Raw genomic sequence first — 72,089 nt, 5'->3', positions numbered from 1 at the left:
ATAGGAATGCCTCATTCATGCTAGGAATTTAAAATTGTGATTTCCTTCACATAGGACAACATTCAATAGCAAGTAAAAAACACCATGCCAAGTCAAGAGAGAAACTGCAGAAGGAAGGAAGGAATTTTATACTTTAGTACCTTCATTGGCACTTTTTCTTTCTGCTTTTTCCACAAGAGGCCTGCATTTTCATTTTGCACTGGACCCTGCAAATTATGTAGCCACCTTGGCCTTTTCTCAAACATTTTTTCTTCTCTACAAAACCTTCCCCCTTTTCCTTTTCCCTTCCGCCATGCCTGAATCTTTGCCTGTCAAAATCCACCCTGATTCTTCTGAACCCCACTTGAATGCCTCGTCTTTCGGCATTGTCCCTATCCTTCCAGCACTGACTGCTTCCATAGCATTGAGCAACTGTGAATTACTTAGCAGACTAATTTAGTATATATCCCCCTTATTCCTAATAGCTACCAACTAAGCTTTCCTGAGGGCAGAGATGGTCAGGTTCTTCTTTGCTCCCCTGCAGCTCTTTGCACATCTCATCCTTAATCAGCCCTCTGTGTGTCTGAGTGGAGAGGACAATGGCAGAGTCAGACCTGCTTTTACTGCCCACAGTTCATGTGCAGAGAGACAAAGTGGGCAAGAAATTTCTCGCAATTTATTGTAGTCCCCACAATTAGTCTGTGTCTCTCTACTCCTGGGTTATTTCAATAACATCTAGTTTGTGTTTTATTTTTCAGTACTAAGGATAACCTTCGTCAGGTGATGCCAACATGTGAAGGTTCTGTTTACACCAAAATTGAAGGTGATCTTTTGCTATGAGCCAAATTGTGTCCCAGACAATCCCAAATTCAACCTCAGGGGAGGTTGAAGCTCTAACCTCCCATCCTCTAATGTGTCTATATTTAGCATAAAGAAATAACTAAGTAAATACAAGGTCATAAGGATGGAGCCCTGACCCAATAGGATTAGTACCCTTACAAGAGGAGACACCAGGAAGCTCACTCTCTTTCCACCGTGTGAAAACACAGTAAGGCAGGCGTCTGCAAGCCAGGAAGACAGTTCACACAGGAACCAAACCAGCTGCCACCTTGATCTTGGATGTTCCAGCCTCCAGACTGTGAGAGATAAATTTATTTTGGTTCAGCTACATAGTCCGCGGAATTTTGTTGTGGCAGCCGGTAAGCACTGCTTATAGGAGAAGCTGGCTGACATGAACAAAGCTTTTCCTCAGGTAGAATCAGCTATGTCAGGAAATTTCCTCAGAGGATGTATGGGAGGAGAGGAAACTCCACATTTTGTTGTTGCACAGGTAACTGCAGGTGTAAGTCAGCAGCGGTCAAAGCTAGAACAGTGCTTCGCAAAGTGGAATTCATTGGCCATCTGCACAAACATCCTAAGTCAGGGTTTCTGAAAGTAAGACCCCCAAGTCTGCACTTTGCACAAACACACTAATGTGTGAAGAGCTCTGAGTCAGATCCACATGAAGAAATACAGGTGGTGAAGACTCTGGGTGGAAAAGCTGAGGTCATGACTTATTCATCATTGATTAAGAAATCTATTATGAGGGACAATTGACATGCAAACCAATGCAGGGTGCAGATCAGAAAATTATGAAGAAGTCAGCAACAAAGAAAGAGAGGAATGGAGCCAGAACAAGAAGAAATACCCTCCCAGGCACTTCTTGATAAGTTTTCACCAATAACCTAACAAAAGGGAGCAAAGACAGCACCAGAATCATACTGTGGTCAGGGTAGTACATGCTGCTCTATATGATGCGTAAGTGACTGAGTAATCAATTGTACATAATACAAGCCAGGGTATGATTTTATGCATTTTATCTTTTATTTTAACATATCAAGTTCAGACATAAAAGACCTACTTTTTATTTTGTTTTCTAGTGTGCCATGCATCTAGCTTTCCACTGTGATCTTGACCCTGGACCCAGACCCTGGGATGAACAGGCCTAATGCATCTCGACTCACAGGCTTATTCCTTCCAGTGTGTACTCAGGGATCTCCAGAATGTACCTCACTCCTACTCCAGGCCAGGCACCATGCTAGGCACTGTGCACACACAGGCAAATGAGCTGTAGTTCCTGACCTGGGGAGGGGGCAGGAGAAAGAATGGAAGGAACCAGGGGACACTGTCACACCCACAGAGAAGGATATCCCCTCTCGATGCGCAGTGTGAAATGTACAGCTACAGTAACCCTTGAGCATGGACCACAGCCAATTAAAACTCACATATGCTAAGAATCAACCAAATACGAGGCAAAGTCCTGGGGAAAGAGATCGTCCTGAGACCATCCCTCATCTTGGCAGCCTAGTCCAGAGCTTACAGAAAATCAACCAATTTAAAAACCTTTGGGTTCCAGCCAAGATGGAGGTGTAGGTAGACACACTGTGCCTCCTCGCACAACCAAAAGATGGATAACAACAAATTTAAAAACAAAAAACAACCAGATCTGCTAGAAAATCAAACTGTATGGAAGTCTGATAACTAAGATGTTAAAGAAGAAACGTTCATCCAGACTGGTAGGAGGGGCAGAGACAGGAATCTGCAGTGGAGAGGACGCCTGGCAAGGTGGTGGCAGCTGGCAGACCGGGTGGTCCCACATTTGCGTGCAGATAAACTGGGAGGAACAACTGAGGAGCAAGACAGACTGTGGAACCCAGGGTTCTAGTGTGGGGAAATAAAGTCTCAAAATCTCTGACTGAAAAACCTGTGGGGGTTGCAGCTGTGGGAGAAACTCCCAGCCTTGGAGAGACCCACAGGGTCTTAGAATGTACACAAACCCACGCACCCAGGAATTGGCACCAGAAGGGCCCAATTCATTTGTGGGAAGCAAGGGAGGTGACTGAAAGTGGGGCAAGGGCCAGGCAAGCAGTATTGTTCCCTCTCTGGCCCCTCCCCCACATACGCAAGGACACACCGCAAGTGGGGCAAGCACCACACTGCAAGGACGCAGGTTGCCTTACCCTGGCAAACACTTCAGGCTCCACCCCTTACTACAGAACAGGTATGGGGGGACAAAAAAAAATATGGTCCAAATGACAGATCAAAGCTCCAGAAAAAATACAACTAAACAATGAAGAGATAGCCAACCTATCAGATGCAGAGTTCAAAACACTGGTAGTCAGGAAGCTCACAGAAATGGTTGAATATGGTCATAAAAGGGAGTAAAAAATGAAGGCTATGCAAAGTGAAGTAAAGGAAAATGTACAGGGAACCAACAGCGATGGGAAAGAGGCCAGGATTCAAATCAATGATTTGGAACAAAAGGAAGAAATAAACATTCAACCAGAACAGAATGAAGACACAAGAACTCAAAAAAATGAGGAGAGGCTTAGGAATTTTTGGGACAACTTTAAACATTCCAACATCCAAATCATAGGGGTACCAGAAGGAGAAAACGAAGAGCAAGAAATTGAAAAGTTATTTGAAAACATAATGAAGGAGAACTTCCCCAATCTAGCAAAGGAAATAGACTTCCAGGAAGTCCAGGAAGCTCAGAGAGTCCCAAAGAAGTTGGACCCAAGGAAGCACACACCAAGGCATATCATAATTACATTACCCAAGATTAAATATAAGGAAAGAATCTTAAAAGCAATAAGAGAAAAGGAGACAGTTACCTACAAAGGAGTTTCCATAAGACTGTCAGCTGATTTCTCAAAAGAGACCTTACAGGCAAGAAGGGGCTGGAAAGAAGTATTCCAAGTCATGAAAGGCAAGGACCTACATCCAAAATTACTGTATCCAGCAAAGCTAAGATTTAAAATGGAGGGGCAGATAAAGTGCTTCCCAGATGAGGTCAAGTTAAAGGAGTTCATCATCACACAGCCCTTATTATATGAAATGTTAAAGGGACTTATCTAAGAAAAAGAAGAAGATCAAAACTATGAACAGTAAAATGACAACAAACTCACAACTACCAGCAACTGAACCTAAAAAACAAAAAAGAAACAAACTAAGCAAACAACTAGAACAGGAACAGAATCACAGAAATGAAGATCACATGGAGGGTCATCAGTGGGGAGGGAGAGAGGAGAATGGGGAAAAAGGTACAGGGAATAAGAAGCATAAATGGTAAGTATAAAATAGACAGGGGAGGTTAAGAATAATATAGGAAATATAGAAGCCAAAGAACTTATATGTACGACCCATGGGCATGAACTAAGGGGAGGGGAATGTCGGTGGGAGTGGGGTTACAGGGCAGAGGGGAATAAAGGTGTGGAGGTGATAACTATAATAGCATAATCAATAAAATATATTTTAAATAAATAAATAAAAACTTCTGGGACAGCAACTCCTAACAGCTGACCCACCACATACAATTTTTCAAATTTTAGTATCACTATAGATGGGGGGAGCGGGGGGGGGGAGGGTCAAGGAAATTTCACTCTTTGAAACTACAAAATCTTCATCTATTTTAAATTGAATTATACTCATATTTAATGATCTGATTAAATTTTTTGGTGAGTGTGGATTTTAATGGATCAGGAAAGTTCTAAACCACTGTTTTTTCCAGTAGATATTTGTCTGAAGGTGAGGTGGGAAAGGAGGTAAACCTGGTATTTTTTAGTTTTTGTTGAATTGGGTGACCTGCATTGTGCTTAAGAATATTTGTTTAGTTATTTAGTTATTTACTGATGCATTGTAAAATACCAGAGTCTTCTAACTTTATTCTTAACCCAACTTCTGTCCCTAAGACCCCCTCTTCCTTTGTCAAGTTTACTTGAGCAGAGAGTTCAGCATTTAAGGTATACCTGTAGTCAATTCTTTTTAAGTGGGCAGTAATCACATTATAATTCTCTAAGTTTGGGTTTCTTTTCTGAATTTTAGTAATCTTTTAACCTTACATCACACAGGAAATATCTTTTATTTCTACATTGCTTTATACATTTCAGAGATTTGGCAATATTCCCAAATCTAAGGGAGGCCAATTAGCATAAAGGTTAGAGCCTGAGTTGTGAAAACACCATGGATTCAAACTTTGGCTTTGCAATTATTAGCTATATGTACTTATTTAACCCCTTGGTGCCTCAGTTTTCTCATTGGCAAATAAGTCACAGGTTCTGCTTTTATTGCTGTGGCTGGTTACCCATATTCAATAATGAAAGAAAAAAATTGGGAGAGATTAAAAAAAGTAAGATTAGTATTTTCTTATCTGAATCCACAGACCCCAGGTCAAGAAGCCTTGCTTTGGATAATTTAAGTCAGAAGCAAGTGGAGCCTTTCTTCACCGTATGCTTGTCCATTATGATTCTTTCCATCCTCACTGTGGTCAGTGCTTCTCATTGATACCCTTCCTGATTTCCCTCAATGTCCTTTTCGCTGCGAGGACAGACAAAGGCCTTCTGACACCAGCCTGAAGGAAGCGGTAGCCACAATTCCTCCACAGCCAGTATCTACTCTGTTTCTCCTGCTTCGTCGGATATGGACAAATGGTGTTGGTCTGGTCCAACAGTAGATCTCCTTGAAGCCCTTGTTCGCTGCCGCTGGAGCTGGTATTTCACATGCTGCTCTGTGCTGGAGGGGAGAGTAGTAAGGAATAAGATGCTCATCTGTCTTTTTCCTATGTGGAATTCTCAGCAGCCACATGTCCTGGACCCCTCTTCCTCCACCCAGCAAGCCCAAGGGTGCTCAGTGCTGGCTGTCTAGGAACCAGCTCACTCCATTTAATTTTCCAGACCCCTCCCCATTTCAATGTACTGTGGCTTTGGTATTTGCCTAAACATCTTTCTCTTAAATCAACAACTTGAAAGGCAGAACAGGTGTAGCCTGTATCCCAGGTGGAGCATGACTGGGGTATCTGCTAAGACATTTACCTTGTGGTGGCTGACCTACTAACCCCTACCTGGTTTTCAGGGTCCCAACTGCTGGCTGCTAGTGAGTCCTGACCAGAGGCTGCAGTCTTGCCCAGGATTGCCCCTTACCCAACCCAAACCTACCCACTACCTGCTGTCCAATTTTTCAACCTCTGCTTTCAGCTTCCCAAGCTCTACTTACATGGTACAAGATAAGGTGTGAGTTGATGGTAGATGGCCAGTCCCAAGGGCACCAGTTTCCTGCCCACATTGTGTAGGTGGAGAAAACGCCCCCTATTGGCTGCTTTACTTAAAGAAGTCACACCAGTGGTGACACCTAAGGGTAAACCAGTGGGATTGGGGAGAAGAGAAAAAAGGTAAGAATATGCCTGGCCTATGTTACAGGTGCCGTGTAATTTATGGTCCCTACTAGTACAACGGTGAAAGTGAAAGGTGGCTCTGTTAATAATCTTTCCAGAACAACAGGCATAAACCACCCCAAGGGTAGGGTGTTTGATGACCCTACCCTTAGTAGAAGGTGCTGAACATGCAGATTTGTGCATGTTTATGGGAGATTTTCTGGGAAAGATGGTTCATAATCCTCATCATATTCAAAGAGGTCTGTGACACAAAGGTGAGCAGCCGGTAGCACACACACGTTTACAGGCAAGTGGCCTGGTGGGGTCGGAAGAGGGATTAAATCTTCATTCTAAAATGTGAGAGTATGTAACCTCAGGCAAGTGACTCGCCTCTTAGGGCCGCTGCTTTACTCATTCAAGAAAATGAGGATAATGCTTACATGACAAGTGCATGTGTAAGAAGGTCCTTGTCACCAACGAATGTTTAATGTATAAGTAATTAGTGTATAAATGTTTTCCCCCTTCATCCCTCCTGATACTTTTTCCCTCTCATTTTTGTGCATTGTTGAAAACAATGTTTCGTCAAGATGAAATTGAATTACAAAAAATATGTATTCATAATGACTATTTTTTAATGTCATAAGCAGCCTGCATACACTGTTTCCTTCTGCGTTTATTCCCCACTCAAGACAGTAATCATACCTGTATTTTTATAGCAACACAGCCCTATCGGGCTGATGTGCCAGGATGTACCTTGGTCTCTACCATATATCCCAGTTTAACATTTTAAGTAAAACTGCAGTAGATATTTTTATCTTTCCTTTCCCTCTTGAATAATTTCCTTAGAAGTGTATCCCAATAAGGAATTCACATTTCAAGGGATGTGAACATTACCATTCTTGATGTGTGGAATCAAATGCTTTTCTAGAGCTATTGGATTAATTTAATCTGCCCCATCTCTTTAAGAGTGTAGTTAATTTCACTCTAACCTGTTCCACGATGGAAATTATTTTATGTTTTTAATTTAAACGTGTCATGTATTGGTTCTTTGACTGGGTTTAACTCGCATTTCTTTCATTACCAGCAAGTCTGAATATAAACAACTTCTATCATGTCCATTGTTCACTTCCCTTTATGTACACGTTTGGTCCTTTTCCCATTTATCTGTGGACTCTAATGCTTTTATAAGTCTGGGTTTTCCACAGTATTAGTCACTGATCTTATTTTTTAAAATTTATTTCTCTTTTCTTCTTTTTATTCCTGATTATAAAACGAGTGTACAACGGTTGTAAAAACAAATATTTGTACTAAAAATAATTTAAAATGGGAGTGGTGGGGATAGACTACCTATCGCTATTTAAGTTTTAGCATCTATTGTCTCTTTTATTTTTTAAAGTGGATTGATGTGTTGAGAAAGGTTTAGCCAGGGAGACAAAGAGGATGAGGGCCTCGTGCAGAAAGATATGGGCAAAGGCACAAGGGGAGGGTGGAGGGGGAGAGAGATTCGGCGGCTGGAGGGCAGAGGAGTGCATGCTAGCCCAGGGGTGGACACTCACTCGGCGGGAAAACAGGAACCTGAGATGGAGGGTCTTGTCATCAGGACAAATATATACTTTATCTTAAGAGCAAAGGAACATATGTAGGATTTCTTTTAAAATATTTTTTAAATGTTCTGAAGGAATACTTGCTTGTTGACAGTATGAAAAAAAAACATAGAGAAGTTAAAAGAAGAAGGGGGGAAATCACCTAGGCTTCTACTACCTAAAGAAAATCCTGTTACTATTCTACCCCATTGGAGGGTTCTAATCAAGGCCACACACACAGCACCTGCTTCACTTCCAGAAGCAATGGGGAAAATAGACTGAAAAGGACTGGAATATAAAACAATTATTGCAAGCACTTATTTTTTGAGCTAAAAGTTTGAACAACTGCTTATTATCAACAGAATTCATGTTCCGCCTTCCTGGGTCTCGAAGACATGAGCCCTTTTAACTCCTACAAAACGGTTCCACCTCAATTTCCCCAATTAATCACAACCTGCAAGCAAAGCCTCAGAGAGAACCTGGGCCTCTGGCTCTGCATCCGCAAATATCATTCCCATCCCTCCCAAAGCAGCTGAACCAACATCTTCTGCGGAGACCAAATGGTGGACACATCACTGGCAAACCCAGTGTCCACGCCTGGACTTCAGCCGTCTTCTCCTGACAGGTTTCTCAGAGTGCCACGCAGGGGCCCGCGTTCATGTGGTGGCCTGGAGGCTGCAGGGTGACAAGCCCACCGCCCACCTAGGAGAACATCTGGAGGAATGGGACAAAGGACATTCGTGACCCTCCTTTATGGTCCGGACCACCGAGGGGGTGGGGAGAGCATCTGGGCTGACTTGGGGCTAGTGTGGTTCCTGAGTGAGGAGAGATTTAGTCTTTCAGTGACCTCAGCAAACATCTTACCTTCATGTAGGAAAAATGATTTTCATCCTTCCTACCTTACAGTGTTTAATGAAGAGGCAGTAAACTTAGTTCACAGGAAAGACACAAAATGCTGTGGATATGGAGAAAATGGGCTTTTTTTTGCCCCAGCACTGACATAGCTGGAAAAATGTAATTTATACCCTATATGACTAGTTGCAAATATAAGGGCACCTGACCTGGGTATATGATAGATAGATAGATAGATAGATAGATAGATAGATAGATAGATAGATAGATTTGATTGATTTATATATGTATTTATTTGCATTCATTTTATATGTAAAATCCTTACTTGGAGTAGCCAAAATCACTCTTTTAGCTCCAAGCACGCCTGTTCTTTTACCTCATTAAATGAATATAATCTATCCCCAGCCACCTTACATTCTCTGTTGTTGATCTCCTAACTCTCTAGGTGGTATTTCCTTGGGAAACAAAAAAAAGCGATGGAAGAAACCACTTGAATTAGGACTAGAGATAAACAACAACAGAGAGACTGCAGGGCCTTTATCCAAACACGCAGCCCTTCGGGCTCTGAGGCAGGCCATTTGGTGGCTGGCATATGCCACATCCATTCCCAACCCCAAGAGTGACATCGCTGGTGAGGGCTTGGGAAGGGGGAGGTGTGCTACCTGCATCAACTTCAAAACAATATATTTGATCAAAGTTTCTTGTAGTTATCTGATATTTTCAGTTTGTTTTTTTTTTTTTTACCCTGCCAGACAACCAATTTTCTCCAGATGGAGAAATGCTTTTAGACTTGATCTGTGATGCACGTCGTTCTTCATATACTCACAACATAGATCAAATATTTCCTTCGATGAGGGTAAGGATGAGTGTGGAGAGAGCATGCTACATTTCCTGATGAATTGAATTCAACTAATGTTATGTGCTTAGGCCTGTGCTAGGTACTAAAGATATACAAATAAATTATACCTCTGGTGCGAAGATTCTGGAGATGATTGTTTGCATTGTTGAGAGGGATTTTTTTTTTGTTTTTGAGTATACAGGAGCCTACTGAACATGCCACTATTTGCTACCCAGTCACTTCTACTGGCAAATTCTGCCCAGGCTCAGGGTATCTCAGTGATGAAGTTTCTCTTGTGTGCCAAGATATCTACCCCTTAGAATTCAACTTGTAAGTCCTACTTGCTTCCGGATTCTGTGCTCAAAATCTCTGTCCAGAAATATTTGGTTTTAAAATTTTCAGCTTGTTCTAAGAAATTCTTCAGCAGGAATTAGTATGCGGCAGGTCTAGAGGAAGCCCTGTGAAGGGACTTGTCAGGGATGGCACAGCTTACTGAGGGACAGAGGGGTCGGGGTTTGGATCCAGGTCTTCTAACTCCTAAGTCCAGTCTTCATAGTCTTGGCAAACAGTAGCCAACTAGTGCAGGATGCCAACTCTCACTGAATGACTTCAGAGATCAAGAGATTCGAAACGAATTCAGTAACTGGTTTTAGACCCTGGTGAGTTCTTTCTTCACCTGGATCTCTCCTTATCCTGAGGAATACCCCTGTGATGGAGACAGTTTGAGGAAAAAGGTTGGCCTCTACTCGTGCATTAGTCAAACCATTTGTTTGGTTAAACTCATGTGAACATTACAAATGTGTGATGGAGTAGAGGCCACATCCCTCTATAGATTAGCAAGGTCTTCAGTCAGCATGGCCCCTTTACCTTGACCTTCAAAGGAAACACTTCAAAGGAAAGGGCCAAAGTCCTCTTCAGATGGTGGGAACTCTGAGATGGCTCTTGCTTTGAACTCAGAGGGCTTGGGTGTCAATGCCAACTGGCTTGACTTCACTGTGTGTGAGCACGTGTGGCTGGGTGGACAGAGGGGGACAGTGGGTGCCTCTCTCTCTAAATACATTATGTGTTATTGGTGTCCTTTTTTCAAATTATTCTTTAAACAAAAAGGCCTGTGGAACAACATTATATGAAAAAGTTTCCCACAGATGGGTTTAAGCAAATGAACTTGTGTTTATATAAAGAGTGACCACGTGTTCTCAGCGGACCATGTTTTTAACAAAAGCAGCCAGGAAAAGAATCTATTTCCTAGTAGTTAAAAAAATCTGGGTTTGGGGGTACAAACGGCTCCGTTTTCCCATCTTTCAATCAGCAAGCTCTCATACGGCCAAGAGCAGCCAACGTGTAACCACATCCCCCACTCCTCCACAGGCCCGGGAATTCTCCAAGTTGCACAGCCTACCATCTGGAGATGCAGTTGTGCCTCCTAGTCCTGCCTGTGCATTCAGTTTGCGTGCTAGAAAATTATTTAAAAAGTTAAAAGTGCAATATAAACATAGCTGTCTTTATCATATTAAATAAGCTGTGAGATAGGAGAGAGGTGATTAGGCCCAATTATAGCAGATCCAGTTACTAGTGGGGCCCCTTACCCAAGGAAAGCAAGACCTTGCAAAAAATAACAAACACATTTGGATATCTCTCTTCTCTTATTTAATTATAACTAGGGAATGAAGTGGTTGCTACAATCTCGGGTTCCACAGTTTTATCAGCTGGTGAGAGGACCCCTTTCCCTATCAGTTAGTCTGTGGGGAAGAGCAGTTTGGCACAAAGGAGAAGGAATGTGCTTGGGTCTGCAGGATTATTGCTTGAACTAGCTTGCTTTTAAAACATTCACTGAAGATAGTCCCCTCTCTTTCCTTTTCTGTATTACATTTGTTGATATTCTCCTTTGTGTATTCTTTCGGATAGCTTGTAGAATCCTTGAGGCAAATTTTAAGAAAATGCCCATTGGACCCGCATTAAATTTGTAAATTAGTTTGGAAAGAACTTACAGCTTCGTGCCACATATTCCTCCCATTCAGGACCATGATGCATTACCTGCCCAGAATATTTGCACTAATGTACACTCCGGCCAGTCATGTAGGACAGGGCCCCTTCCTCCACTCTCTCATCTACCAATAGTCCAAATGAGATAAGTGTGTGATGTATATGAAGAAATTACAGAAACCTTACTGAGGGTTGTGATTATGTAGAATAAATAAATACATTTATTATTATTAATCAATACTTATTGATTAATTATTGAATTAAGCAATTCAATAATCCCATTGAATTATTGGTAGATGAGAGTGTGGAGTAAATGGCACTCTTCTAATATTACTGGAAAGTATAAGTTAGTGTAAATATTCTAAGGAAGCACTCTGGCAGGATACATCGAAAGTTCTGGGGCTGTGAAAGGGCTGTGAAAGAGGGTTTAGGGACAAGGGTGTTAATTGCATTATTATTTAATAATAACCCCCCCCCCCCAATGGAAACCTCCTAAGTATTCAACAGCAGAGGTTAAATTACGGTAGATCCTTTTGATGGAGTACTATGCGGCCATTTAAATTTAGGTATGACAGTGTTTAATGACAAAGGATATTATCCACAGTATATGTTGAAAGAAAGAAAACAAGTTACAAAATAGTATAATTGCATGATCCTAGTTAGTAAGGAAAAAGTATATATGCCTAAAAAGTTAGAGTTGTCTCAGAATAAAGATTTATGGGAAGTTTCTATTCTCTTCATTTTAATATCTAAGCTTTTTCCTTAAATTTTTCAAACAAAGAACAAATACTTTTTTGTAGAAAGGCAAAAAATTTTATATGCCCTATAAAGTTTTCCCGGGTGATTTATATTTTTGTTGCTAGCAGAAAAAAATGAGGAATCTGTAGGTTGAGGCTGATTTTTAACAGAAATGCATTGGTTTGAAATGTAATATACTCTTTAGTATAAACAAAGACCCTTCTTCTGCCCCTATTTTTTGTAATATTTTTTATTAAAAGAGGCATCACCTTTTCATGAGTGAATTTTTAGCCTAAAAAGATTACCTTTTCTTACTTACTAAACCAGTTTCTGTACTCTGTTATATCAGTAGATTTTTAAATAATTACCCATTCATGCATGCTGGCATAAGAGCCCCATGTGGTCTGCCGTACAGTTAATAGAAGCGTGGCTGCGGACAAGCTGCTCACATTCTCTGCACCTCAGCTCCTTCATCTGTAGAATGGGACCTCACGGGGTTCTGTGTGGGTTACTGAGTCGGTGCATGTAAAGCATGCAGGCCTGTGGCTGGCACACAGAGAGAGCTCTATAAGGACTAGCATGTACTATTATTGTTATTACTATTATTATTAATTTAGTTGCTATCTTCTGACAGTCTATCTGCTTGTATTTCATTTAAGATCCATATTTCTAAGTGAGCTTGGTCTGCAGTTTTCCTTTCTTTTAATGATATCCTGATCAATTTTGGGTACCAAGGTTATGTTTGTTTTATGTAATGAACTGGGTAGCTGCCCATCTTTTGCAATGTTCTGGAACAATTTATATTACTTGCATTTACTTCAAAAAGAGGAAATATGACCAGTCAATTATACAAAATGGTTAGTATGCCAAGTTATAGAACATGATACCGGTGCTAATCATATCAGCATCCCCAGGTATATTACAATTTGGGCCCAATAAATGCAAGTTATTTAATTATATCATTTTCAATTTAATTCCATAGACATTTATGAGTATATTGCTCAGTAAGGAAAAGAACTCAGAGAACAGCCTGTGAAACATGACCCAGTTTTTCTTCATAATTCACATGTGCACACACGCGAGAGTATGTGTGTCTGTGTGTACACACACACACTCCAAAAGCTAAATGGTAATTTCTAAGGAGGGCTAGCAATAAGGTAATTTTTAAAATAGTTTTCTCCCTTTAAGCTTACCTGGCTTTTTCCTTTACACTGCATATATGTTATTCACATAATCAAAAACCAAAAATTATTTTGTACCTCTATGCAATTTATGGTTATCTACTAAGTACAGACAATGTTCTTGACCTTCAGGGATAAAAGAGATCTATGTGATTCAGTCTCTGCTCTCAGAATGTCTGGGATCTAGATCTGGATAAAGTGGAAACAGGCAAATATGACCTAGGTTGTACAAGCCTCGGGCTGGAGATAGGGTGGCCAACCTTCCGAGTTCTCCCAGGACGGAAGGTTTTCCTGGGATGCAAGTGTTTCCAGGTGGACTGGATGGTCGCCCTTGCTGGAGGAGCCTACGAAACAGCAGTGCTAACCAAACGGCCATGTGCTTCCCGTATCTCCCAGCCTCCCCTATGACTGAGCTCTCATCAGCAGGCATAGGAGTGGGAGTGATGGGTTGGTTCCATTTTGAGACAATTGAGGGTGGGTATACTTCAGGCTTTGCCTTTTCCTGTTCACCACTGGAAGCCAACAATTCTGAAATGGCAGACGTGACAAATGGAAGCAGCTGGAGTCCCTGAATTGCTCTTGGGGAAGAGCACCCAGGAGAGCTCCTTGACTCACATCAGACTGTGATGTGTGTGAGAAATACCTGGGTTGAGCCCCTGACATTTCAGAATCTATTTGTTAAGGTGGCAGAGCATGACACTATCCCAACTAAAACAGAGCACAAAGGCGAGAGACCAGGAAAGACATCACTGGAGAAGTGACATTTGTACAAAGCATAAAAACTTGGTAAGATTTCCACATGAAGAAAGGAATGGTGGGCAGGGGCAGGTAGGCGGCAGGCAGGGAAGGGCAGAAAGTAGTTCAAGTACAGGGAGTGGTCCTGGGTTGGGAGATAAGGCTGGAAATGGTTGTGCCATTTGAAGAAGGTCTTGAACTCTTCCTTAGAAGTTTGAGCTTTATTCCAGAAGCTGCAAACAGTAACTTCTAAGTTACTTGAACATTCTAAGCAGTGCTGTATCAACCAGAGCAGTGTAAATGGAAGGTTGGATCAGGAGACCCTGAAATGGGGCCGGGGTGCGAGCAATCAGAGGTGATAACAGTCATGCGTGATCCAGGCAGGAAGCAATGAGGGCGTGAAATAGAGCACGGGCGATAGGTGTATAGTGGCACTTAGGAAGCAGAATTTATTAGATGTAGCTGCTCCTAATTAGAAAATCTCGTAAATGGAGAGAGGAGTTGAAAAAGAGGCTGAGGTTTCCACCTTTATGTCATAGAAGATGCTGATGCTGTTCACAGACACAGGGAACCAAGGGCGAGGAGGGAATCTAGGAGGGAAAAATGGCAAAAGTAATTGGTATCCACTAAAGTAGGGGAAGGAAGGGAAGAGAGTGAAGGATTGTGAGCAAGAGAAGTCACAGAAGTGTGGGGAGAAGCAGGAGAGTGCAGTATTCCAGAAATCAAAGGAAGAGGGGATTACAAGAGAGGAAAAATCGGACAAGGGTGTTACAGCCTGCACAGACGTGGGACAGGCCAAGGACTGAGAAGGGGCCATTGGCTGGTACATTATTTGGAAGATTGTTTCACAAGGCCGCTGATGTAGAAGGCAAAACAAAGGACTTAAGGGTGTGGGTGATGAAAGTGTAATAAATGGCAGAACACAAGAGTTTATGTTCAAAGTAGAAGCTGCTGACTAGACTGCTCTTTTAACTCAGCAGATATTTTTGAGCTCCAACTGTTTGTCAGGTCCAGTAGCTGAGAAACAAAATGATGAGAAAAATGTGCTCTTCTCCCTCAATGAGCTTATAATCTCTAGTCGGAGGTGGGGTGGGGCTGGTAAACAGAAAAATAATCAGGCAGTTTTAGTACCATGAGTAAGTGCTAAGACAAGTGCACAAGTTGCTGTCTGTGTATATACAGAGTCCCTGTTTTGGCTTCTGGGAGTCAGGGAAGGCTTCCTGGAGGAAGTTCTCTGAAAGCTGGGTTTGCCAGAATGTGAGACAGGAAGCAGGGGAGTGGGCCCGGCAATGACATAGGGTGGAGGGGAGCAGGGAGATATGGCATTTCAGGCCATGGACACAGCAGGTTTAGAGGCCCAGAAGAAAGAGAGAGCCTGACGCTTTCAGGGAACTACAGATGGTTTGTTCTGGCTGGAGTTTGAAAGTTGCAAAAGGCAGAGGTGAGGATGGATGAGCCATAGGGGTCAGATCATTAAGGACCATTTAAAGAAAAGAGAGGGATGAGGTGGCAGTTTGAGAGGGCACGTTTCAGGGAGAAGTAAGTAAGGTGGAGTGTGGGGAGCTGGGTAAGAAGAGGCAGCAGGAGTGGTAGATTACAGGAGGTGAATATATCTGTAGGGTTGGTCGGAGAGTCGGGGTTGACCTCAATTCCCGGCAACAGAAAGAAGGGAGAAGCAGGTGAGCACGGGGCCTGTCAAGGTGCCCTGGGGACAGCTGAGGGCACCTGGCTTCCACCCTCCCAACGAGAGAGAAAGCAAATAATTACCCGAGATTAAGAAGATCGCTCTGGGTGTGGTTGAGGGAATGAACGCAGAGAAAGTTTAGAAATAGCGGCCGCAGGGGCTGTGATAGGGACTCAGCTGGAGTGCACTGATGGATGGCTGCGAAGTAGCAAGGACCCAAATATTCCCAGGGCCTTTATCATCTATGGGAAATGAAGTCGTTCTTTTCTTTAAATATTTATCCATGTCAATACAAGTGCTACTGAGAGACCCTTCCCCACTTGGGAAAGGAGAATATCGTTTCCACTAGTGGGTTTTCTCTGTGCTCTGGGAGCCGTAACCGTTAATCCTGAGAAGTTTGCCATCCTACGCTGAGAGCCCAAGGAGACAAAGGTTCCCGGGAGCTCAGGGACTCCACTGAGTCCTAGCTGTTGTCTCAGAGGATGTAGCAAAAATGAGCCTGCACCCGGGCCTTTCTGCATCCAGGACCGGGGCAGCCTACCTGGTGTGCCCTGTAATGGAGATGACAGGAGTCATCTCCCAGAGTCCCTCCTCGGGCCAAGGGAGTGCCAAGAAAAACAACGTTTAAAATGTAACCCTCCAGGTGATCAAGGCTCACGTCTACAGTGACAAATCTTGTTGACAAGCAGTTCCCTTGAAGTGGTGGGATGAGAAAGGCACTTTAGCTCGATGTTCTTCCTCCCGAGAGCATGTAGCCCCAGTCTAAGTATGAGAAAAACAGCAGCCAATCCCAGTAGATGGGCAGCCTGCAAAACACTTGACCCGTACTCCTCGCAACTGTCAACAAAAACAAGAAAAGTGAGACACTGTCACAGCCCAGAGGGCCTTGAGGAGATGTGACAACTAAATGTAATGTGCTGTCCTGGATGGGATCCTGCACCAAAAAAATCCCCAAATACTAAAAACTAAGGAAATCTGAATAAACTTTGGGGTTTAGTTCATACTAATACATCAGTATTAGTTCAGTAATTATAACAAATGCACCATCCATACCAAAGTGTGAATAACAGGGGAAACTTGCTGTGGGTGTATGGGAACCCGATATACAGCCTTTGCCATTTTTCTATAAATCTAAAGCTGTTCTAGCCCTGGCTGGTGTGGTTCAGTGGATTCAGTACCAGCCTGCAAACCAAACGGTTGCCGGTTCAATTCCCAGTTTGGGCACAGGCAGGGGTTGCGGGCCAGGTCCCCAGTAGGGGGCACATGAGAGGCAACCACACATTGATGTTTCTCTCTCTCTCTCTTTCTACCTCCCGTCCCCTCTCTAAAAATGAATAAATAAAATCTTGAAAAAATTAAAATAAAACTGTTCTAAAATTAGAAGTTGACTGGAAGTGATATAAATGTCTAACCACTATGCTGCATACCTGAAATTAGTATAATATTGAAGGCCAACTGTAATTGAAAGATATTAAATATAAAATTAAATTAAAAGTTTATTTTAAAAATATAGACCAGGAGGAGGAAAACCCCATCAATACTGTAGCATTCGTCCTCACAGCAGTTCAGCACTGCAGTGGAAATGGTCAGGGCACAGAAGTACGAGGGGGGACCCAAAAAACCCTGGAATAATCTTCTGGAGGGAGGGCCCCTTGTGTTGCAGGCTTCCCCCACTCAGTGACTGTTCAAGGAGCTCATCAGTATCAGTGTACCAGCTGGCATTGTTGTGAGAGGCTGTGTTCGGCTTCAGTGAATTTGTTTGAAGACTCTCTCAACACGTTTGCCCATTTCAGGGTGGATGGTTTACGAGCAAGTGCACCTGCCCACACTGCGCTGAGTGTTCAGCGTTTTTGACCAAAAATGTCATGACCCCTTGACCCACCCTCCCTATTTACCCAATTTCACCTCAAGTGACATTTTTTTGTTTGTTTGTTTCCCCAGATGAAAAAAGTCCTCAAAGGGAAATGTTTTGCCGATGTGGAAGAGGTGAAACAAAAAATGGCAGAAGCACTTTTAAAAGGCATCAAAATCGACACATTGCAAAACTGTTCTGAGCAGTGGAAAAAACATCTCGACAGGTGTGTTGGATCAAACAGAGAATACTTTGAAGGTGACTGAAGTTTAAATATCTAAGAATAAATACACAATTTTTTACAAATAAATTCCAGGTTTTGGGGGGTCCCCCCTCATATCTGCAGACATGGGCAAATGTGGCATCTTTAGTGTTACTGTGAGAGAACTTGAAGCACAGAAACAACAGTTCAGCACCAGTTGTTTGGTTGGATTTAAGCTATCATCAAACAAAAAAGGATTTAACTTAAGAACACGGACTGAAATGGGAACTTGCTCAGGAATGGAGAACGCCCCCCTCTCTTGTGGGCCACAAGGTCTCTTCTCTCAGCCCAGTCCCTCTGAGGTTTTCTGCCCTCTGCGTGCTGCTGCCTCTCCGCCCTCAGCCCCCGTCACTCCTGACCAGTTTGCATGTGGCTCCCGTCTGCCCTGACCTCTCCTCCATCTTGAGACAGCCTTCCAGCTGTCACCTCTGACACTACTGTGTGCGACCCTTCATTTTCTTTTCTCTCTTTTTTTTTTTTTTCGGAAAAGTGTATTTACAAAAAAATAAAACAAATAATATAGCACACCCATTTTCCAACCATGCAGGATTAATTGGCATTTTGCCATATTTGCTATTGGCAAATACATACTTCCTAAATTTTTCCCTATGTGTACGCCTTTTCAGAATTATACAATATATGCTCAAATTTTCTTTTAAAAAGTAAAATACTATAGACAAAATTCTCTTGAGCCAACCAAGTTCTACTTCCTTCCTCTTTTGATTTCCTGTACCAATCACCATCTCTGTTTTGATGTGAAGTCTTCTAGCTTTCTCTCTCACACACACATCCACAGACAATATCTGGTCTTCACTTTTGTGCGTGCGTTTTCATTTCCGTGAATATTATCACATGATGTATCTTTCCTTTTTCATTCAACATAATATTTAGCTATATCCATTTTGAAACATAAAAACCTAGTTTATCCTTCTTAACCACTGTATATATTTCATCAAGGGCATGAATAGAATAAAATAAAAGCAAATAAAAACACATTTTCTTTGTGCATCCCCTTTGATTAAAATGTGATCAGTTTCCAATTTTTTAACTCTGCCGAGCACGTGCTCATCTGTGACTCCTTCTGCAGGCGTAGGAGAGCTTCCCGTCGGGCAGTTACCTAAAAGCTTAATTCACTCTCTCTGTTTGAGAGAAGATTTGATTAGCCCAACTACTTTTTCACAACAGACCTGTCAGGATCACAGAGAGGGTTTCCAATAAAGAGCACTCCTCTTTCCCACTCAAGTTCTGTGTAAAATAAAACACAGAGACAATAGAAGCCAACCGAACACCTTTGGTGCCAGTACAGTCCAGGTCGGAGGTTGAGACCGTGGAAAGTCAATGGCTCTTCTAAGCAAACCCTTGCCTGGGCAGACCGGCACCCATCACAGACAGCTGAGAAGTGGGACTGGCCCCTTTCTCGCCCACGCTCTCCTTCAGCCACCCAAGGACCACCCTGAAGGAGGAGCAGAATGCATGCTTCCCTGGAGGCAGCCTCCTCCCAAAGTGATCAGATAAGCCTCTCCCTGGCATGGAGGAATGCCAGGAGGTATTTCTAGAACAACAAACAGGAAGGGAGTGAAAAAAGTCTCCCTCTAACATCTCCAAAGACCATTGAGTCACTGTGGTTCATTTGGTGGCCCTGGTCAGGAGCCTGTGCTCGATCTAACCAGGTGTGGGCAAGGAGGGAAGCGGCTCTCCTGAGACAACATGCGATCCCCTATGCCTATAGCGGGGACTTTGGGCGAGGCACCTTCTCTTAGAAAAGACTGTGAGCAGGAGGTACCCTGGGTGGGCACGCTGCCACAAGTGGACTTTTTAAAGATACACTCTTGATTTGTTCATTTCAAGGACAAGCTATAATAAATGTGGAATAAAGACTCATTTAATTGAAGCTATGTAGAAATGACCAATCCGGGCAAAAGCAAAGATGAACTCCGCACAGGCCTAGTGTCTCTTCTCCACTCCCATCCAAGACACAAGGCAGAAAAAGTGAACATAGGATTCTTATGCTGACATTTGGAGAACACACAGAATGTTCATTTGAAGAATAATAACATCCATTTATTAAGCACCTACTCTGTGCCACCAATATAGAAAGTGCTTTATATAACACAATCTCTTTAGGAGGGTAGTATGCACCCCGTTTGCAGATGAGGAAACTGACACCCAGGTTAAGTGATTTCCCCGAGAAACAGAGCAGTGAGCAAGGGGGAGCCCACAAGAAAAAACAGGAGATAAAGGCGGGAATCGCTGAAGGAAGGGAAGCTGGACACTGTACCGAGAAAAAGTGAGAAAAAGCACCGGGGCTGAGATAAGCAGGGTGCCCTACCAGCTGTCCTGGCTCCACAGCCTAGGCTTTATTTGTATCCTTTGTCCCGGTTGCAACTCTGTCTGTTACATCCAGTTTTTTCAGTGTTTCCGTTACCATTCTGAATCCTTCCCGGGTAATGATTTCACACTTAATTTGGACCAGCAAAAGGGAGATTCTGTAGTTGGGTTGAAATTAAAGCAAAGCTTATCTGGTGATTTTTTTCCCCCTTGCTCAGAGCCCAGATAGTGGTTTTAAAAGTGGATTCTGGTGTCAGAAAATAATCAGTCCCAGATAAATTTAAGAAAACACTTGGGATCATGCAACTATTATTCAAATATAAGCACTTCAAATTTTTGATTATAAATATAACAATACATGTTTATTGTGGGAATTTTGGGAAATGCTGCAATGTATGAAGGAGAAAATCACAATTATTCCTAAGGTTGCAACCAAGAGACAACCCTTGCTAAAATTCTGGTGGGTTTCATTCCTCTGAATGAACGTGTATGTTTTAATAAATGACATCATATTGAATATGCATTTTGAATCTTTCTTTTTTCACTTAAAAACACACCATAAACACTTAAAATGTTAAAAATGGCAGTAGCTCATACTTGTTTAGTGCTTATTGAATGCTTTATATGGATTATTTCATTTAATTAAATAGAATTCTAGGAATAGTTTCTATGATTATTCTAATTCCATAGGTGGAGAAGCTGGGGCTCGGAGAAGGCTTATGAGGTAATAGTACTTCTAAGCTATCCCTAATTGTTACCGAGGTTTATTTTTTATATGTTTATTAACCCACCACATCTCATTTTATTTCTTGTTTTCCAATTGAGGAATTGCTCTTTTTCTCATTGATATTAAGAAATTTTGTATATTCAGGCTATTAACCTTTTGGCAGTCAAATAGAAAATGTTTTCTTGCTTTTGCCATTTATCTTTTTCATTTTTTTCTAATTTTAACATACAGGAGTTATTGATTTTTAGATACTATGTTATCAGTTTTCCTCTGTGCTTTCTTTATTTTTTATGCTTAGAAAGGCCTGTTCTGCCAAAACATCAAACAAATTATATTTACCCTAGATTTTTAAGAGTTTCATTTTTTATATATACTTAAATGTAATACATCTGGAATTTATTTTATTGTGAAGTGTGAGAGTAAAGATGTGGCCAATAATTAATTGTCCTGGTTCCGTTAATTGACTGTAATTTCCTCACTGATTTGAAACACCCTATTTATCGTATTATAAATTCTGACATACACTGTGGTCTGTTTCTGGACTTCCTCATCTGGTACTCTAACAAATTTGCAAACTGTTCACCAAACTTTTTTTTTAAATTCCATCTGGGCACACAACTAGACTACATTTCCCAGGCTCCCTTGCAGTTAGTTGTAGTCACATGGCTGATGGAGTGTGAGGGATGTAATAAGTGGCACATACAAAAGGGCCTATGAAAATAAAACCTCGCATAGCCCTTCTCAGCTGTGTGAGAGGATGCCCAGGACAACCTCGGAAGCCCGTGGGGAGATGGAGCACCTACACGGTGGCAGGAGCCTGGGCTGCTGAATCTCTCTTCAGAAGAAAGCCGATTGCCCGCCTGAAATGTCTATTTTTGGACTTTGTGTGCCTGAGAAATCAACTTCTATTATGTCTCGTATGATATACTTGATGGTCCATTTATTTGTTAGCCAATTCTTTTTTACAATTCTTGAATATTAATTTAAGAATCATTTTGGTTTTCTCCTAAGTTGCAATCCTATTGAAATTGCATTAAATGTAAAATAATATGGGAAGAATTATCATGTATATGATATTCAGTCTTCTAATTCAAAAACATACTGTGCTTACATTTACTTATGTGTTATTTTATATCCTTCATTAAAATTGGGTAATTTTTTTATATAGAGCCTGCCTATTATGTATGCTTAAATATGTTATTTTTGTGGATTTTTTATTTTATACAAGTTGTTGCTATTGGCATATTATGTAATTATCTTTGGTATGTTTCTATCTGACCATCTTAATGGTTTATTAATTGATGTTGGGAGGTACTCTAGATTGGGGGCTGGCAACTTTTCTCTGGAAAAAAACAGGTAATAAATATTTTAGACTTGGTGAGCTATATGTGGTCTCTGTCCCAACTATTCAGTTCTGTTGTTGTAGTTTAAAAGCAGCCATTACACAATATGTCAACAAGAGGGTATGGCTATGTTCCAATAAAACTTTATTTATAAAAGCAGCCCACTGGCTAGATTTGGCCCTTGGGCCATAGTTTACCAACCCCTAATCTAAAAAAATAATCACATCATTTGCAAATAACAATACCTAACTTTTCTGTTTGCAGACTTACAGTATTGTCTAGAACATTCATAATTTATTGTGAATATATAGAGATGTGATGTTATCATATGTATTTCTTCTTTTAATTAGGTTATCTGTAGTGTTTCATGGTTCAGAATGATGTTGCATGGCTATTGATTTGGAAGAGAGGGTGAGTGTGTGTGTGTGTGTGAGAGAGAGAGAGAGGTTTTAAGGTTGGATTTCATATCATTCTATACCAACTTTACTGAAAGTTTTAAACAAGGGGACAATTGAGTCTTATACCTTTTGATTATATATTGACATAATAATAATATGCCTTTTGTACTTTGACCTATTAATATATGATTTACATTCCTGGATTTCTCTATTGCAAACCATCCATGAATTTCTGGATAACATAATACACATTCTTCATATTATTCTCTCAATACTGCTAAGTACCACTTTTGCATGTCTTTTGACATGTGAGATTGGGCTATAGGTTTTTTAAATGTTATCTTTGTCAAATTTTTGTATTAGGATTATGCTGATTTTAAGTGAATTTTCAAGTGCTCTCATATTTCCTTTTCTCTGGAAGAATGTTATACCACAGGGATTTTTTTGATTCTTAGATATTTGACAAATTGTTGGCTTAGTATGCTTTGGGGAGGTAATTATTTAGCAATATATTTCTTTTTCTTCTACAGTTTTTGACATAGTTAGGTTTCCTATTTATGGGCTGGGAGAGTATTTTGAAAGAGAGTTATCAGCATGCAAATGTCAAGCTGCTAGAGAAGCAAGTAAAATAAATATTTTAGAGGATGCTTGAAATATGGGAAGTTTTTTTCTTTACAAACCCAAGATATAATAAGCTAGTGTGTCCTTAAAAATAATTCTGTTTCTTTCATTTTGTTTGTCTCAAATCAGGGCTACATTGTCTCATTTGTTTTGAATGGCCCTAAATAATGAGTATCCATTGATGGCCAATTTCCGTAATTAGACCTAAACAGCCATACTAGTTGAGGTAGACTATTATAAAACCATATTTGTTTGATAGGCAAAAAGACCAGGAAAAGAATGAAAAAAACATCTGGAATAGAAATAGAAAAAAACAAATAAAATCAATAAATTTAAATGACAGTAGTACAGTGTTGATTTCTCAACGCCTTTGGGTTATCTGCTTAAATCACTATATAAAAATTCTGCCTAGATTTTTCCCCACAAGCCTCTGTATTATGCTCTTTGTTTGATGAAACTTTTCTTCATTGATAGTACAAGGCTAACCTGATTTAGCCCAATCCTGACTAATTCATCAAAATTCCAAAATGTTGTACTTTAAATTCATAGGACTATCATCTGTACTTGATTCTATTTGACATAGAACCTGTGGAGAGACTAGAAATGAACATAAGAGCAAAATTAAGATAAGGTGACCATACATCCAAGTTGCTGGGAACAGTCTCAACTTATGCTGTTATCCTGGCATAATTAATAGTAGCACCTCCTTTGCTCTCCAAGTGCCTTTTTTAGACAAATTACATAGTCAGACATGGTAAGACAATGTGGTCAGAATAACAAACCTTTTTCTAAACAGGAGGCTTAGGTTAAGCTAGCAGGTTGGGTGTATAAACTGTAAGCCGAAGAGGGAAGACCCCAGAAGGACAGCAGATTCTTTGATACCCATGATCTAATCAGATGCAAGTACTTCCATCCAGCACAGAGGTGCCAGAGAAAGGAGCAGCACTGTGACAGGGTGAGCAGATGATTCCACGAAGTCTGTGCTTAAAGACATGTAAGGAAAGAGGGGCAGTGGGGGCGCAGGGGGTGCAGGTGAGGAGGGCACAGGATGGGGAAGTGGAGGAGGGGGAAGAAATGACTGGGGTAAGGACTGGTGACAGTAGGGAAATGGAGAAGGAGAAACGAAACTGAAAAACAACAAATTTAAATTTCTTCCTAAAAGTTGAGCTCACATTCATTATTTCCCTGAGAGAAAAGTAAAACAAAAGCCAACAAGCATCAACATGAGAGGTTAGATACTTCTGAAGACAGAGATGCTGACTCTCCTTGACCAAACTTGAGTCAGGCTTTTCTGAGTCCTCTTTCTGACTAGGCCCCACACTTGGGCTCTGCCCTTGGCCTGCTTATTCCAGTCTTAGCAAGAATCCCACTGAGACAGTAGTGAAAATCCCTCACCCTTGGTCTGATCACCCTGGATAGCTAGTCAAGTTTGTCATCTCCCCTCCCCACCCTTGATATGCTATCACCTTGCTCTGCCTTCAGCAAAAATCCTACTAGGTCAGTTTAGCAAATAATTACCTGCCTCTTGATAATTTTCCAACCAGGGACCCCCAACCCCGCTTCTCGGTTATAAATCCCTACTTTTCTTTACTGTATTTGGAGTAGAGTCCAAACTCTCTCTCCTACTGCAAAACCCCATTGTAGTCACTGACCCCCACCTTTGTAAAAAGTCTTCCTTGGTGTTTTTAACATGTGTCATGAATAATACTTCCTTGGACAGTGCCCACCCTAAGATGTCAGCTCTGTAGTGAGGAGGACTATAGGAGATGGAGATGAAAGTGAGAAAAGCACCATCACCTACCCTGGGACCCAAACCCACTACCTCTGGTTGGAAATGAAGACTTCAAGGGTGAGCTCAGCCTGAGCTTCCTCCTTCAGGCCAGAGTCTGAGCACTGTGTCCTGCCCTGAGCTCTCCTTGCTGTAGGCAGAGAGTTTCTACCCCCAATTCCTCCCCCACCAAGCACATAGGTGTTGCAAAGTGTGCTACCTCTTCAACCTGCCAGAACAGGAGGATGAGGAGAAGGTTTGTCCTTTCTCTGACTTTCCCAGCTGATCTGGGAAGAAGCCTTCTCACTGACTTGTATTTTGTGGACTTTAACCGATGGTCAAATGAAGATCCCAAACAATCTGAAATTGGTAGGAAGCCAAAATGAGATGGTAGAATCTGGGACTAAACTATAGAATTCAAGACATTTGGTCAAATTGAAATTGTATTTCCTTAGAGGAAAAAAGACTAAAAAGATATACACCAAAATGGTCACACTAGAATACTAGATGAGTTTTCTTCTGTGTTTTCCCTTATTTTGAATGTTTCTAAAACAAGCAAACATATGTTACATTAGCATTCAGAACCAAAAAAAGTAGTGCATCCTTTTTATTTATTTGCACAAGGAATTTCTGAGAGATATTAAATGTTGTTTGGTGGCTTTAAAGCACACGTAGTTCTTGACAGTCAAGGAATTTTCTGTGTAAGGTGGTCCAGTCCAGTGAAGGCCATAAATGACGTGGTCCATCATTCCTAACCTTGATTCTCTCGGTTCCTTTAAATTTATGCAACTTACCAACCTGGACACATCAAAACAGGGGCATGGGGAGAAATGAATCACTTCAGGTGCTGAATTATTGGTAGAAATGTTGAAGGGTAGTTGCCACAACCAAGTCACAATCACGCCCCTCTACTCTACTCCTGAAGTATTTCTGAAGTCATCAGCAAGATTATCTTCCCAATTTTTTAGGCAGTGCTCTGAGGGCAGTTCCATAAGCATTCAAACATACTATTCTAAGCCAGCATTTACTAGCCTGCAGACTTCAGAGCCCTGGGAAGAAATAGCAGATGACAAGGAAGAGATATGCAGCCATATGGAAACCATACCTTGTACACTGATTGGATGAATACTATATTGCACCTATTTGTACTGTTTTCCAAACATATGTAAATATTGCTATGGCAAAAATACAAACACATTCTTCAATGGTAATAAATTCATAGCATTTTTTTTGTTAAGTATTTCTCAATGAATGGATTTTAAATGTAAATGCCCAGTGACTATCATTTGGGGTTCTTTGGACTAAAATAGGTGGAGAACCACTGCTTCATCACTTGCACTCACAACTCAAGCTCCACGTTCTTTAGAAAGTTGTCTTTGACTGCTCCAGTGGGCAATTGTTGCCCCTGCTCTGAAATTCTTTTTATTGCACACTGTTCTTCTACCCTGGGTTGTTTTTTGTTTTTGTTTTGTTTTGTTTTTTTGATTTTCTCCACTGGGGTCCTTTCTTCCCCTCAAGTAGAATGGGAGATCCGTGAGGGCAGAGGCCCTGTTGTCTGCTTCTTCGTCACTCCCAAGCACTCAGCCCAATGGGGCTCCAGTAAGTCATGGCCAATCTCCTTTTTTTTAGGCTCATTCCTGTTACCTTATTATAGAAGCTCCTCAACCTACAGAAAGTCTCCCTTCTAAAGGGCTATGCACGAGGCAATTTTTGCAAATCCAGAATTAGTGCATTTTCTTTATTCATTTGGATACTTTGCTCCTTTACAAGCAACTTTAAATTCTCTGTTGTGTTGGGGGGGAGGGAATGGCCTACTCTTGCACTGGCTCAAGACTTTGTTCTTTTTCATGAAAGTCGGTACGTTTGTAAGGAGAGAACCTCCTGTATACCACAGACTGTGGCCAGATTGCAAGCTAATTCCCTTCTCCACATTTTATTTTAAGTCCAAATCAAGATTGTACCTTCATTATTTCACTGAGAACTTTCTCTTGCCATATGCTGCCTAGAAATTATTTTTTCATTGTTCATAAATCCCAAGTTTGTTTACTCTAGAATACAGGAGAAGCAAAAATAGAATGTTAGGCTATGAGGGGCAGTGTCTGCCTTGAGCTGAGTTTGTTCTGGGGAGTGATAAATGATGCTGGGTTCCCGTGGGTTAGAGGGCACCCAACTTCAAATAACTACAACATCCGATAACAAAGTTTTTCTCCATCATTTGCAATCCAAACACTAAGAACACAGTCCTGCGGACCCCTCATCCTTCATGTTCAATTGTAAATCCTGATTAAATAGCTTGCAGGTGTCAGGATTAAAGTATATGCAGTGGGAGCCTAAACAGAGGGCCAGCTGGGTTCCTCATTTGCCAGTCGCAGTTTCTTCTTTGTTTTGAAACTGTTGACAGTACAACTAAAAATGTTCCTTAGGGCCCAGGCTGAGTTAAATAACAAGCAGGATGAGTAAGAGAACAGCTGTAGATATTTTTCTGTGTTTAACATACCTGCCTTATTGATTTATAGGAAGACCCCCATATAATGTACATTTTGTAATCCAAACATTTAACCTTTGGAGCCAAGTCTGTGATAGAGACATCAGAAACGAAAAAGGTCTTGATGAGTCTTGTATTCCAAACCCTCCCCCCACCATCAAGGAAAAGTGAAATGATGGCATCACTTGACTGTATTATTCAAATGGCCATGGTGATACTGTCTAGGCCTCATCTGATACTCACAGCTAATCAGGGAATATCAGTGAACAAAGTGAACAAAGCCACAGAAATCAGAGAGGCCTGCTCAGAGCAATGCATCTTGGGAATTCCCTTCTCTCTGCATGAGCTGCGTGGAGGAAGCCAGCTCTGCACTAATCACCCATCTGGCCTTCAGGGAGGGATGTGGACAGGAGCCTCAGTGGACCTGCCAAACCACGGAGCGGGGCTTTTGGCCACTCCCAAGTTCCTGCTGCTGTGCTCAGCACTCATGATAGGCCTCATGAGTTTCCAGGCAGTGTGGAGTCCTTACAATTTGTCTATGCTGTGCTTAGCTAGACTGTGGCACTAGGGAATCTCAAAGCAGCAGAAGGATTAAACAAGTTTGAATGGTAAAACCTAAATCCATTATGCCATCACTGTCAGCTGTGGGTTAAGAGCCTATTGCGTTCACGGTGCTAGAGTGGGCACCAATCTGAAAAGTGCACATTTAAAATAGTGCCTGTGACTAATGTAGGGGTCATGGCTTCCCAGCCCAACACCCATTCTACCCCAAAGGACTCCTTTGGGCCAATGCGGTCATCCCATTCTGCCTTGCCTGGGGATTTGTTTGCGAATAGGCACGGGACCCTATTGTGGCCAATAATGTGTGAGGGGAAGCCTGCTAGTGGCTGAGTTCTGAAACTATAGACACAAGAGAGACATCTCTTCCTTCCTCTGACATTGTCTTGTCTGGACAAGGAGAACCAGAGTGAGAGCAAGGCTGACATGGAGGCTGGTGAAGCAAAGAGTCCCAGAGGACTCTTTATCATGGATGTCCTCCATGACATCCGTCAACTGCTGAGTTCCTCCTGGAGGCCCCCCTACCGCTCAACTTCTTGTTCTATGAGATAGTAAATTTCCAAATCATTTAAGACAGTATGACATTAACATGGTCTGTTCATCCAAAGCACGCTGAGGAATATAACTTCCCTTAAAACATGCTACCCTCTAAAAACAATTAAGTCTCTATGTCAGTGGAGGGAGGACAAAAAGTTTAGAGAGTAAAACTGAAAACTCGATGTTACCAATCAACAACAACAAAACCTACTGTATTTACTTCTTCAAACACAGAACAACTGATTGGAGATATTTGCATTTGAGGCATGCTTTTAATTAATTGGCTCCCTAGAGGCATCCCAGATGTCTCAGAGCCGATGAAGTGGATGAAGGTCCCTCCTCAGTCCACGCGTAGCCCAAGAGCCACGGAGACAAGGACTGACAGAGGACTTAGGACAGTTAACATCTGCAAGGATCTTTTTTGGAGTCAGGATGTTGGCTTCGGCTGGGTGAGAGTCTAGTATAAAATAGAAACAATGGAGAACTCACTTCACATTCAAAGGACGTGCCCCTGGATACCCAGCCAGAGCACTTTCTTGGCAGTGTCATAGGTGATAAAGAAATGGGACTCATAATAAACCGTGATATTGGAGGTGGTTGTGGCTTTCACTTCCCGTTTGTGCTTTGTTAGTACTATGTGCTCTTAACACTGCGGTTACTAGCAGCACCTTTCCAGTCTGCTAGGAACTGTGGAATGCAAACTAAGAAAACCTAGAGATGGCCTGCAAGGGTCCTAAACTTCCAAAAGACTCACGCACAGGCCCGTTGATTTAGTGTATTAAACTCTTCAGAGCTTACAAATCCAGTGTTTAAGTCCACTCTGCACCAAGTCTTTCCAAATGATCGTGTGGCATCTCACCCCATCTTTGAAAGTGTCTGAAAAAAAAATAGCTAATAGTCACTGCCAGAACTCCTGCTTAATACACACTTTTTAAACATGATCTGATTTCATACAACCCTATAAAGTAAGGATTGTTACTATTCTCACTTTACAGATGAGGGATTTGCTCTGACTCACAAAGATATAAAGGCAGATTTGGAATTCAGACCCCAGACTGTTGAGGCCAAATATGCCATTAACCGCTTTCCCTGTTGCCAAGACCCACGCAGAACATTCATATCATCTTAAGTGATGCTTGGAAGGCCACACACTTGACTCACAGTGTGACGTGTTGCACTTGAAAGGGCATGATTTGGGTATAAGATAGACAAAATGCACTTAATCATTTTAAGACCCTGAGCTAACTACTTGCCTTCTCTGTGTTTCAATGACCTCTGCTGCCAAATGGGAATCTGTACCCGTCATCGAGGAGCACTGGGTAGCAGGGTGTAACACATTCACATAAGCACAAAATATGAGCTCAGCATTATTTTACTCTTCCCTTCTATTCTGCATGTGGTCTGATTCATTGCATTTCTGGGTTTTTCAAAGCTAGCCCAGAGAATTTCCTTTCAATGATTGATGAAAAGCAATGAAGTAATTAGTATGTGAGAAATTACCACTATTTTAATTGCCTTTTTATTTGTCTGTCTACTTCACAAGGCTATAACTTTCTTGAAGGCAAGGCCTGTGTCTTGTTCGTGACACAGTCCAGCCTGGCACACAGTAGGCACATTATAACTAAACATGGGAGTGAGGAGACAACAAGAAGTAAGGCAGTGCTGTTAAGAACACCAGATTTGCATCCGTCTCACTTAGGAGAACAAAACTGCTAAATGTCTTGCCTTGGGACATAAATTCTGTGAAATAAGCTTGAACATTTCCTTCATGATTAAGGATGCTGCTAATGAGTATGAATCTCAACAGCTTTATTGTACAAAATGGGAGTCATTGGGTGGAGTTACTATATTCTAGATAAAACCCAGATGATAAAGAAATATTTGCTAAGTGAGTTTATTTTACTATGATTTGCCTCTTTTTCCCCCCAAAGATTTGAGGTAAGGAAAATACACCCAAACAACCAATGTCTGCGCTGAGCTGAGACGCAGCTGAGATGGAGCTTCTTTCCTGACTGGTTAGTCTTCATGACAATGGCGTCGCTCCCAAGGCAGTGGTTCTCATCGTTTTTATTTTTATTTTTAATGATTTAATTTTTTAAAATCTTTATTGTACTAGGCAGTGGTTCTCATGACTGACGTCCTTTTCGATTTCCATGTGCCCTTTCTCTTATCATTTTCTACAACTGTCAGCTCTAATTTTATTGTTATTATCAGCATGGCAGATGACAGATGGATGGTTGGATGGACAGATGGATGGATAGATAGATAGATAGATAGATAGATAGATAGATAGATAGCACTTTACAGATTAAAATGCCTGTGTCACAGTGAATCCCGGTAACAAACCTCTATGGTAAATGTTATTATCCACATTTTATCAATGAGAACACTAAGGCTCCAGGTTTTATGTATCAGAGCAACAATCCAAGTTTAGCCTTTCCTTCCTTCTTCCTTCCTTCGTTCTTTCCTTCCTTCCTTCCCTCCTTCCTTCCTTCCCTCCCTTGATTCTTTCCTTCCTCTATTTCTCCCTCCTCTTCCTCCTTCCTTCATCTATTTGTTAAGTATGCATCTTTTAAGCCCCAGCTAAATACCAGTTATGTTACTAAGTACTAGGGACATAAAGTCATTGAACAGAATCCCAGACCAATTCACTCTGAAACTGACTCCCCTTCTCCTGAACTGAAGTGCCTCCCATTCTGAATAAGCCTTTTAACCTCTGTTACTCTGCCTCTGACCACACCTCTGGACCTGAGGCCTTCCCCTGCATCACAGTGGACCCTGCCTCAGGAAACCCTGCTGTAGGCCATGTGCCTCTCCTTCACACAGTGCTGACCATAGAGTTCCTACAGAAAAACAACACCGTGTGTGCAGACAGCCTACACCCACTTCAGGAATGGCCCCTGCAGGACCCAGTCAGAAAGCAGTAAACTCACTCCTCTGGGGCCCTCGGTGAGCCTGCCCAGACTTGCCAACCCCAGTGTTGCCCAGCAGATGTGGAGGATTTTATGCCAGAGCCGACATCCAAAGCCATTATCTCATTTAATTCCCCAGCAACTGAGGAAGTTAAGGAAATAGAGGCTCAAAGAGATGATCAACACACACACAAAGTTACATAATTATCTGAGACTAAGCGGGGACTGAATTTAGATCCAACCTAATTCCAAAGCTCAAACTCCCAATCCAAATTAAATGATACGATCATCTGAAGAAAGATGGAAATCAGTGAAAGGTAAGGAATACATAAAAGACATCCCTAAGGCTGCCCGCTGAACTTGACCACGCCTGGAAAAGTAATGCCAAATTTTCGACCTGGAAAGAAAACTCAGTCAGGGGGGGCATGTCATGTGACTGCTCCCCAGCCAGCTGGTGACAGATCCCAGGGCTAACTCTCAGCCAAGTGCTCTGCTCAATAAGCCACAATGCCCTGACTCACCTGAGCCCAAGAGAACTGGACCATCAGCCAAAATACATCTACAGGCAATGTTTACTTTCCTGGTGGAATATTTACTGCTGTCTATCAACCACCTAGACAGGGCTCCCTATCTCATCAGACTTCCCTGGTTCTCCATCTAGCCTGAGATCCTTCTGATTTCCAGCAGGACTTTGGAGCGTCCAGGAGAGGTGAGAGTTCCCCATCTTGGTGCCCTGGGTGACAGGGACTGGGTCCCAGGTATCCAGACAGAGGTCACAGGAAGCTCTGGATCCACAGAGCTCAGCTCTCCTGTCTAACCGGCATTCCCAAAATCACTTTACAGCAGGGACCAAAGATCAAAAATTTTATGGGCTCTTAGGGAATTATTCCTCCCCAACCCATCTGCCCTTTCATCTGCACACCCACTGCCCCAGAATAGCAAACAGCTCGTCTCTCCTAAGCTGTTTCTCCAAAGTCTTCACAGCAGGAAAGCAGAGGCTAGAAATATTTCAAAAGCTTGGCCACAGCTGTCTGCAGGAGCCCATTTGAAAGGCTTCCTACAGAAAAGCCCCTTCTTTCTTTAAAGCGCCAGCCACTGGTTTTGCTCAGCTCGGACAACTGCATAGTCACGCTGTCACCCCTGCCCCCACCCCGCCCACCTGGGTCTGTCCAGGAGGATGTCTAAGCAGCCCTACTAAATGATACAAATCGCATTTAGGAACAGAAGCTTCTAGACTTCCATGACCAAGCTCCCCTGTGTCTTGAGGGGGATTCACACCTCCACCTTGAAAGAGCTTGCATTGTGGACCAGGCTTCACCCCCACCCACAGCATGTCCAGGTGCACTGTGTTCTGGCTCTTTCTGGACTGATGATGCATTTTCAAACCCCAAAGTTAAACCAGTGTAGCAACCTCTATGGAATAAGAGTCTTTCTGACTTGGTTCCTTGATGGGTAACTCTCCTAAAAAGAATAAGGTCATAGCAGTACTTTCATTAGACCTAGGCATGACGGGTCCCTCCCCTGGGTCCACCACCCTGGCCCTTCCCTAGCCATTGTCCCCGTGAAGTGACGAGTATTCAGGCTTCAAGGACTTACCTACCTAGAACTCACACCTCCTTTTATAGACTATGCTCTGGTGACTGGGACCCCCAAATTCCCCACTCAATAGTCCCTGAGCCTGCTTCCAGGCCGTGGTGGGCCTCATTGCAGCATCTATCCTCCAAGGCTAGGAAATGCCAAGGGCGGCCACAGGCAGCAATGTGTGGAGTCGTGTGGATACTGCTGGGATGTGCAAGCCCTCTCAAGGGATGAGGCAGAGCCAAGGGAGGCAGAGAAGCAGGCAGGCCGAGGGCTGCAGGTTGAGAACCAGCCTTTCCTACACCACCTTGTTTTCGTGCAGAATGTGAAGTCCAGTCACAGAGGCCCATTTGTCAAGGTAAGAGGACACCAAGTACTTATTTAGCTGTATTTGAGCTTGCTTTGTAACTTTCAAATGCTCAAGCACATAGGATGTGGGATCTCTTACTAGTTTTGCACCCAGAATTACAATGTTAGGATCAAGCGTATTCATTCATATTCATTCATTCAGCCGCAACTTTGTTGACCCCTGGCATGTGCTGAGTATTGTGCCATTGGGTACGCCAGAGCGAACGAGATGGTTATAGTCTGGCCAGCAGGGGAGGCAGCAGCAACCGAACGAGGAAAGCCACAGAGTGGCAAAATGACAGCTCCCAGTCAGTGTCAGGAAGGAGCTGGTAGTTGGGAGGATTAGGTTTTGAATGAGTGACCAGAACCTAACTCTTTATGTTCAGCTCAAATTTAACTAATAAGTAACTTCTTGACTAGCAATTAAATTAATTCAATAAACTTGTATTATGTTTAGCCTGGCACTGTACTAACCTTTGGGACACCAGAGACACAAGCCCTCCTCGATGACGTCAAATCTAGAGAGGCACGTGGATATGTATTCAGCTGACTCAGGGTCGAGACAGAGGGACACAGTAGCAGGACAAGCTAGGGGCTGTGGGAATGGGGAGGGAAATGTGATTAATTCCTTTTAGGTGTGCAGGGATGGCTTTATACCAAAAATAACATTTGAATTGAGTTTTTCAGGACAAAGTAGACTTTATAAAGCACACAGAAACTTGGAGAGACATTCCTGGTTGAATGGGCAAAGGCACTGAGGCAGGCCATTGCATTGAGTGCTAGGGAATGACTAGTCATCTAGCACGACCTTAACATTGGAACACACTACAAAGGCAGTTTCTGGAGTCACATTTTGGCTGGCCTTGAGTACCAGGATGAGGCCACTGATGGCTCTGGAGGCGTGGGAAAACATGTTCGAGTGATCATTCTGATGACAATAACTAGAGGCAATGGAAGAAATTGAAAGCAAGACAACCAGAAGAGGGCTATTTCCATAGTTTAGGCAAGAGGATCTGAGGTTAAAAACAAGGTTTTGCTGGTAATAAATAGAGATTCAGACCCGACAGTTTCGAGCTTTGATCTAAATTGCAGAGGTAATCATCTGTCTCCAACTCCTTCCTCTTGGCCACCTTCTGATAGTTAAGGAGCATTGGTGGCCAGCCACAGATGCAAACACTGGCCAGCCTAAGCAGAACTGGCACTCGTCAGACGGCTATGCAGCAGCTCACAGCATCTAGGGGAAGCCCAAGAGGTAGCTCTGAGGCTCCAGGTGGCAGTCACATTAGGAGAGTCTAGCAGAACATGGACCAATCTATGTTTCCGCCTGTATTTTGGTCCCTCTTTTAATGATGCAAATTTTAGGAAGAGCACATCTGTTGATCGAGCTTGGGTCACTTTCCTGCCCCCACCCGTACTAGGGGAGGACAGCTCTCTCTGATCCAGAGTCTCATGAAACTCCAAATGGGAAACAGAATGTTCCCAAAGCCACAGATGTGTGCTCCGCGAGGGCAGAAACTCAGACTGTTCACTGTGTGCCCCCAGTGCCTAGAAGGGTACAGGCCTAGGATGTGCATGATTAACTGCCAGAGGCACGGAGCAAAAGTGACAGGTGTCCACACCACCTTACCTGGCTCGTCTTTCCCAGCACTGACACCTCTGCCCTCCCAGAGCATTGGGACAGTGTCAGGACACGGAGCACACCCCAGGTGTTTGGGGAACTGGTCAATCCACCCTCAGCTCCTCCTCAACCCAACTGGTGTCCACGTGCTGATTTTTCACCTGTCCCAGGATGCTTTCCCTGGAATTTCTTAGCACTGATGATTTCCTATAGGATGGGATGTTTGGGATTTGGGCTTTGTTTTTTTTTAAGTACTGTTTCTATTCAAAACATGACTTCATTTCTTCTGGAAGTTATTTTTCATTGTCTTTTCTCTCCTCAAGTTCTTGCACCATGGGCCTTTCTGCCTTCCTGTTGCTGGTCCCTATAAGTATTATGTTACTGGAAAGTTGCTGGGGGGGTAGGGGAAGGGGTGTGATTACCTAATTTGTTGGCAGTTTTTGCAGTTTTTTGCCTATCCAAGGCACTCTGCAAGACATCTGCAATGGGCTGTGTTTCCTGCAATGTGACATGCTTCCTACAGGCGAAGGCCACTGTTAAGTGGGGGTCTGTCTCTGATATCAGGAGTTGGGCTCCGAAGGACACAGCTGACATCCAAGAGAGAGCCAGCTTCTCTGCTCCAGGTGTTCGATTTAAGTATGCTTGAAAAAAAAACTGCCTGGTTGGCATGACGTGGCCACTTTCCTAATCAAACTGGCTCAGCTCTGTGTAAGGTTCAACATCAGTGTTAAGTCATCATAAAACTGAAGGTTTATGGTCCCTAAAAGAAACACTGAAGAAAACATGCATCTTATAACTCCTAAAATATGTTGTCTAGACTTTCCCACGTGGGTAGTAGGAATAGATTGTGGAGGTGAAAGGGTGGGCTGTGTGGACGTGCAGAGCAGCTGCGGGGAACTGTCCCCAGCTGCCTCCACGAGGTTTGGGATATTGGGGGCCTCCATGGTAGAACTGCCCTCCCCCATGGCCTTTGCAAATGCTGATTATTCCCAGAATAAAATCCAAACTCAGGATCAGGGTCTTCAAGGCTCCCCCTGGCCAGGCACTGTCCCCCTACCCGCACACCCCTTGCTCATGTGCTCGGCCCCACTGGCCTCTTCCCTGCTCACACTGTGCAGCAGGCCCCCCGCAGTGGCTGCTCCCCCCCCCCCACCATCCCGCCGCCCTGTTTCTGAAGAAGGTGACAGACAGAGGGTGACTAACTCCTCCTCTGTAGCCTGAACTCACTCCTTGGCTGTGATCCTGCTGCCCTAGGACCCACATTTTCTTTCTCAAAAAGGCAGCGTCGCTTCTCTAGTAGAGTCACTGGGTGGGAGAAGTGGCCTATGGGGGTGCTCACTGAATTTTCATTTCCTTCCTTTCGCAAGAAGCCTTGACGACTTTAAGTTCTTTAAGGAAGGAGAGGAAATCACTGAGAGAGAGAGTCACGGTGCTTGGGGAGAAACTGTAGCCGCTAACAGGGCTCAGCGCGTTGGCATGCTGCTGGGTGTGGTGGCGACAATAGCTTCGAGAGCCGTCCCTTCAGGCTCCTAAGAAGTGCAATGAGAAGAGCTGGACTCAGCCCTGAATTAAACTCAATGCCCTGAACAAGTTGGGAAACCCCTGGGCCTCAGTTTTTCCCTCTGTAAAATGGGCACAATAAGACAAGTGGGCTTGAATGAGACAAAGTATCTGAAAATGCATAGTCCTTGTGAAGAGCTATAGGATGAACGGGACTGTGTTCAGGAATGGAGGGGACCACCCCTGCCTATATCCTTGAAGACCCCTTCCCAGGCCCACAGTGAAATACAGAACTTTAGAGCAGAAAGGACCTTGGCAGTCATCTGCCATTTAAAAGAAATTGTAATTGCGGTAAAATACACATGTATACAATTTACTATCTTAAGCATTTTTAAGTGTGCAGGTCAGTGGTATTAAGGACATTCACATTCTTGTGCAGCCATTACCACCAACCATCTTCAAAACTCTTTTCATTCTGCAAAACTGAAACTCTGTACCCATTAAACGGTAACTCCCCACCCCCTCCGACCCCCAGCCCCTGGCAACCACCATTCCACCTCTGTCTCTGCGAATCTGACTGCTCTAGGTACTCAAATAAGTGGAATCACACAGTATTTGTCCTTTTGCGAATGGCGTATTTCATTTAGCATAATGTGTTCAAGATTCATTCATGTTATATAGCATGTACTAGAATTTTGTTTCTTCTGAAGGTTGCATATGCTATCGTATGGATAAACCACATTGTGTGTACTCATTCATTTGTCGATGGGCATTTGGGTTGCTTCCACCGTTGGGCTAGTGTAAATATCTCTGCTATGAACATGGGTGCACAAACATGTTTTCGAGTCCTGCTTTCAATTCTTCTGGATATATACCCAGAAGTGGAATTGCTGAATCACATGGTAATTCTGTTTAATTTTTTGAGCAAGTACCACATTGTTTTCTAAAGCAGCTGCACTATTTCACATTCCTGCCAACAGGCCACCAGGGTTCCAATTTCTCCACCAACATTTATTATTTTCAATGTTTTGATAGTAGCCATTCTCATGAGTGTGTGCTAGTATCTCACCGAGACCTTGATTTGCATTTATGTTATGATTAGTGAGGTTGCGCATTTTTTCATGTGCTTATTGGTCATTTGTATATCTTCTTTGGAGAAATGTCTATTCAAGTTCTTTGCCCATTTTTAATTGTGTTTGGTGTGGGGGAGTGTTGTTGTCGGGTTGTAGGAGTTCTTTAAATATTCTGAATCTTTACTCCTTATCAGATACATGGTTTGCAAATATTTTCTCCTATTCCTTGGGTTGTTTCCTCACTCTGTTGATCGTCCTTTGATGCACAGGAGATTTTGTTTTTATTTTGATGAAATTCAATTTACCTATTATTTTCTTTTGTTGCTTACACTTTGGGTATCTAAAAAATTATTGCCAAATCCAATGTTATAATTTCTCTTATGTTTTCTTCTAAGGGTTTTATAGCTTTAGCTCTTACATTTAAGTTTTGATCAATTTCACATTAATTTTTATATAGGGTGTAAGGTAAGGGTTCACCTTCATTCTTTTGTACGTGGTGAAAGATGATTTTTGACCGAAGAGGAAACTGAGCCCAGAACAGGAAGGAAGTGTGCCCAAGGTAAAGCAGCTAGATAGAGACAGAGTCTTATGTGTCTTAGTCCAAAGTCCTCTCTACTCTTCTAGGAAATAGACTCTCTGGGAGCAAGTGACCCTGGGCTCTACTGTGTGTCACATGAGCAACAGCTGCGGAAAGACAGTGAAGCACTGGGGCTGGCAGGTTCTGGTCTGAGGGAAGTCAGCCAGCCACTGTGCCGGGAGCATGTATTAAGCTTATCTTTCTGTAGGAAAGAGGGTCAATCTTCAGGACACCTGTGACTGCTACATGTGAGCAGCAGCTGAAGAAAAGCTATTGCAAAGAAACCGGCTCCTTACTCAGTTGCATGGTGATTTGCTATCATTTAGCGTTTAGTTACCGACGAAAGGGGGAAAAATGCTAATGCCCTTCCTGTATACACTCGTGTGCCCAGTGGCCAGCAAGCTGGAGGAAATTTGTGTTCTGAAGCATTATCTTGAGGAAGGAAAGGGGTTGGCGCACCCACGAGCTACCTTCAGTTTTCTCGACCACAGCCATGTTCATTTGTTGATATGTTGTCTGTGGCTGCTCTCGCCCTTCAACGACAGAGTTAACCAAAGCCTAGATTATTTGCTATCTGGCCTTCTACAAAAAACAGTTTGCTGACCTGGACTAGGACAATACAGGAAAAGCAAATGGACACAACAGCAGGGGCCCCTTGCCCACAGGGCCGCCCAACTCTCAGGGCCTTCAGCCACATGGGCAGATGGACCAGTGGTAACTTTAAGAGCGTTTGAGCTGTTCTGCACTCACCCTGATTCCCTAGGCCTGGCCCAGAGCAGAATTGGTAGTTGCTGTGAAGTCGCTGAGCACAGAGGAGAGGGTGAGGGTTCCAGGGGAGGTAGAGCCCAGCCCAACCACATTTGTCGGCCATACTCTGAAGACACTCATTCATGTTTCTGTTCTAAAGGCAGAGTGGCAGCCACGTGGGACAGAGCTTCACATGGCGCCTCACCTTATTGTCATTATTTTCAGCTATCTTACACATGTTGTTAATAACATGTCACTTGCAAAATTGATATTAATTAATTTTCACTTCAGTGTGGTTGTGGGCCATTCTCAAACTTCCTGGCCTGGTCTGACAGAAAGCACTAGAAAGACAAGGGTCAAATAAATCTCAGCTCTGTCATGTGAGCTGACTTTGGAAAAGTGACCTGGTTTTTCTCACTTTTCTTTCTTCATCCATAAGTAGGAGAATTATCCCAAGGGTTGATGTGTGGATTCAGGAGGAGAATGGTCCTAAAACTGCCAGAACATTCCAATAATGCCAGTTTCCTTTCCTGAGTCTGTTCGGTACCACCTACCCACCGCAGCTTCTCCTCCTGAGGCCAAGCCCCTGAGTCTCCTGGTCCCGCTTCTCTCCTCTCCGCCCCTCACACCCCTGACTGCTCCAGCCTGAGCAAGACTCCAACGGGCTCCAGACATTAATGCACACTTGTGCTACAGTGTAAGGGATTCTCAAAGTACGGCTTTAGTCATTCTGTTCCCTGGGTGAATAATCTATTCTTTGAAAGCATCTCTGTAGAGACACCGTTCCAGCAAGTATGCCCTAGTTTTGGGCCATCCCTCTCTTCAGGATCCCTGAAGGTAAGAGCAGTTGGAAAACCAATCAGGCCCCTCCAGCGCTGATGGAGACTCACAGTTTGGTCTCAGAGCTGTTTCCTCAAGGTCCACAGATGGCATCTGAGATCAGCATGACACCACCGTTCTGAGCTTCCGTTTCCTGCCCTGCTGTCACCCACCACAGCCATTTCCCAGAGCCCAGACGACGAGGCCTCCAGGGGACTTAGTGAGAATGTTTGTTCCAATGTTGTTTACTGTAGCAAAATATTGTTGGACATTTAGACACAGGTGTCTGGATGAGCCAGTCATGCCACTGTGCTGCCATTTGAAATGTGTAGTAGGTAGACGTTCATTGAAATAAAAAGTGGTTGCCCTAAGTTCAAGTGAAAACAGCAAATTCACAGTAATGTGAGTAAAGTAAGGAAGGTAATTTTTAGTTTTATATATTACAAATATTTACTCATATATGTACCTGTCAGAAGTTAATAATCATTTCCTCTGGCTGTGTTATAGATGGATTTTATTGCTTCTTTTATGTACTTGTGAATTGTCTTAAGTATATATTATTTCTATTTCAGAATGTCTTTTGTGACAGGAAAAGATTATATAATACTATGCACGTGGTAACAAGAAATGCTTTTGTATAAGGTTGAAGAGCAAAAGACAGGGAGGTCCCCCGGTTCACTGTACGCATGGAAATAAATACAGGGGGAAACAGACCCTGTCCCCCAGGGGTCTGCCCTGTCTGCCACACTAGGGGGGCGACAGCAAAAGAGCCGGGGGACAAAACTCCAAGTCTTGGCTCATTCTTTTCATCGTGTTCAAGGACTGAGTTTGCAGTCTCCGCACTCGTGTGGTGTACAGGCTAGAAGGCCCTGCAGGGGCCGTATAGCTCGCGTTTGCTGAGAGCTGGAGCCGTGCTGTGGGCTCCCACAGCAGCCGGGGGCCCTCTTCTCACGGTTGGCTGTGTCTCCCGTCCTGGTCCTCCAACATAAAGGTCTTTACGGGACTCTAACTTTCATCCGACCCCTCTTTATCCTCAGCTGCTACAAAGTCACCTCATCACCATCCACGCCCTGGGGTGACTCATACCCTGAGTGAATTCTGGAACAAAAGGGAGCTTTTGTTAGGAATTGGAAGGGAACCCTGATGGGGACTTAGGAGACTCATGTGGTCCAGGCCCTTCCTGATGACTTGTGCCTCCACAAACCCAGCTTATTCAGAACCAATTAATGAAAGCCATTCAACCTGACAAGACCGCAGTGAGGATCCCAACAAATAACATCACTGTGTTTCAGAAAAACCACCTTATATGACAAGCAGGTATGTTCACTATGGTTATCTAGTGGGTCTCCTGCTCAAAAAGACCCCCAAGGTACTGATTTCACCAAAACTAAGCCCCTCAAGCCAGATGCTGACAAATCTAATGCTATGAGAAGAGCAATCAGTGATGTTTAAGTGTAGAAACAGTAACTTAAGGAAAGAAAAGCAATCATCCATTGAAATTTCACGATATCATGAATGTATAAACATCCTATGAATGACCTGTTCCTTGGCGAAGGCTGTGTGAATTATTCTTAACATGAACTGCCCTCCTCAGAGCAACCTGAGTGGTTCTCTGGGCCTCTCTCATGACCCTCATCGCCCTCAATGTGGTGCTGCAGTGATACTGCGCAAAGATGCAGACAAGACCAGTGCCCTCCCTCGAGGCGGAAAGCAGAGACTAAACAGACAACTTTGCTGCAAATGTCTGAGTGTAAGCACAGGTTGCTGTAGAAGCTCACACTGGGGGGACTCAACCAGAATTGGGGGTGTCAAGAAAGGTTTCCTGGAGGGAATGATGTTTAAGCTGAGACCAAAATACAGTTTGACTGAGTCCCTCAATGAAGAAAATTTAGAGAATCCAGAATTCAAATATTTTAGTATTCAAATGGGAGCTTCCTTGAAATAGGAAGCTTGAGATAAATTCTAGAAGCAGGAAACAGCATAAATTGTAGCCTGCAGAGCCCAGCTGCCCACGAGTGCTGCATTTCATGGACTTTTCACCACAACTGCTTTCATTTCAGCTCCATAGTGACTTAAGCCCAGCCTCACCTTGGACATCAGTTGGACTAGAATAACGTGGGAACATTTTCTCTTACGTGGACAAGAAAATCTGTAGCCCAAGTAGTTGGCCCCCAATTCAGTTCCTGTCACACCTGTCTAGAGGGAGTTATTTTACCTGGTTATAAGAAAGGGCCCTGGCGGCTACACAGCCCTTGGCGAACGGGTAGGTCAGAGGCAGCCTCCTCCGCCACGTCTAAGTGCTGGGCAGGAGCTAACAGTCGGTTTCCCCATTCTCCCAGAGCAGGCACCTCCAGTCTTCCTTCTCTCTCACTTCAGAGCCCCCGTGGGGAAAGCGTGTCAACCAGAGCCCATCTTTTCACAGGGCATTCGTCCAAAGTCAAAGACCTTCATTAACACAGCTTGACACATTCCCAGATTATCAGGGATTTGTTGGCTGGCTGATCAGAGCAAGGCAATGGGCAGACTGCTGGGGGAGGGTGTGTCAACCTGGGACAGCGACCATTCTGATACACGTGGAAAGATGAGACATGACCACCATGTCTTCAGGAGAGCCCTTCCCCTCTCACCACACCACCATCACAAAAAAAGTCCCATTTGAAGAGAAAGCAAAGGGATGCAGGGAGCTGAGGAGTGGAATTCTTATTCACAGCCTGAAAGGCTCCTGACAGCCCCGGACGACCACGTCCTCACCGGTTCCTTCACCAGCAGAAAGACGGCGCATGAACTTCCAGGTGAGCAGGAGCAGTCCGCAGAGTAGGCAGCGCTGCCGCTCTAGCAACCACCGTGAGCCTCAGTTTCTTCCACTTTGAAATGAGAGAAACTGTCCGCACCACAGAGAGATGTCGTGAAGACCAAGTCAGACAAGGTATTTAAGGCTACCTGGCGCAGCGTCTGGCCGTAGCAAGCCTGCCGCATATGGTAATTATTATTATTCTCCTAAAGGTATATAAGTCAGTATGGAATTCTGCCAATAAATTATTGACTAGTAAGATTATAGATTTTTTAAAGTTATAGTTCAACCTTCCATTCCTTTAAACCACCTTTGATGTAAACAGGAACTCTTGCTATTTAGAAGCTCAGGTACACAGTTAAATCAGAAACATATGCATTTGCCCAGATCCAGGTTTTATTTTTAAAGCCCCCAAACAAACAAACAAACAAACAAAATAACAACAATAATGACAACAAACCTCTCTTTCTGAGCTGCTTATTGAGTTCTACCTCAAAAACAGAACTTTAAAAATGTGAAAGAGAGAGATTCACACTCCTTTCGGGCCACAGAGCACCCCACTAGCACCATCGCAAGAGATCACATTTGCAGAAACTGAAATGACAGATGCTGTCAGTGAAACTGAAGAGGCCTCAGGAGTATTGTTGTGGTTTGGCTAAATGACGATCAGATGAAATATCGTTGGTTAAGTCTTACTGAGGATGTCTTCACATTAGAGCTGTTTGCAAAAAAAAAAAAATGTGGCATGAAGTCAGCATGGGCTCACTGTTATCCTCGTGCATGTTTTTCATTTTGATATTATATCATGAACAGCTGTAAGGATAATGTTAATCGTCCCTTCTGGAAACATTCATCACCAGGGTTTATTTATTATTTGGTTTAAGTATTTAAAAGCTAAAGCATTTCCAAGCTGTCTCTATTGAAATATTTCTAATATTGCAAAAGGGCAATTATTTCAGAGATCCTGCTCCTAAGACTTCCACCGAGGAGAGAAAATAATAACCCATGTTCCGTGGGTTTGGTTAATGAGAAAGAAAGGTGCATTGGGAATGGTTCTTTTTTCGTCGAAAACCGAAACTGTTGCCATGTGAAAGAGGAGCTGCAAGTTCTGAGGCTGTACGGGCGATGCCCCGGGGGCACTGGTGTGCCGGAAGCACGGCGCGCCCTGTGCCACTGGAAGAAGAGCACCTTACAGTCATGCGGGACTTTCCAGAGTGCTCTCTGTTTTCGTCTCAGCCTCACAACTGTCCCATAAACTAAGCCTTCATACCCTTTACTGATGAAGAAATGGACCTGTAGAGTTTTTGTGACTTACTCAAGATTGGCCAGTTGCATTTTTAAATTTTTTTTAAACTGAAGTGCCAGACACTGTGCTCTGCCAGGCAGAGCTTCCGCGAGGCCAAGCGGCATGAGTTAGAGCAGAGAAGGAAGGCTCAGGCCTCTGGGTTCGGCAAGCCGAGAGCCGGCCACACTGCAGGGCTCTCAGCCCCTTGGGCTGGCCGCCTGTGCAGGGCACATGGTAAATTCGCACAAGAAGACCCTGGCACTAGGTCTTGGGGACACACAATGGACCAAGCAGGGCACAGTTTTGACCTTCCGAAATTGATGATCACTCAGCTAACAAAGGTCATAAAGAACAGTACCGCGTATTTTTGGATACCATGACCAATGCATCCTCTCCCGTTCTGCACCTTTTCTCCGACCATGATTCTGAATTTGAGTTTCTCATTTCAGCTCCGTCAAAGAAACCCAAGGGGGCTGCGACTGCACAGCAAAGTCTCGTTGCCCCTGCCAGCCTCTCCTTGGTAGCCAGTCCCAAGAGTTGCTAGTTGGAGACGCACCATAAAAATCCACTTTCCAGATCAAAAAAAACCCTCACCAAATTTTCTTTTCCTCCACAGTAAACTATGATATGTAGAAAGCACAGGAAAACAATCAGCCCATCCCATGTGGACTTGAAAAGAAATCAGTTAATGCAAATCTTAAACGAAACATGTGCCAAAAAAACTAGTTGTGAAATTTGTCACTGCAGTGCAATACTTTTTAAAATGATTCTTTTTTAAAGAATCACTTGAATGGACTTTGCAGTTGTATCTCTGGAAATGAGATCCCTGGGTGATGAGAGGATTTTCCCTGGAGACTCAATAATGAGGAAATGTAAGAATGCTGAAGGAATTCAAAGCATGACTTTGTGGAAACTGGGTTGGGACCATCTCAAAGGAACAAAGGATGTTCTGTTCCCCCAGTGTCTGTGCTTCTCTAGCCTGGATTCCTTTGAGGTTCACACAGGGAGTTGTCCTTGGCAGGGCCCCACTGAATGTGCCATTTCCCTTCCTCCCTGACCACAACGATGGGGTTATTTGCTCCCCTGCAGCCTGGCAAAAAAGACACCCCTCCTCAATGGTACCCTGGCTCTTTGACCTGGGACAGGATCAGAGGCACATAGTAAAGTCCTAAACTGAAGGTTAACGTTCACGATGCAAAGGGTCAGTGATGCTGGGTTTCCAAACTCAAGAGACCCCGGTTAGAAGATATCCCATGCTCCTTCTTCCCAAAGCCACTCCTACTCTCTGCTCCAGGATGCCTGGGCTGCTTCTCCTGGGGCCATAAAGTGAGCCAAAGTGATGGGTGTGAAAGCCCTTGGTAAGTGTTATAAAGTCTGACACAAATGTAGGGGGCTGTGTTTACACGTGCCCTACAGTGGTGGGTCACTGGCTCCAATTGGTCCATGGACTGCCTGGAGGACAGCCAGGTGTGAAGAAGACAGTAGGGGCTGTAGAGTCAACCTGGCTCATTACCTCTCGGAGTAGAGGCCTTGAACAATACATCCGGCTCTCTGGAGCCTCAGTTTCCTTCTCAGCAGAAGACTGAAGATCATATCTCTCTTTAAAGCACAAAAAGTAGCAGTGACAACACCTTCCCCATGGTGTCCTTACAGGTTTGAAGGAGATCGTGATGTTAGGTCCCAGCCACTTTGGCGTCAACCTAAGTAGTCAGGGTTGTCGTCATCTCAGTTGTTGCTCTGGGGGTTTTCTGGCAATTTTTCTAGGCTCAAAGGTAGGCTTCTGGCATAAAGCAAAAGACTTCCTGCCGTCAGGTGGCTCAGTTGGTTGGAGCATTGTCCCACGCACCAAAAGTGTTCGAATGTGATCCCTGGTCAGGGCACACACCTCGATTTCAGATTAGATCCCCCATCGGAGGCGCGCAGGGAAGGCAACTGATGGATGTTTCTCATGCTCTCTCTCTCTGTCTGTCTCTCTGTATCTTTCTCTGTATCTTTCTCTGTCTCTCTCTCTAAAATCAATAAACATATCCCCAGGTGAAGATTAAAAAAAAAGACTTCCTGTCTCCCACTGTATTCTCACTACTGTGGGTTCCTCCCAAGAGAAGGCTCTGGAAAGCAGTGGTCTGGAGTATGACAACCACGCACAGAGACACAGTTATGGACACAGAAGAGTGACTAGGGAATACATTTCCACTCTCCTTTCTCTGAGTCTCCTCCTCAATCCGAACCATATCCCTCCCAGAGGTTAAGGAAAGATTCCCCTCTTTTTCTTATCCTCAAAACCAAAGACAGCTTGGTTTGTTTGTTTTCCTGAAAAAAAGTCTTCAGCGTTACAGAGCTAGAAAGTTCGGCTGAGGATTCTGTGCCGGGACACAAGCTGCCCCTCTCTCCACCGGGCAGGTCTGCACAGGAGCCTGGGGGAACGCGGAGCTGAGCACAGACACACAGCACTGGGGGCTGCTGAAAAGGGGAGGGGACTTTATTCTCTCTTTGACCATTGCATTCACCCCACTTCTCACAGTCTTTCGCCTGGGTCTGAGCTCTTCCCCAGACTTCCCATCTCCATCTCTCCCTCTCATTCGCTCACTCACACTTTACTATCTTGGTTCTTTCCTCACTTTTCTTCCTCGCAGCTCTTTCCCTTTTGCCTTTTACTGTGTCTTTCTTAGGTTCTGTGTCCTCTCTGGGCCTCAGTGTTGCCTCCAGCCATGCCTTTGCCCTACCTCCCTCTTCCTTTGTTCTAGGGCACAATCAAAATTCCAGTCCCATCAAGCTTGGGGCAGCGGAGAGGGAGGATGCAGTCCTGAGATCCAGAGGCCCCTTTTCTGGTCCCAGAAATGGCAATGGCTTGGTTTAAAACAGACCTTGTCTCCAGACTCCCCACCCGCCTTGGCCCCCACTCCCAGGACTATCAATTAGAAGCAAATACCACTGAGCTAAATACCACTGTTCACAGGGCAAACCTTCCTAACTGGAAATCATTAGCTTATTACTTTTTTTTTAATAAATCATGGTCTAAATAACCAAATAATGAATCTCTCACTAAGCAGCATAATCAATCTTCATAACCCACGGAAATACGCTCTGGAAAGATTGCATTTTACTGCTGTTGAAAACCTCAGTTTCATCAAATAAAGGAGCAAATTGCCATTCAGGAAATTATTCTTGGGCTAAAATATGCAATCAACACTTAGCTTCCCACCTGCACAGTCCTAGAACGCACGTGGGGTAATGACATTTGACATGGGGCTTGTAACACTCCTGACCCAGGAGAAGGGTTTTCATATTTTTAATTTGTAATGTCTGGCAAGATTCCCAAAGTAATTTTCAATTAAAGTCCCTGGTACTTGTCAAACATGAAGACATTGCCCAAAAGATGGAATAACTTCATTATGGGGAGACATGCTCACTTCGTCAAGTATTTCAGCTGAGTGTGCAAATACTGTGCTCTTTTCGTGCCCAAACACTATAACTGAACAAAACAAAGTCATTTTCTGTGTCGTGTCCTATCCTCTAAGTGAACATAAACGGAAGGGGGGGGACTGTCCAGTCATAACCTGTTGGTGTTACTCCTTTTCTCTCTGACAGATCTGCTTCTTCTTCCTTATTTTAGCCATGTTTGTCCATTCCCTTAACTGACTCCACTTCCCCAGATGAGTTAGAGGGAGGTGCTTGACCCAGACTCGGGTAATCAGAGTTCTCCAGAATGCTTCAGACTGGACTTAGAAGGGGAGATACTGTCTCTCTGTCATGTTGCTCTTACTATTGCTCCAGAGTTTCCCATGGGAGGAATAGAACCCATGGGAGAGAATAAAGCCATTATGCAGAGAAACCCAAAGACCCAAACCTGAAGTAGAGAGCTCTGAACACACTTGAATCCCTGGTTCCAGCTGCCCAGAAAGCCAGCTCTTGTCCTGCTCTAGCTGCAGCAGACTATGCAAACCAGCACTTGCTTCTTATTTAAGTTTATGCAAACAAAATTTCTGTACTTGCCACTACAAGAATCATCACTAATATAATGACATTGGTAAGTGATACAAATAAGGATGAGCTGGCTGAATAAGAAGTTAATAATGTTAAGAAATTATTTCCCAATGATAGATAGATAGATAGATAGATAGATAGAAAGAATCAATAATAATATATTGTGTGTCTACACTGGGCCAGACATTTGAGGTACAAAGATGATTAAAATATGGTTACAGACCTCAAGGAGTTCACAGACTGGTAGGGAACAGACACATAAATAAGCCTATTGTTATAACAGTTTCATAAGATCCTACAAAGTGCTGTGAGAGTGACTAGCTGCAACTAGGGCATTCAGGAAGGCTTCATGGAGGAGACAGCCCTTTTCTGAATCTTAAAGAGGGATTGTAGTTGTAATAGGTGGAAAAAGGTGTAAAGATGCTGCAGGCAGAGAGAGCATGTGTTGAGCATCAGAGGCACAAACATGCCCAATTTCTCACGAATATCCAATAGTTCAGTGTGATACAGTACTTCTACCTACGGGGGAAGAAAAAGGTGATAAAAGATGAACTTGAGAAGGTAGATTGGGAGCAGATGATAAAAGTTATAACTTCTTCCCTTGGCAAGGAGATACAGAGGTTTCAAACAGAGCAGTTAAACAGCCAGCTGTGTGTTTTCAAATTTAGAATTTTTAGACCAGTCTAGCAAGTGAGAGGACTGTAGAGCAGAATGACAAGAAACAGGAGGGCCAGTGAGGGGTCTCTTGTAATCCACTCGAGCATTGACAAGGGCATGAAATGGGGCTGTGGATGTGGGAACGAATGAGATAGAATACATTGGAAAAATATTTCAGAGGCAGAATTACAAGAATGTCGTCATGAGAGAAAGTGCAGAGGAGCGAGGAAGGACCAGCCAAGAGCACCTCCACATTTTTAGCTTGGTAAAAAAATGTGCAGACAGTGATGCCATGAATTAGAATGAGAAACACAGGAGGGAAAAAAATCTGGGAGTTGAAAGATTGGGTCTAATCTCAGCTCTTTCATCAACCGAGCGTCTGACTTTGGATACATTACTTAACTCACTTAAGATTTTTCAACTAGAAACTAATAAGACTGAAAACCTTTACCCCAGGGTTCATCCTATCTTGAACAGTGTGCTATTCAAAAGACAGAGCATGAGCAAGACAAAGTCTAAAGGTCAAACACATGAAGTTAAGCAGGGTTTAACTGAAGGCCCCGAATGAGCTGCAATCCAAGAGTGAATGGTCCCTCTTTGCTGCTCAGAGAGGACCTACCCTGGAGGAAAGCGCACGGGGTTTGGGGAGACAACGGTAGAGTGTTTTAGGAGCATGTTCACAGAAGCCATTGTTTTCTTTCTACACGGCTTGAAGGTCTATAAAGCCCCACTCTCCTGAGTGTATTTGGCACATGACCAAGATGGCATTGCAGGGCACCAGGAAAGAAGACGATTTAAAAACGATGGTGGGACAATTGACGATCCACTCAGGGAAAGATGGGATTAAATCTATACCTCGCACCAAACACAAGACCCATTCCAGATGGACCAAGGCTCTAAATGTGGGAAGCAAAACTTTCAGAATCATTACTGGAGAATATCTTCATAACCTTAGAATACTGATGGACTTTGACAAAAATTATTTTGCAAAAATTTTAGACTAACAGAAAAGTTTCAAAAATGGCACAAAAATCTTTATATTCTTTACCCAGCTTCCTGTAAGATTAACAGCTTACATAACCATGGTATCAAAACTAAGAAATTAACATTGGTATAATACTATTAATGAAAATATTTGAATTAAAGACAGGCTTTTTAAAAAAGACAAAAGCAGCAAAAGAAAAAACAACAAAATGAAACATCAGCCTACAGAATGGGATAAAATTTCTGCAGACCATGTATCAGACCAGGGGTTAATATCCATAATATATAAAGAGCTAACACAACAAAAATGCAAGGAATTCAATTTAAAAATGGAGAGAAGAACTAAACAGACATTTTCCAAAAAGAATATCAGAACAGCCAACAGGCACATGAAAAGATGATGAACATCACTAATCACCATGGAAATGCAAAATAAAAACAACAATTAGTTACCACCTCACACCTGTCAGAATGGCTGTCATCAATAAGACAGAAGACAGCAAGTGCTGGTGAGAACATGGTGAATATGGTGTTAGTGGGAATGTAAGTCAGTCCAACAACTATGAAAAACAGTATGAGGGTCCTCAAAAAATTGGAAATAGATCTACCATAGGATGTAGCAATTCCACTTCTGGGTATATAACCAAAGGAAATGAAAACAGGATTTTAACAATGTACGCGTGTATGCAAATCCATGTCTATTGCACCATTATTCACAAGAGCCAAGATGTGGAAACAACCTAAATGCCCATCAACAGAGGAATGGCTTCAAACGACACAGCACATACGTACACAATAGAATATTATTCAGACATGAGAAAGGATGATATCTCGGTATTTGCGACTACATGAGTGGATCTTGGACATATTATACTAAATGAGGTAAGTCAGAGGAGGAAAGACAAGTACTATATTACTTATATGTGAAATAATACAGTACTTGTAATGTATTATACAATACTTTTTTATTATAAAGAAGTCGCCTATTTTTTTAAAAAAAATCATGCCCTGGCTGGTGTGGCTCAGTGGATTGAGTGCCGGCCTACAAACCAAAAAGTCACCAGTTCAATTCCTAGTCAGGGCACATACCTGGGTTGCTGGCCAGGTCCCCAGTAGGGGGTGTGGGAGAGGCAACCACACATTGATGTTTCTCTCCCTCTCTTTCTCCTTCCCTTCCCCTCTTTCTAAAAATAAATAAATAAAATGTCTTTAAAAAATAAAAAACAGAGTAAAATAGTGGTTACCAGGGGATAGATGGAGGGTGGGCAGATAAGATTAACGATGTTTAAAGATACAAACTTGTAATGAGTATAAAATAAGCCATAGAGATCTAATGCACAGTATAATAAATATAGACAATAATATACTGTAATGATGTAATGGGATAAATATTGCTTCAATGGCAAGCATTATAATATATTAATATATCAAAGTAAACATTGTACACCTTATATTTACAAAATGTAACATCACGCTGGACAGGTGGCTAAGTTGGTTAGAGAGCCATCCCATACACCAAAAGGTTGTGGGTTCAATCTCCAGTTGGGACAGTACGGGAGGTAACTGATTCTCTCTCTCTCTCCTTCTCTCTCTCTCTCTCATCAATTAAGAAAAAAATGTCCTTGGGTGAGGATTAAAAAAAGAGAATGTAATGTCAAATCTATCAACTAAAATATTTCAGAACTTACATCCATCAAAGCACACCATAAAGAAAGGTAAAAGAGGAGAAGCAAACTGGGTGTCAATGTCTCACACATAAACCCAATGAAGGACTTGAGTCAGAACATAAGAAGTATAGATGAGCTCCTACAACTTACTAAGAAGATAAACAACCTAAAAGAAAAATGGGTAAAAATATGAATAGGCATTTCACAAAAGAGATACATGTGTGTAGCCACTAAACATATAAAAATTGATCAACCTAATTGACAGTCAGGGAAATGCAAATTCAAACCTCAAGAGCAACAATACCAAGTCCTGGGAAGATATAAAATTTACTGCTGTGGGACTATAAATGTGACTCCCTACTTTAGAAGGCTGTGAGGCCTCCTCCAGTGAAGCTGGCCGATCCCATCAATCACATAGCAGGACTTTGCCACTCAGAGTGTAGTCCAGGGGCGTCAAACTCATTTTCACCGGGGGCCACATCAGCCTTGAAGTTGCCTTCAAAGGGCCGAAGGTAATTTTAGGACTATATCAATGTAACTACTCCTTAATTAGGGGAAAGGAGCTTGGAGCTGCTGCTGGGTAGAAACAAGGTGCCAGGCCGGATGAAACAAAGTGGAGGACCGGATTTGGCCCCTGGGCCTTGTGTTTGCTGCCTGTGGTGTAGTCCATGGACTCGCAGCATTGGTGTCCCTGTGAGGCCTCCCTTCAGATGAACTGAACCAGAATCTGCATTTTAACAAGATCCGCAGGTGATCCACGGGCCAATCCAAGTGTAAGAATTCCTGGTCTGGAGAAATGCTTGCCCATGTATAGAAAGCAAGGCAATGTGTTCAGCACTAATCACAACAACAAAAAAGTAGGAACAACACAAATGCCCATCAGTAGTAAAATGGAAAAATAAATGTTGCCTAGCACACAGTGGAGTATTACCCAGCAATGAATACGAGGGAACTTCTCTTAGGTGGCGTAAGGATGAACCTTCGCAAAACAATTAAGAAAAACAAAAAGCAAGTCACAGAAGACTATTATAGTATACTACCATTTTAATACAGCTTGGGCACAAACAAAACCAAATAATGCATTGTTCAGAAAGCCTTTTTTTAAGGAATAAACAACATTTGGAATGTTGCTGGGCCTGGTGGTGAATCACAGAGACGAGCAGCAGTGGTGTGTGCGTAGCATGTATGGGCGGCGATCCAGTTCTTGGATTAGGGAACAGGGTAGCTCACAGGTATTGCATGGATTATTGTACTTTCACATTCCATGGGTCAATAACTCCATGCATTATTGCACTTTTGTCTTGCATACATACTATTACTTAATTAAAAAATCATTGTTAGAAATCCTCCCGATGCCTTAGCGTTTAGAGCACCCAGAGTTACTGATTTGGGTGTTGAAGAGTTTGAGTCCATTTTAAAGGGCCAATGCAAAGAGGAAGAAGCAGAGAGGAAAGAGTAAACTAGTGGTAACAATTCAGGCAGAGACAGGAAAGGACTGAGGGCCCAGTAATGCACACAAGCCCAGGGGCAGAGGACAGTCAACACAGCAAAAGCCAGTGTGATTAATCAGACGAAACAGAAGCCTATTCCCAAGAGCTAAGTCATAGCTCCTGAGGGCCACAGACGCCTGCCCAATTCTTAGTGAGGAGGGACAAGTGGTAAAACAAGGATATGTAATACAGAGTATCTAAATCCACACGTCATTCATAATATACATGTTAAGTAACAAATCCGCTATTGTGGAAGAGCCAGTGCCTGAAATGGGTGAGCCAAAGGAGCCTTCCCAATGTCAGCCCACTGGCGTCTGGGCTGGGACCATCACAGCCAAGTCTTCCAGGCCCTCCTACGAAATTCCAGCAGGATGAAGGACTCTGGGGCGGCCGTGCACCGGGAGAGTGAGGCTTGTGTACAGCAGCAGATCCCAAACTTGGCTGCACACTGGAATAACTTGGAAGTTAAAAAATTCAGCCTCCCAGATTCCTCCCCCAGAGACTCTGATTTAATTGACATGGATGCAGCTGTTATATTGGGAGCTGTGAAAGCTCCCCAGATGATTCTAATGTGCAGCAATTAAAAAAAATATTTACTAGAGAAGCTTCCCTTTCAAAAGAGCCTGTGCCGAGCCACACAGCTAACAGTCCGTAACACCTGGGGCACACAGAAGAGCACGGGGCGCTGGGGGAAGTGGGCCAGATCCGGACAAGAGCACACAACTGCAACACATGCCGCAGCGTGGAGAGGCAGTGGGCGTGCTGGCCCAAGACTGAGGACACCAGGGTGTGATGCAACTTCCAGGGTGGCCCCAGGAATAATGACATCCCCTCCCCTTTGACCAAGAGCTATTGTATACCAGGGTTTCTCAACAGTGGCCCTGTGGACATTTTGGACCAGATGCTTCTTTGGGAGGGCAGGAGGCCTGTTCTGTGCACGGCAGGTTGTTTAGCAGCATCCCTGGCCTCTGTCCACTAGATGCCAGCAACACCTTCTCACTTCTGACAAAAATGTCTACAGACACCGACAAATGATCCCTAGTAGATGAATCTATTGCCTGAGCAGGCATCCAGTGGATAACAGTATGCCGCTCTCTCCTTGCAGGAAGAGCTAGTCTTTAGATGTGACATTTTGCAGTCCCTCACACTTTGTTTAGGGGGCCAGGAGACAGGGAGAGGGGTACAAACCATAGCATCCCACTAAGCTAAGTCACGGCTCCAAAGAGCTCTCTCCCATCTCCTCCAGGCTCTGCTTGGGGGTGAGGAGAGGAAGGGCTGGTTGATTGTGATAGGTTGGCCCTGAAGCACTGTTGGACCCCAGTTCTCGGGGGCGCTTTCTTCCGAATGGGAGGTGGTCAGATCTCTTTGCTGCCCATCCCCTATCCCCCTGACTGGGGCCCTGGTGACCATTTCTAGAGAAACAAGGAAAGTACCTCTCAACATCCTGTTACCAGGGTAATTTTTTAAGCTGTGCTTGAGGTCCTTGCACCAGGCACGTTTGAGCAGGCGCTTCCCTCAAGTTGGCCTGATATATTAGCCTGTCTGGGAAGGAGCCTGTTTGCGTCTAATTGTTGTAAAATAAACATGGGGCTCCAAGCTTGGAGGAGCTGGGCTTTGTCAGGATCCAGGCTGATCCTGCCCATGTTGCCCTCACCTCTGAATAAAGAGCAAGAGATCCAGAACAGGAAACTTTACCTTCAGCAAAAAATACACAGTAAAATTTGAATTTGAATAACTTTCAAAGTTCAATAGCAAAACTATGTATTGAATGAGTTGTCTGGGGATAGCACAAAAGCCAGGCCCTCTGGTCTCTACCAGCTTCCACTTACACACATGTGCACAGATAAAGCAATTCCCTCCATCAGGGATGCTGCGGCTAAGGGAAAGTGTGAAGGGAGAGTTCAGTAGAAGTGGGGTCAGTGGCCAAGAGGAGGGAGGGATCAGAGAGGCAGAGAACTTGGGGAAGGACAGTGGAATGAAGGTTTGTGTGAGGCCCTGGAGGATGAGTGAGAATTGGAAGGGATGAGGAGAGCAAAGAAGGCATTCTGGGAAACCAGGGAGCACTCAGCGTCAGACCTCAACTGTTCCCAAAACACACATTGTACATTGCTGGTTTTGATTTTGTTGTTGTTGTTGTTTTGTTTTGTTTTATTTTATTGATCCAAGAGTCTGTTAAGGAACACATTGTATTTGGTGCTTACATCTCTTCATTCTCCTTTCATCTGGAACAGTGTTCCCATCTGCATTTAAATCAACCAGTAGGAATCTGGTCCCATTGGGTGAATAGGGCTAAAAGATGACAAGTGACAAGATGGCTAATCGGATAAGCTGGGGAGACTGTTGGGATAGTTAAAAGGCTCCAAATCGTAAATCAGTACCCACTTTACAGAAGTCTTTACAATCTACAGAACACACAAAAAAAGGACCTAATTACAAGTCTTCTGGTCTAACCCCTTACTTTTATAGAAGAGTTGCCTTAAATTCTATTTGGAACAAGATGGGAAACCAATCCATTATTTCACAAATGAGAAAATTAAGGCTCATGGAAACAACGTGACTTGCATATTATCACTTGCTTAGACAAGAGGCAGAGCCTGTATGAAAACCCATGACTCCTTTCTGGGTCAGCATCGGGTCTCCTGATTGCCACTCAGGGCTCTTTTTACCTTCTAGAGCCTACCCTGGGCTCAGGGACGGTGCTGAGGAAGAAGGAGGTGAGGTCCCTGCCAGCTTCACATCATCGTCAAGACGGCTGACACTGACGGAGAGATACTTGCCCCCCTCAGGGTGAGCTCTGGGGAGGACCGCAGGTGAGGAGGCCGCCACAGCTGCCTGAGGTCTCCCAGAAGGACGGAGGGATGAGCCAGAGAGCTGTTCAAGGCATCCCGCACGCCAGGCCCCATACAAGTGACCGGCAGTTTCCGTTGGCAGACTGTACTGCTCCACATCTCACATGATTGACTTTGGACAGTGATTTGTTTTCCTTGCCCAGAAAGGCAATCATGTTCCGGTGGGGGGGTGAGGGGGTGGTAAGGAGCTCTGGTCAGCTCAGCTGCAAACCATACAATCCATTTGGGCTCAAAGGAAAGGACATTTCTCAGGAAAGTCCATCACTGGGGGCCAGGTCACAGCGATATTAAAATGCAACCTCCTTTGCTATCTTTAGTCCCTTCCTTTCCATATGGTTACCCTCTTTCCAGGTGCCCATCCTTCCCCAGGATATCCAGAGCTCCTACTCCTCCCGATGGCTCTCCAAGGCAGTGTCAAAGCCACAACCCATCTTGTGCTTTTCTCCCACCAGACTCCCATTTGCTCAATGTTCTGCTGTCTGAGAATTATTTCACAGAGGGGTGTTGTGAACTAATTAGGTGAAAATGACCAATAGTACGTTCTTTGCATTCTTGAAGTACATCCCGTAGCGAAACAGGTCTTTGAACGAAAGCACACTTGAGAGAGGATCTAGTTCAGAGCCTTCCCACCTAGGTTCACTGAAGCCCCAGGGTTCTGCAGAGGTGCTCCGGGGGTGGGGGCCACCAGGCTGAGATGGCTCTCAAGGAGGTTCTGCCCACCTTCCACTGGGTCACCTCTGCTTCTGTCTGTGTTATATATTGGGGTTTCACCCACGATTTCTGTTCAGAGCATCTTGCTTTTCAAAAGAAAGTTTAAAAATCAGTGATCAGTGCTACACCATGAATGAATCTTCAAAATATATCCTAAGTTAAATCAGACACAAAAGACCACATATCACGTAATTTCATTTATATGAAATATCTAGAATAGGCGAATCCACAGATCAGCTGCTGCAAAGAGTGGGGAATTGAGAATGACTGCCAACAGGCGCAAGATTTCTTTTAGGGGTGATGAGAATCTGTCAGATTTAAGTAGTGGTGACAGTTCCACAACACTGTAAAGATACCCAAAATCACTAAACTGTATTTTTATTGTAAAAGAGTGAATTTCAGAGTATGTGAGTTATATTCACAATTTTTAAAAACACGGTGACTTAATCAAAATTTTTCATTTTTGACCTGAGAAAACTTAAAGCTAGAAGGATGGAGACACAGCTGAAGGCTTGCACACCTGAAAGGTGCAGCCCAAAGTCCACAGGGGACCCCTAACCCAATCTCACACTTTGTGGCGAAATCGCCAGCAGGTAGAGAAGATTCCCGTGTTCCTAAAATCACATGAAAGAGCCAACAGCCTCCGTTGCCTACCTAGAAGCCTGGCCTTTCTCAGACGGAGCAATGGCTCCTCCGTGTGTCCCTCCCTCCTATAATTGTCCCATGAAGTGGAGACACTTTGCTGTAACGAGAAAGAGCACAGGAGGCACAGGATCAGACGGAAGACTGGGATGAGAACAGAGGGCTGTGTATGCTTGTGCCCAGCTGGAGGGGAAACGGGGGCCTGTCCTTCATTCACCAAGCCCGGGCCAGCAACAGAACTGTCACCAGCCCGGTGCCGATGCCTACGCACTGCCTAACCATTAGCAAACCACTTCATCTCACAGCTGGGATGCCTCCCTATAAAATTCAGTTGATAATAAGATTAACACCTTTGGAAAACTGAATAAGTTAACCTATGTAAAGTTCCAACAGCTAGAGAATCAGGATTGCACATTAGAAATGACCTAGGTTCACATCTGAAAGAGGGGGTGGCTGGGAGGGGAGAGTCCTCATAGAAAAACAGTTTGCCTCAGGATGAAAAAGAGTTACATTTTCCAATATAGAATCAAACAGAATCTCTCCCTCTCATCTTTCTGCCTTCTTTTTTGGGGGGCGGGGGGGAGGGTAGAATTGAAATGAAAGAAAAAGTTTGACAAGCCAAATTCCACAAGTGACTCTGAGGGTCTGGGACTGGCATGGTGACAAAGTGGTGGCAGAAGAGCTGGCTTTGGGAAAACAGGAAAACATGCTCAACAAAGAAAATTGTGCAGAAAAGGCCCAGGATTGACAAACACTGTGTGGGAGCAACAGGAGAAGCTGGTTGGTTGGGCAAAGGAAAGAGGGGCCAGTTCTTTGAGCTGGGTGACGGCGGTGGGAAGAAACCACGGCAGAGACAATTTTGGCTTTTCTCAGGCCACCTCCAGGACTAGTGCTCTGAACTGGCCCCCTACATATAACAGGAACCAACAAAGAAGCTGGAACCTCTACTGAATTCTGACCTGAAATTCCCCAGCACTGTGCCCTGAGGGGAAGGACAATACCCTCCATCCAGATCCGCACGGTTTTCATCTCCAACTCTAGAAACTAGTTGAGTGGAAGCATTTCTCTTACAGTGAGGTATCTGGCAAGAACCCACTGATTTTAAGGAATTTTCCCTAAGGAAAGTGGGGTACAGCTCCACAACTTCCATCAAAGGAGGCACCAAGAAATCCACGCCCAGGAGTGGCCCATGTGTTCAAGCTCCCACCAGTCTGATGCTCTTGTGAATGGAAACAGTGGGATGAAGGAGAGGACTGAAGGCATTTCCAGGCATCGTGCCCATGGTTTTTGTATAAACAAAGGGAAGAAATCAGACTCAGAATCAACTGGCGCCCGGATGCCACAGATTAGTGAACCTCTCCGTAGGAACCATGCATATCAGGACGTGGATATGCCACTCGGGCCCTCATTAGCTGCAAACAGGAGACTCGTGTGAAATAAAGCCCAGGCCTCCTACTGGGGGATTTGGGTGACGTGGAGAAAACCTGCCCTGGCCGCCCCACTGTCACTGAGTGGGCTTTAGTTTTTAGTAATTTCCATAGCAATTTACTCTTACCTTTATCAGCATCAGTTCCCAAGTTCCCACATCACTTACATGGCACAATGACCCATGAGGTTCCAAAGAGTCAGTTTTACTTTTTCCACTGGGTCGATCAATCCAGAGAATGGAATCCCCTCTCCAGTTGGAAGGGAGGAAAGAACTACAGAGGTTTGCCCAAGCTGAGAGGGGTGAGCATCCTCTCCCCATGTCAGCCAATTTCAAGTAGGCTGGCAGCAGGGGGACCATCGTGACCTGCAGTGCAAGGCCCTTAAGAACCAAGTTTGCGTACATCTCCTTGGGGATGGACCCCCAGTGCCTCACGTGGGCTTGGCCCATCAAAGGAGCTTAGTTAATAGTCACTGAATTCATGACTAAACAAGTGTTTGTGGTACAGTATTATCTTCAGATGCACACACATATCCATAGGAAGTAGAATCAGTATGTTGGATCATATACAGAAGTAAAATATATTTGGTGCCTTGAATGCATTGAATATATGATGTACTTGAACTATATAAATGATAGCACGTATGCATCTGCCCGGGAGAATGCTAATCAATCTCCATTCTCGAAATGTCAGCTCAACTGCTCGAACACAGAGCTAAAACATTTGGAGCCACAGAACCTCAGGACTCCAGGCACTTGTCTGAGCAACCAGCTGAGAACTGACAGCAATCTGTTCTTTGCCAAAGATTCGTTTGAGACACTGGCTCTCTCAGACAGAGACAGTCCAAGGACATGGAACGAAGGTACCGTTAGGATCCTGACTCCACTCCTGTGATGAGCCAGATCTGACTCTCGAATGGAGTAGTCGGTGGCCACGTGTAGCTAATCTAAATGGAGCTGGGCTATAAGTGCAAAATACACATCAGACGTCAAAGACTCCATATGAAAAAGAGTTTAACGTATTAGTAAATGTTTCACATTGATTACATGTTGAAATGGTAACATTTTAGCTGCATTCAGTTAAATAAAGCATATATTTTAATTAATCTTACCTGTTTCTTTTTACTTTTTTAATGTTGCTACTAGAAATTTTTAAATTATGAATGTGATTCACAACAGCCAAAAGGTGGCAGCAACTCAAACATCCCTGGACAGATGAGCGGATGAACAAAGTGTTGTCCATGCATACAGGGGGATATTATTCAGCCTTAAAGAGGAAGGAAGTTCTGACACAGGCTACGATGTAGATGAGCTCTGAAGACGTTATGCCCGGTGAAGTAGCCAGGCATAGAGACAGAGAGCAGGATGGTGGTTCCCAGGTACTGGGAGGAAAGGGGAGGGGAAGCTGTTGTTTAACGAGAGTGCTGTTTCAGTTTGGGAAGATGAAAAAGTTCTCACGATGGATGGTTGCGCAACAATGCGAAGGCACTCGATGTTACTGGCCTGTACATTAACAATGGTTAAAAAGGTAAGGTTTATGTTATGTACGTTTTACCAAAATAAAAAAAATAAAAGGAAAACAAAGAGAATACAGTTAACTAAAAGGACTCTTTGTGAGTTTCAAAAAGAAGAAAATCTTCATTTGATTAGATCTTTAGTTCTAAATCAATAAAAATGTTACTTCACGACTTCTCATACTTCAATTCAAGAATCTGTCTACATTTAAGGGGATCTCTTGCTGATTAGATAGTTTTCTAGGTCATTCAGTCAGGAATCCCAAGATTTGCCCTTTGTGGTCCTGCTGAGCCAGGGGACCCCATGTGAGTGTATACGACTTGATCTGAGTGGAGAGTTCTGGTCTGGGGCTGGAGCAGGAGGAAGGGAGCTTTTATTGTTGCTGAAGGCAGGGTGTCCAAAGGGAAAGGAGAGAGATGAGAACAAGGATTGTCACAAGGGGCCCATTCCCTACCAGGTCACATGGGACTCCAGAGGGAGAAAGAAGTTAGGACAGAAGAGAAGAGAAGCTGTTGCCTGAGACATAACAAAAGCAGGGCCACTTTGGGGTCCAGGTGACAAATGTAGCACCAAGCAGAGGAAAGGGCTCTTCTCCCTCCTCTTCCACTTGCAAACCACCCACAGGTGACTGTGGGAGCAGAAGGCTCTGGGTGCAGAGGCTGGCATCGCCACCAGCCAAAGACACTGATTAAGGAGCAGCAGGGAGACGGCCAGGGCCGGAGCCTCATGGTGAATACAAACTGCCGGCTGGTTTGTGGCCTCAAGGGGCTTCTCTTTGTAGAGTCGCAAAAATATTTGGAGAGGCTTTGTAGGAGACTGGGGGACTCTTATGAGCATAAGGGGAGGGAGAACAGGAAGTCAGTGTTATTGACATTAATGTGACTTAATTTGCACTTAGATTGCTGAAGCCTGGGAGAGGGGTTATTTACATGTGCACTCCAAGGATGCCCCAATTTTTCTCTAGAGGAAAAAATACCCTATAAATGCCAGAAAATGATTTGGTAAAATAAGTTGGACAAATAAAAATGTAAAGGCAGGATGATTTCATTCATTTTGAAGGGACTGAAATGAATAACAAGGAGGAAATACGTTATCCAGAGGGGGTTCTCGTAAGAAAAGCTCCAAGGCTAGAAGCTGGGAGCACTTTTCCTGGCAAGAGGACCACTGGGAAAACAGGGGAACTCTTTTCTAAAGTAGTTAGGATGCATGTAACCCTGCACCCCTGGCCACAGCCCATGTAGCACTGGGGCAGCTGATCTGTGACCTACCAAAGCTAGGAGCTGTGGTCCAGCTTGAAAAATTATCAGGAGCAACCATATTGCAAATAAAGAACAAGCCACTTGGGACAGGACTTAAAGCAAAAGTACAGGTAGAGAGTTTTGATAGTGCACAAGAGAGGGAACTCTCTCTGCCTCTCTCCCCATATTGTCTTGACTCTTGTGCAAGAGAAGGACAAATCTGCCTGAACCAGACTTCAGGACGCTGAGTGGGCCGGGTGTCCCAGGGACCTCAGCCTTCTCTTGTTCCCAGGCGAAGTGAACCGGGGCCTTTCCTAACACATGGAGAAGTCCAAGCGGTTCATCTTTTCTTCCTATTCTGCTTAGGGCACTATTACTACCCTTTTGATCTCAAATCTATACTTCTAATAACTGACATATACAAATTCTTCCAAATTATACAAAGCAATAAATAAATGCTTTTAATAAATAAATAAGATGGTCCCCGACTTACAACGGTTCAACTTTTGATTTTTCAACTTTACAACGCTGTGAAAGCAATACATATACAGTAGAAACCATACTTTGAATTTTGAATTTTGATCTTTTCCTGGGCTCACAATCTTATGGTACGATACTCCCTCGTGACACTGGGCAGCAGCAGCCAGATGGCTTTGCCCAGCTGCAGGCGAATGTAAGTGTCCTGAGCGCGTCTCAGGCAGGCCAGGCTGAGCTACGAGGCTCAGTAGCTTAGGTGTACCAAATGCCTTCCTGACTTACTATATCTTCAACTTAGAGGGCTTATCGGAACCAAGCCAATTGTAAGTTGAGGACCATCTGTATAAGGTTTGAGGCTACTACTCTTTTTAGTCACTATCATCCCCTTTGTACTGAAAGTCCCCAAATGGATTTTTACTTTGTGAGGTATTTCCACATGGAAAAGAACCGCACGGTCAGAAGGAACTGAGACACTCTGTTCTCTGCAGAGAAGGACGAGAGCCAAGACTTCTGTGGGTTATTAATGTCCACGGATGCCGATTATGCTGGTGCTGTACAGTCTGGAAGGCCTTCTGAATCATTAAAGAAAACTAAGATTGGGTTTAGTTTACTTGTTTAATGCTAAGTGTATTTCCTTGTATTTGAATTCTTTGCACATTTGGAATCTGTCTGTGGTGACTCGGTTATTAGACTGCGGAGTGCGCACTCCATTAGCCAACCGAGCCAGATACACTTTCACTTGGACCCAGACCACCTGAGCCTTCACGTCCAGCCCCCAAAGCCTCCCCTGTCTGTGCCCCCCTGCCTCACCACAGCATCCAAGGGTGGGGCCTCCTAATAGCCTTCATCAACATGTAAGTTAAATCAGAGCAAAATGAGTCCCCTGAATCGCTTTTAGGTAAACCAAAGCCCTTTGGAAAATTAGGGCAAGGGCACAGCACCTGGGCCCCTGCAAATGGGGCTCACGGCACAGCAGCAGCAGAGCCTCCCGGGGCCGGCTCCCCATGCACAGCCAATGGCCGCCCTTCACTCGCGCAGTTGCCCCTCACAAGAGCCTGTTATTTTATACTCTGTTTTATTTCTTAAATTTTTCATTTAAAATAATTTTAGACTTACAAAAATCTTCAACAATAATGCACGTGTACCTCTCATCTGGAGTCCCTAAAAGTGAACATCGTACACAACCCCAGTACAAGGATCAAATCAGAATATTAACATCACCGCGATGCTTATTATTTACACTACACACCTCGTTCAAATTTCATCAATTGTCCCACTAATTGTCATTTGCTGGTGGAGGAACCAGTCCGAGGTCCCATGTTGCGTTCAGCTGTCATGTCTCCTTAGCATCTTAGAGCCCGTGTTTGCGATTATCTCTCACTCTGTGGCCCCAAGGAAAGTGGGCATTCTGCTTGCCTGGGCATCAGCCAGGGAAAAGCTTTCATCTTGGTGGGGGGACGTAAGTGCTGAAGAAAGGGGCCACATAGCCCGTGGGCATTCAGGACACTCTTCCCCATGGAAACCAAAGAGACAGTTCATTGGTCTCTCCTCACTCCCACACCACACCACACGAGAGTGAACCACCATCAAGGGCTCAATGGAGTGTCCGGATCTGGGGAAATCTTTAGGACTTTCATTCTCCCTCCCTTCCGAGTCCTCACAGAGTACATTATTACTTACATTTTTTATCAATAGCTTGGATTTTCCACAGAGAAATTTTTTGTCCTTTAGCAATGCTATTTAACCAACACAGATTCCTTTCTCCATGTTTTCCTCAACCACAATCTAATCACATATCAATAAGTTATACTCACCATTCCCTCTCTCTCTGTGTCTCTCTCTCACCTCCTGCCCCCACACAATCTTCTGAATGCATATTAACAAGTTTTAGTTATTCTCAAAAGGCAACAGAGCACAGTGGTTAAATGCCACATTCTGGAACCAGACCGGGTTCTTAACCCAGCCCTGTTTCTTACTAGCTTTGTGACTTTATGCCTCAGTTTTTATCTATGAAACAAGGATAGTGATAGTATATATCATATGTATCTATTAGAACGAGTAATGCTTGCCAAGCCTTTAAAACAGCTTCTGGGGTATAGTTAACACGATGTGGCAATCTGTTAAAAATGCTTAAAAGTAAAGAGGCCAGTGAGACTACTTTAACCAATTAGCACCCTTGCTATTAATATGCAGTTGGATATAAATCCTCCTGAAATGTAACTGGTCACATCGCTTACGCCGTCAAAGCTCTTGGGTGTTGGCAGTGCTCTAAAAATGGAGTTTCCAGATGGAACCCAGCCTACACAAGTGTGTTCTGTTTGTGTGTGTTTTGCGTGTACATTTTTCATTAGCTACTGGGCCAATATTTAAAACAAAACATGTCACAGCAAGTGCGTTTCTGACATTTCTCTAAAATTCAGAGTTATCCACATGGAGCGTATGTTCCCCAGAACAATAACGTCAGATGGAGCTACACAGAGACAGGCCCCCGTTAGGCGGGGACTGGTTGGTGCCTCAGCCACAGTCACCACCTCTCCCCATAGCCTTCCTCACGTTGAAGTGAGAGTGGGTTGCCACATGTGATCCCATGGACACTGATTTTTGTATAGTAGAAATGTATTTCTCTTTACCTCAATCGAGAGTAGAACAAATAATTTTTCAAGTACAAGTCTTTTATATCCTTAGTTAAATTTATTCCTAGGTATTTTTCAATGCAATTGTAAATGGGACTGTTTTCTTAGTTTCTGTTTCTGATTGTTCATTATTCATGTATAAAAATGCAACTGATTTCTAGATATATATTTTGTATGCTGCTGCTTTACTGAATTCATTGATCAGTTATAGTAGTCTCTTGGGAGAATCTTGAGGGTTCTCTATATCCAATATCATGTCATCTGCAAACAGTGACAGTTTTACTTCCTTCTTCTCCATATGGATGCCTTTTATTTCTTCTTGTCGGATTCCAGTACTTTGTTGAATAGAGTGATGAATGCAGATATCCCTGACTTGTTCCTAATCTTAAGGGAAACGCTTTTAGTTTTTGCCCACTGAATATGATGTTGGCTATGAATTTGTCATATATGGCCTTTATTATGTTGTATGTTATATTTACACAATGGAATACTACTTGGCCATAAAAAAGACGGAAATTTTACCTTCTGTAACAGTGTGAATGGACCTGGAGATATTATGCTAAATAAAATAAGTCAGTCAGAGAAAGACAAATACCATATAATTTCACTTATATGGAGAATCTAATGAATAAAATAAACTAACAAACAAAATAGAAACAGACTCATAGGTACAGAAAACAGACTGATGTCTGTCAGAGGGGAGGCCAGTTGGAGGGGGACTGGGTGAAAAATGTGAGGGGATTAAGCAAAAAAAAAAAAAAAACCCAAACAAACTCACAGGCACAGACAACTGTATGGTGGTTACAAGAGGGAAAGGGGGTGAGGAGAGCTAGAAGGGGGTAAAGGGGGGATAAATGGAGAGGGAAGGAGACTTGACTTTGGATGGGGAGCACACAATACAATATACAGACACACTTGAAACCTATATAATTTTATTAACCAATGTCACCCCAATAAATTCAATAAAATGTTTTTAAAGAGTAGAACAAATAAAGAGTTTATGAGGGCCACATTTATTATTTTTTTAATCCTCTCCCAAGGATTTGTTTATTGATTTTAGAGAGAAAGAAATATCAATGTGGGAAAGAAAAAAGCATCAACCAATTGCCTCCCTTACATGCCCTGTCCAGGGATCGAACCCACAACCTTTTGGCATACGGGATCACGCTCCAACCAACTGAGCCACCCAGCCAGGGCAAAGGCCACATTTAAAGACAAACGTGAGAATGCATAGCTCTTCATAACTGTGACATTTTTTTCTATACCTTTTATAGGAAAATTGTGTCAGATTTGAAAAAGTACAATCAAAGCTGCCATTTATTATATGGGACCCCTTCATTTGGCTGCCGCCTCCCTCACCGCGGCCCAGCCACAGTAGGTATTGTAGTCTGTGGACCCTGGTCCAGGGAATAAAACACCAATATTTGGCCTGGGATTTCAGGCCCTTCAGGACGTCCTCCCTGTGGACCCTTCACATTTACTTCCCCACACACATATCACATATTCAGCAATTTTGAAGTATATTTAGTAATGCGACTCCATGTTCTCATTGGTGTCTCATAAATGGAACATCTAGCTACAAAACAGAAATAGTAGCCTGATGCTCAATCTTAAATTACTGGTATTTATCAGCATTATACATTCCAAAGTCCCCACGGGAAAAAGAAAACATTTGGTTTAATCACGTAACCAAATTAATTTTGATGTACATCAAAGCTAGACCATCACGAACAAAAAGTATCTGCAAGTCTCCAAGCAAAATTTACCTTGACTCCCACACAGTAAAAACCCGCATGAGTGCACACGCAGCCCCAGGCGCCACGCAGCGATTTAACCAGCTGACATGTGCTGTTATAAATTGGAAAATGTATGTGATGGCATATATTTTGAATAGATTAGTAACATGCTGACATTTCCTCCTGGAGGTTCAGACTGTGTATAAATTACCAGAATCATCTCAGCCCAAACAAAATTGATCCTGGTTTAGGAAAGATCTGTACTTGGTTGAGAGTTCAGAGTAAGTGGAGAGGGCAACGAAAAGAATGTTTCATTTAATGGATATCTGTGGGAACAAGAGCATGATTGCTCGTGGTGTGACCCACGGGCCAGGTCCTTCAGGCAGGGGATGAGGCCCTGCTTGGGGGAAGAGGAGGGGAGAGGGACAGAGGAGGGAAGATGCTCTTATTCTAGTGCCTGGCAGCTTGGTGACTTAGCAACCCAAAGGAGTGTGAAATGAACAAAGCTTTGGTAATCCCCTGAAAGAAGGGAGATCTGGGAAAACTTTCTCTGTTCTAACTCAGATATGTATGGATGTACATATGTCCTTTTTAAATTCTCTGTGTTTCAGGTGAAGAAACCGAGACCCTAAGAATTCGATTTGCTTGAGAACGCACAGCTAATAAGACCTCAGATCGTTGAACTCCATTGTCGTAGTAACTGGCCCACAGCTGCTCCTATTGTACCGCAAAAAAGAGGGACATTTTAAAGTTTCAATATTTTACTATTTGTTTCTCTCATTTAAAAAACTATTTCAGGGCTAAAAGTCTATGGATTCTTTTGTTGCTGGATGACAAATGATACGGAAGTAATGACACAAGGGTCTTTCAGGGGCCAAAGTCAGGCTCCACCTTAGAAGGGCTCAGAGCTGTGATGGGACATGAAATGCAGTGAGCGAGCAGTCTAGACGAGCACCTTTGGAGTCAGCTCTAAAGCTTTTGAAAATCCCATTGCCCGCATTGTTTAGTGGGTATACAGTTTCCATTCGGGATGGTGAAAAGGTTCTGGAAATCGCTAATGACAGTGGTTGCACAACACTGTAAATGTCTTCATCCTCCCAAGGAGGTGGGGACTGCTCTCCAGTGTCCCTTCTGTAGCACTGACAGTGTCCCGGTGGGCGTGTCCAACACTAGAACCAGCAAACAGCAAAATTACAATTTGGGGTCAAATCACATGAAGACTCAATAGGTTTGGAAGGAGCAGAGGATTAATTTTAAATTGTTCTAAAATCCTCAAAGAAAACCCTCTGACTGGTGTGACTCAGTCGGTTGGGCATCACCCCATAACGCGAAGGTTGCCAGTTGTATTCCCAGTTAGGGCACTTGCCTGGGTTGGGAATTCAGGCCCTGGTTGGGGCGCGTGCAAGGGGCAACCAATCGGTGTTTCTCTCTCACACAGGTGTTTCTCTCCCTCTCTTTCTCCTCCCTTCCCCTCTCTCAAAATAAATAAATACGTTTTTTTTAAATAAATCAAATAAAATCCTCAAAGAAAACATTTTAGCGCAGAGGTCTCATATTAAATTTAGTAGGTGTCAGGCTCTGGCGCTCCCTTCTGCCTCCCCCCCAGCCCCAGATCAAGCCCTGCTGCTTCGGCCTGCACCCCAGCTCCTGCCTCCCGCCCTGGCTCTAACCACTGCTGTCTCTGGCCTGGCAAAAGCCACTGGCTCCAGCCACTTCCTCCAACCCAAGCTATCGTCACCCTGCCCAAAGTCCTCTTTCCAAAAGGCAAGTCCGATCCAGTCTCTCCCACACTTAAACCCACTAACAGGCCCCGCGCCGTCAGGAGAAAGTGGAAGTCCTTGGTCCTTGGAGACAAGACTCAGCATCTGTCCCGGACCCTGGGCTCCATCTCCACTCAGCTGCTTGCAGGTTCCCACATGTCCTGCCCTCTCAGCACCTGGCTTCTGCTGCTGGTCCTTCTGCTCGGCTGCCCTGCGCTTTCCTTCCCCGCTACCTTCGCTGAATAACTACTCAGCCTCTGGGTCTTGGCTAAGTCGTTAGTCTTTTTTCCAAATCCTTCCCGACCCTTCCCCCTTCATCTCTACCTCCAGCCCTAGTTAGGGACCAGCTGTGCTCCCCCACACTGGGATGACCACACTGCAGTGCAGCCAAAACAGCCGACGCTCTCTCCCACTAGACTGGGACAGGCATGAAATCTAGTTCACATTGGACCCCAAGCCTGGCCCAATGCCTGGAACAGAAGCGTGCTCAACATAAACATACTGAATTGTTCAAATCCTGAGGAGGAAAGATAAAGAGCCTTCTTACCTGAAGCTGGTTGGCTGCCCTCACTGGGGGCTCACCTGTCAGCTGGGAAACCGTGGTACTGGGGCGTGGACAAGCCAGCAGAGGGCCTGGCTCTGCTCACAGCTGATTGAACCTATACATGTGATCATGCCACTTCTCTGCTCAAACACTCTCAGGGACAAAGCTGCTCAAGTGACAGAGTCCATGCTGCCCCCCACCCACCCGGCCACTGCACATCTTTTCAAACTTCGGACCACTGTTCCCTTCAAAACCCCACAGTCCAGCCAACGACTTGCTTGCCTCTGTTTCCCCATACACGTCCCAACAAACCCCCAGCCTCTGTGGCTTCCACTCAAATAAATGCCCAGCCTTTCTCACTGCCCCATCTCTGATATTACTTCCGTGTGAGATCCTCCAGCCAGAGAAATAGTTCCTTTCCTGCTCACCCCTTTCATATCACTGTCCCTTCCTATCATGTCTTATGGCTTTCTGTATATTTGTCCTGTCTCCTACTAGACCCCAGGTGGCAAACACAAGGCCCGCGGGCCGAATCCAGCTCTACCTTGTTTTATCCAGTCCGGCACCTTGTTTCTCCCCGACAGCAGTGCCGAGCTCTATCTTAACTGTGAAGGAGTAGTTACATTTATACAGTCCTAAAATTACACTCGGCCCTTTGAAGGCAACCTCGAGGTTGATGTGGCCCCCGGTGAAAATGAGTTTGACACCCCTATAGACCCTTAGTGGGAAAATACTTTATCTGCTCACACATTATCTGTTGCACCTGCCTGCTGCACACAGCAGGCTCTAAGATACGTACTGAAGTAACTGATTAATGAGGTAAGCAAGGTAAATCGTAAGAGCAGAGACTGTGAGAAGGCAGCAACATTGCCTTAGCTAGGGATCTGAGTGGGCCGTGCCGCCCAGATCTGGCTAGTGTGCTGAGGACCGCAGGCCTCGGCTCCCCCCACGGCCCGTGTGAATTGCACTCTCTCAGACCCGCCCGCCACCACTTCCCTCCTTCTAGGAAGCCTACGTCCTTCTGAAGACAGTGGACTGAGAGAGCTCTGCCCACCTGTGAGCCCACCGGGCCCCTCTCTGGTTGGATGAACCAGGGTGCACCCTTCCCAGGGCCGGCAGTAGAGTAAGGCAAGGGAACCACGCTCCTCAAGTGTAAAATTTAAGGGGTACCGAAAACCTCAGTCTTCACAATATAAAATATACATCAAAAAATCAAAATTCATGCAAAAAAACTCATGCTAAATAAAAGATTAAAATTTTCCCTTTGCCTCAGGCACCAGTATAGCTTTGCACAGTGCCATTTCTGACCTTGCCTTTATTTAAGAGCTCGATATTTTGTTCAGCATGGATTGTTTTGGATGAATTTTGATTTTTTAAATATTGTATTAAAATAGTTTTAGCTACATTAATTACTGTGGGTTTTGGTGCCCCTTAAGTTCTGTGCATGAGGCAAGTGGCCCCCTTGCCTCCCCCTAATCCCAGCCCTAGGCCTGGCTATATGAGGGTAACGTGGCCTGTTGCGTTAGTTACAACTCTACATCCCCAGCTGGAGGTTCTGACAGCTACAGAAAACCAGCAAAGCCACTCTTCTACAGCGTATCCAAGAGCCCTTCATAGCATTTCTGACCACGGTCATTTGGTTTCAAGGTCAATGGTTCTAAGCCTTAGCTGCATATTGGAATCACCTGGGAAGGGTTTTGTTTTGTTTTGGTTTGTTTTGTTTTGGTTTGGTTTTTAATCCCAATGCTCATTCAAACCAGAATCTCTGGGAAAGGAAAGCGGAGGTAAGGTGACTGAGCATCTTGGCTTGCCAGGAACAAAAGGCTCCCCAGGACGTGGGATGGTCAGTACTAAAACTGAGAGTCTCTGGCGAATTGACAAGATTGGTCACCCTCGTTGTTGTCTGCTTCTCAGATGATCGCAGTGTGCAGCCATGGCTGAGAAACAATGGTGAATAAATACTTCCAGTGACAGGGAGCTCACTACCTAAAGACAGCAGCTGTAAATTCTCAAACCCAGGGCATTATTTATTTCCTTTCAACCAAAACACAGGAAGGGCAGGAAACCACAGATGGGAGCCTCCATGGAAAGGTGTGAGGAGCAGCAGGAAAGTAAATACAAAATCCAAAAGCCAAGCTAGTGTGAAGTCAAGTTTGGTGGCAAAGTTACGTTCTATTAGGGATGAAAGGGTCTGTTAATAATGGAGACATTCCCACCCCTTAGTTGACCCGCTCCCGTCATACCTGTGGGTGGGGCAGGCAAGAATAGGGAGAGGAGTGGAGGGAGAATCAGTTTATATATTAAATATCATAAGCAAAGCCCTGGGTCAATATCCACTTCCAAATATTACGTGGCCACAAACTCTAATCATCCCTGTTCTCTCTGAAAAGAAAACTTCGTCTTTTTCTTTGACCTCATTGCAGTTGTCTGTGGTCGCAATCAGAGGGTTAATTGAACGCAACAAAATATATATTCGAGGAGACAGCAGTAAATTCAATCAGGGGGAAACATTCCCACGGTTTTGATTTACTTCACAGAAAGAAGCAAAACATTGGACATCTTCTATTATTTCACTCTTGCCTGGAGGGTAAATGCAAGGCAAACTTGCAGAAAACTCTAAAAAGGTTGCTGTAATCCCTAACCATTTCTGGGCTAATGTCTTCCTTACTGAGAAGGAAGGGTCGTCTTTAACATGCAAATGCGCCCGTGGTAATCCTGTCAAGAATCTACTCAGAGGCCAGTAGATCTCACCGTTTGGGTTCTGGGATTTCCGAAGACAATGGCAAAGGGGAGCATTGATTTTTTTAAAAAAAAATTTTAATTGGAAAAGTTGTTTTTAAACCAACCTGCTTCCACGGTGACCCCGAGATGCTTGCTCTGCTGCTGACATCTGCTGAGGGACTGTGAAATAGCATCGCTCCGCGCGCGGGACGTTCAGGCTCCTCTGGGGAAAGCTCTTCTCCGACAGGCGATGCCGTCTGCAGCACATCATGGACCTCGAGCAAGCACTCATCGATTTCCCTGGAAGGCCGGGCTCCTGGAACGCTTACCCTGGCGGCTGGTAAAAGAGAGTGGGCTGCCACCACGAGGGGACAGTGGTTTCTAACTCGGGGTTCTCCACAAAGGAAAAGGAACCAACGTTTCTCAGCGCTGAATGCGTGCAGGTGCTCCACAGCGACTTTCACGCTTATCTCTCGTAACGGCCCTTCCAGGTTAGTAGTGCTAGCCCCATTGTACAGATGTGAAAACTAAAATCCAAACGTCGTGCACGGCTTGTCTAAAGCTACACAGCTAGGAAGCAGCAGAACAGGAACGGACAGTGAGAAGCCCGGCCCCAGCCCCACACCCCATTCTGTACTTCCTGGCCCCCAAAGGAGCAACACCTAAAAATCCCAACCCTAGGAAATGCATTGGACCTGCATCATTCCTAGGAGATCCCTGTGGATCTATGGAAGAAAATGAGACAGTAACCAAGCAATTTAAACTCTGCGGTGAAATCATTAGGGCCTTTTCCTCCAAATTATTTTGTTAATGACAAAGATGTGCCACTAAAAAAATGACCAACGCACTCTAACCTTCGAAAAGTTCTGCGTCAGGTGGCCATTATATTTGGAATATTAAAGGATTATAAATGTCAGTTTCCCCTGCATTCTCGTTTCCTTCTCCCATATGACGTTTTTAGAAAGTCACTTTTATTTATTTTCTCATTAACTATATGCCTTAACCCCGGCCTTCAGTGCAGAGCCTGTCCCTGGGTATGCCCATTTGGAAATAAATTCACCCCTCTGCAGGTGGGTCACTAGCCATCAAGCCCGCCTCCTTTCCACTTAGAGCCTCCTGCTTGTAAACGTCAGAGGCCATCAGCCTAAAGGCAAACCTGTTTCTGACG

This window comes from Desmodus rotundus, chromosome 7 (assembly GCF_022682495.2).
Source record: "Desmodus rotundus isolate HL8 chromosome 7, HLdesRot8A.1, whole genome shotgun sequence".
Lineage (NCBI taxonomy): Eukaryota > Metazoa > Chordata > Mammalia > Chiroptera > Phyllostomidae > Desmodus > Desmodus rotundus.
Note: the sequence above shows the minus strand (reverse complement) of the source record.